The sequence below is a fragment of the Nicotiana tomentosiformis genome, chromosome 6 (genome assembly GCF_000390325.3).
Source record: "Nicotiana tomentosiformis chromosome 6, ASM39032v3, whole genome shotgun sequence".
Classification (NCBI taxonomy): domain Eukaryota; kingdom Viridiplantae; phylum Streptophyta; class Magnoliopsida; order Solanales; family Solanaceae; genus Nicotiana; species Nicotiana tomentosiformis.
In genome coordinates, this window is record NC_090817.1 from 111,540,182 (window position 1) to 111,612,270 (window position 72,089).

The 72,089-nt window shown below is 38.7% G+C and overlaps 4 protein-coding genes across 4 annotated transcripts; 1 reads left to right on the forward strand and 3 right to left on the reverse strand.

Annotated features, from left to right (window-relative positions):
• Nucleotides 1–11,191: 11,191 nt before the first annotated feature.
• Nucleotides 11,192–15,497, reverse strand: LOC104106508 (flavin-containing monooxygenase FMO GS-OX-like 4). The gene is made up of 7 exons (XM_009615070.4): nucleotides 14,741–15,497; nucleotides 13,846–13,916; nucleotides 13,113–13,265; nucleotides 12,949–13,031; nucleotides 12,387–12,522; nucleotides 12,124–12,297; nucleotides 11,192–11,622 (listed from the first exon to the last, which is right to left on the reverse strand). The coding sequence occupies exons 1-7, from the start codon at nucleotides 15,375–15,377 to the stop codon at nucleotides 11,419–11,421; spliced, it is 1,458 nt and encodes a 485-aa protein (XP_009613365.1). The 5' UTR covers nucleotides 15,378–15,497; the 3' UTR covers nucleotides 11,192–11,418.
• Nucleotides 15,498–40,787: 25,290 nt separating this feature from the next.
• On the reverse strand, nucleotides 40,788–41,494 carry LOC117279251 (uncharacterized). The gene is made up of 2 exons (XM_033658743.1): nucleotides 41,168–41,494; nucleotides 40,788–40,871 (listed from the first exon to the last, which is right to left on the reverse strand). Exons 1-2 carry the CDS (start codon nucleotides 41,492–41,494, stop codon nucleotides 40,788–40,790), a joined length of 411 nt encoding a protein of 136 aa, XP_033514634.1.
• Nucleotides 41,495–49,043: 7,549 nt separating this feature from the next.
• On the forward strand, nucleotides 49,044–52,841 carry LOC104106507 (protein NRT1/ PTR FAMILY 6.3-like). The gene is made up of 5 exons (XM_009615069.4): nucleotides 49,044–49,300; nucleotides 49,504–49,681; nucleotides 49,816–49,855; nucleotides 50,462–51,030; nucleotides 51,715–52,841. Exons 1-5 carry the CDS (start codon nucleotides 49,183–49,185, stop codon nucleotides 52,586–52,588), a joined length of 1,779 nt encoding a protein of 592 aa, XP_009613364.1. The 5' UTR covers nucleotides 49,044–49,182; the 3' UTR covers nucleotides 52,589–52,841.
• A 16,110-nt stretch (nucleotides 52,842–68,951) lies between these two features.
• Nucleotides 68,952–71,693, reverse strand: LOC138894584 (uncharacterized). The gene is made up of 2 exons (XM_070179289.1): nucleotides 70,631–71,693; nucleotides 68,952–68,974 (listed from the first exon to the last, which is right to left on the reverse strand). Exons 1-2 carry the CDS (start codon nucleotides 71,691–71,693, stop codon nucleotides 68,952–68,954), a joined length of 1,086 nt encoding a protein of 361 aa, XP_070035390.1.
• Nucleotides 71,694–72,089: the final 396 nt, after the last annotated feature.

The window sequence follows — 72,089 nt, forward strand, 5'->3', positions numbered from 1 at the left end:
ATTGGTCTTCAAGCGGGCCTTGGCTACTTCGACATCGACCTTGTATTGGGCAACCATCACTTCAGCATAGGCAGAGGTTGTCTCCAGCTTGGACTTCATTGCCTCGTGTATCTACCTAGGGCATCCCATTCTGCGACAGCCGAGCTCAGCTCACTACAAAAAAACCTGGAATTAGCTACGAACATCGTCGCTAAAATGCTCGTAGCTAGCAGAATTTCTTGATAATTTGTTGCTAATTCGTTGCTAAATGAGATTAGCGATGGATTTTTCAGTTTAGCTACAAAATTTGTTCGTCACTAAAATCTGATTTTTTTAGTACTGTTCTGCTCGGAGATCTTCATTCAGCTGAACCCATTTGTCAGCTTTCTCCTTCGCCACCTGAAGTTGAACCTCTACCGATGACAGCTTTGCCTTGGCGGTTTCCTTCTCCGAAGCCAGATGGTCCATTTTTCTTTTCCACCCATCAGCCATTGCTTGGACCTCGTTCATTTTAGCTTGGAGTTGGTCGATCAGGTTGATCTTCTGCTAGACCTGTGAGGCTTTGTCGTTAGTCGCCATGACTAGTTCCTTATTTCTAACTTCAAAGACCTTTACCTTTTCGACCATATTCCCGCCTCAGGGTCGAGGCTTCGTTATGAGCCCTATCAGCTTGGCCTGAAGGTCCTTGATGGCCCCATCTTGTTGCTCGCTGAAGAGCTTGTATGTATCCCTCTTTTAAGCCTGCTCCTTGAGCTCAAGCTCGAGCTGATTGACCTCGACACGGTACCAGAGGAAACTTTCATGATGAACTACCGAGGCTTGAAAAATAATGAAATTCATGAGAGATATCAAAACCTGAGTAAAATTTAAAAAGATGTAATGATGCCTTACTCGATTCAGCGCATGCTGCCCCTAATTGAAAAGATACGACACGTCCACCTCGTTCATTTTTTCCTGGTCCTCCTCGGTCTCCAGGCATCGGAGATAGCTGGCTACAACCATGGGAGAAGATAGAACCCATGCATCATCCAGGACAGTAAGAATAACCGATATCTTGCGACCGGGTTCAACACTCAGAGCGGGAAACTGATTAATCAATTTTGGGCTCGAACTCGGCCCACCAACTTCTGAAGATGTATTCTTCTTCAGGAATTCCAGGTCGCCCAGCCCAGAAACATCTTCCAAAGTGGACGAGTCCATACCATCAAAGAAAGATGATGGGGATCGTCTGCGCTATTGGACTTCTCTTTTCCTGCTTGGGCCTGCTCAAGCATGGACTCGGTGTAGGAAGGTGTCCCCATAATTTCAATTACACCGGGCGCTTCCTTCGGAATGGAGCCGGCATCCCAAGGGGTCCCACCCCCCGTCTCTATATCGGCTTCCCGAGTCTGAGGGAGGTTGGCCTCAAGAAACTCCCCCTCGGATGCCACCTGCTCCTCGGGAGGGGTCGATCCATGGGCAACAAAAATGTCATCTTATTCCGACTCATCCTTGAGCCGGAGAAGCGAGTCAGAATCTGGCACACAGGAGATGGTACTCTTCTTGGGCTTGCGAGCCACCCTCTTCTTTAGCTTCACCTCGGGACCCGGGGAGCCCGAAGGTTTTCTTTTCCTCTTCTTCTTTTTCCCTCAGGCAGCCCTGGGTTGTCCCGTAATGGAGGGATCAATGGACAGGGATACGTCGTCGTCCCCTTCCAAAAGCCTAAGCTCGGTGGTCTTAGGAAAACCTATAAAAGAAAGAATAAAGGTCAGTATGATATGAGTTAAGAACACGGTAATAGCTATTCGAATGAGAACCTTTCCGTGAGAATGGGACTCCCATCGGCCCTTTGAAAGCTTGCACCATGAGCGTTCAAAGTATGACATCTTTTTGCAGATGACTTTGATCCTCTCCTTAAGCCGGGGGACCGCACTTGGAACCTGGGCAACATCTGCATAACCACAAATACAAATGATGAGAAATAAAATGAAGAAAAATTGGCACTTAAGTAAGGACTGCACTTACGAGATGCATTCCACTTCTCAGGGAATAGCATAAACTCAGGAGGGGTCAGATCTTCGGTCTTCACCCGAACAGAGTTGTAACGGCCCGGCCAGTCTTTTTGAGCGTTATAGTCCCGATCCCCTATTATCTGTTTCTCCCATATCTATTTCTTCTATTGTGACTTGCCGGGAGGTTTCGTTTTGGTTTTTAGAGTGTTTTGGGACACAGTCCCTAAAACGGGAGCTTAAGTCTTAGGATTTTTGACCGTAGTCAGAACTGTGTGAAGACGACTCTAGAATAGAGTTTCGGCGGTTCTGTTAGCTCCGTTGGGTGATTTTGGACTTAGGAGCGTATCCGGATTGCGTTTTAGAGGTCTGTAGCTTACTTAGGTTTGAAATGGCGAAAGTCAAATTTTTGGAGATTTGGACCGGTAGTGAAAATTTTGATATCAGGGTCGGATTCCAATTCCAGATATTTGAGTAGGTGTGTAATGTTTAATATGAATTGTGTGCAAAATTTGGGGTCAATCGGGCATGGTTTGGTTGGTTTCGGCATCAGATGTCGAATTTGAAAGTTTCAAGTTCCTTAAGTTTGAATCGGGGGATGAATTGTGTTTTTAACGTTGTTTAATATGATTTGAGGGCTCGACTAAGTTTGTATGGTGTTTTAGGACTTGTTTGTGTATTGGGTTGAGGTCCCGGGGGCCTCGGGTGTGTTTCGGATGATTGACGGATCAAATTTGGTTTTGGAAGAATAGTTGAAGCTGCTACACCTAGTGTAATCGCACCTGCGCAACACTGACCGCAGGTGCGATCCCGCAGAAGCGAGCCAAGGGATGCAGGTGTAGTTTGGAAGGAAGAGGCCAGAGGTTGCAGGTGCGGAGGTATAACCGCATCTGCGCATCCGCAGATGCGGAAGATGGAGCGCAGAAGCGGAAGGGGCCAGGACGTGAAGGATCACAGGAGCGGGCGCGCAGATGCGGCCCATTGCTCGCAGATGCGGACCCAGTCCCCTTAAGTCATTTCCGTACCTGCGATGGAAATTCCACAGGTGCGGCGTCGCAAGTGCGAGGTGCGAGATTTCTGGATAGAACACTTAAATGCAAGGGTTCGCGATTTTTGCTCATTTTCAACATTTTGAGCTCGGGTTTGGCGATTTCTTGAGATCATTTTTTAGGGGTTTCTTGAGGTAAGTCCCTTGTGCTTATTTTTTATCAATAATCTTTCTTCCCCATGTATTTTTCCACCTAGTTAGTATGTATTTAAGGCGAAAATTAGAAGTTGGAGGCTAGGGATTTGGAGGTTTGATTTGTGGATTTGGAGGACCATTTTGTGTCGGATTTTAGTAAATTTGATATGGTTAGACTCAAGAGTTAATGAGCTTTTGGATTTTGTGACTTTTACCCGATTTTGAGACGTGGGCCCGGGTCGACCTTTTAGGGCAAATTTCAGAATTTTTGTTAAAGTATTAATTTAATTAATTAGATGAGTCTATTATGATTGAATTTATGATATGTAATTTATTTTGGCTAGATTCGGGCCATTCAGAGCCGGATATTCATGGGAAAGGCATTCTTACAGATTGATTGAGCTTGGTTCGAGGTAAGTGGCTTGCCTAACTTTGTGTGGGGGAACTCCCCGTAAGAATTGTATTGTTTTTGATATATGAGCGTCGTGTACATAAGTTGACGAGTACGTACACGGTCTAATTGTGTAAAACCCCGATTTTCTACTAAGTAATAACTTGATTTCTTCCTTAATTGAGTTCCATCAATATGTGTAGTATCCTGCTAGATTAGAATAACATGCTTACTTGCCTTAACTGTTTACTTGAACTACATGCAGCATGTTTAGTGAATTTACATGTCCTTCCTTAACTGATACTTAGGTTGAACTATAGGATTTCGTGCCATGATTATTGAATTCTATTATTTTTAGCTGCATATTTATTTTGGGACTACGGAACGATATTCCGGGAGATCCCCCTGTACTGCATATTTACTTTGGGACTACGGAACGGTATTTCGGGAGATCCCCATATATTACATATTTACTTTGGGACTATGGAATGGTATTCCAGGAGATCCCCATATTCTGTATATTTACTTTGGGACTACGGAACGGTATTCCGGGAGATCCCCTTGTACTGCATATTTACTTTGGGACTATGGAACGGTATTCCGGGAGATCCTCATGTACTACATATTTACTTTGGGACTACGGAACGGTATTCCAGGAGATCCCCCTGTACTGCACATTTACGTTTGGGACTGCGAGACGGTATCTTGGGAGATCCCCTGTTGTGTTTCTGCGTACTGAGTTGTTACCTTCTATGATTTCACTGTTGTTAGATTTTATCCTTTATTTTATTGCGGTATTACACTCTATCTTGTTTTATTATATATTTACCAGTAGGGCCCTGACCTGACCTCTTCACTACTCGACCGAGGTTAGGCTTGGCACTTACTGGGTACCGATTATGGTGTACTCATGCTACTCTCTGCACATGTTTTTCGTATGCAGATCCAGGTACTCCTTATCAACCGCACTATCAGTGACTTAGGACAGCTTTGGAGACTTCAAGGTATATCTGCCGCGTTCGCAAACCTCGGAGTCCCCTTCTACTCTTCCCCATGTCCATTATCTTCTATCTTTTCTTTTGATAGAAGATTTTCCATCCTGTAGTTTGTGATTCACGATGTTCCGGATTTTGGGACTGTTGTGTATTTTTGAATAGTTGGTTAACTTTATATTTTTATTTCATGTTTCCGAAAAAAGTTAGGCTTACCTAGTTGTAGAGACTAGGTGCTGTCACGACGTCTCACAGAGGGGAAATTTGGTCGTGACAGAAGTGCCCCTACCAGTCTCGGTCTCGGTCTTCATCAATACTCGAAAATGGGGCCTTGCTGGCCCGGCGAATAAGCTTGATTAGTCTCCCTCGAAAAATTCGATGATTGTATAGACGGAGCAGGTGGTCGATGGTGAACCGATTAGACTCGGTGTTATTCACAATAAAACATGGTTGATGGTGGATTTGCCCAAGGCACACCTCGTATCTCTTGCAAAAATCCAAAACAACTTGGTCTACCGGGCCCAGTATGAAGGGGTAAGTGTAAACACTTAAATACCCCTCCACGTGATAGTAATAGCATCCTCAGGCCCGAGGTCTACTACGTCTTTGCCTTCCCATTTACATTCCCCTCGGACCGCGGGAAGGGCGCTTCGATAACAGAGCATGTATACTTCGATGCTCCTTCACCCCGGTCCTATTTGGATGAGGGTTTCTCGACCTTGAAGTCGTCCGCAATTGAACAGCCCCCGAGAGTAAAAAAATTCAACGGGGGCTTGGGAGCTGGTTCGGTGGCAGTCGACTCGGTGGAAGCCACTTCGGGAGGAGCAGTCGGCCGGTTGGGAAGATGAAGAGGCAGCCTGCTGAGGGACTGGCTTGGATGTTTTGGCCATTACTATCTGAGAAAGTTCGAAGATTTGAAGAAAAAGTATGGAGGTTTGAAGGTGAAGAACAGAGTATGAAGATTCGAAGAAGGTTTGAAGGAAGTTGGTGATAGCTAGAGAATTTGAAGGTAGAAGCCTGATCGGAAAGTGGAAAAAGAACATGGGATAGAAGCTTTTATAGGAGAAGTACACGATGCTTCGCATTCGGAGGCAACCAACCAATGGTTGACTCGTGTCTGAAGTCAGAGTGACGCGACTGATGGGACGTTTAGACTTCTTCGCCGTTTCGGTTGTAACGTACGGAGGAAGGAACCGGAGAACATCTATCATTTCTCAACATTTCGGCAAACCTACTCTCTGAGAAACGAAGTGACTATCTGTATACGGGTAAAACCGAGGCTAATGAGCACCCCAATTTCTCGGTGGAGTAAATGAAGCTAAGAGCCTCTCGTATCAAGGCCCGAACAAAATACCTGCCCTTGGAGCCATCGAGACCATGCCCCCCGGATCTGGTTCGAGTTCCAAGACCTCGAAAAGTATTACCAAACTTTCGCGCACGATTAACAAAGGGGCGTGATATCCGTGCCCAACCGGATATCACGGCGTGAATCTCAGCCCGTATCGGCATCAGATCAGTGATTAGCGAAAAGGAAGACTTTTACCTTTCTTAGAATTGTACTTAGGTAAAACTCCCCCACTATATAAATGAAAAATTTATTATTTAATAAACACACTCTAACACGCATATCAAAGCAATATAAACTTGATTTCTCTGTTTCTAAGCTATTCAAAAGTTCTTATTCTTGTTCATAAATTTTCATATATATATTGGCTACGAATCGAAGGCAGATAAATTGTTACGCCCACAACCAAGCCCGAATTCAATACTACTGCTGGTTTGGCTATTTATTCTATCTTTCATTTGCTTATTTAACATCATTAATCACTTGTATCGTATTAATCCACATATATTTAAAACCGCGTATAAATTCAATTGTTATCCATTTTAAGGGTAAAAAGTTTGGCGCCCACCGTGAGGCTAAGGATAATAGTGGTAGTTTGATATAAATTTTCATAACACACTCTGTTTTACGCTTGTTCTTTGAGATTTTAATTTCAGGTCAACCTAAAAATGTCAAACCCTCAGTCTACTCACTTGAACATTGATGTTGAATCTGACCATTACGGTGAAAACAATAATATAGTGCCTAGCAACGCGGTGCCCCCTACTGATCCCAATGGAAGTCCCAGTTGCAAACCCAGTCGATACCAACTGACATGTGGCCATCCACGCCAATCTGTCGATCGACCTTGAGAACAGCATTCGTGGAGGAGCCCGTCCAATGACTCGGGGTACGATTGTTGAAACATTATATATTAACCTTTGATAAGATTTTATTAAGTTTAATGTTGAATTTTTTTCTCCACATGACGGTCAACATAACTCACTATATACAATTGCCTCCCAAAGTAACAATCATATGAGAATTTGTATTTACAAAGATGATAAACAAATCAACTATAGCTTTTTAATAATAAGTACAATAAATATTTATATTACATATAAGAAAAGTAGGCTTTTGGGCCGCTAATTTTGTGAAGCCTAAAGCGGCCGCTTTAGTGGCCTGAGGGTTAAGCTCCCTCTGTACGTATATAACATATACCATCTTACCTATCAATCTTTATAGAGATTAACCAGTAACCAATTAATTAACTTAGAAGTGATTAGATTATGTAATACTCCATAATTTAACAAATAATGTCAAATTTTAACTTGTATACAATGTTTCTCCTTCTTACATCAACATATATTATATATATCTTTCTTTCTTTAATTTCCTTTTTTTTTCTTTTTGAACACGGCATGAAATAGGTTGAAGGCCTAGTGTTCTCTAGCTAGAATAACAATGGAAAGTCAAAAAACTATGACAGTGACATTAATGTAGAATTAAAGATCACAGGGAAAATAAGATAAAAACATCAATGTCCATGATCTCATTAGACAGTAGCTGTAACTTGTAAGCCAAGCATTATTTGTTGATGTCCATATATTTAGTCATAGTCTTTCTTATTTTGAAGTCCTGTGCATGTTGCCCCCAAGAGGAAGTTACTTTTAATATTACCATATGGTATACGTACACGTTATTTTTTAATCTGTTATTTCAAGCCAGCAACCAGCTTGAGAGTTTGTATATATGAACCGTCGTCGGTGCCCAAATTTAGTTTGATTTGAAGGAAAATAACTTTTTGCTGATTTATTCCCTAGTATTATAGTCTCCCCTAAGTCTGTATGTCCTTTTCAAGTGCATCACATGTGTGGCGAAAATTACGGCACACAAATATATTTGAATTTTCATGTTCAATCGAATTTAGGCATCTGTCTCGCTCACAAGCGAAGTTATGGGTATTTGATTCTTGATTCTCATACCCAGAGAGAGAGAGAGATGCTCACTTGACCATTTTCATTTCAGTTCTGAATTACTGCTCGCGGAGCACCCATTTTTTCTACTTAAACAAGAAAAGGTAAAAATCAAAGACTTGCAAGTAGGGTTGGCATATATAGGGTAAAACTGATAGTCCGAATTGAAAAGTACCATTGGTTATCGGTATCGGATAATTAGGTTAATGATTCGTTAACGATTTAATATTATTTGACTATTGGATTAACGATCTGTTCGGATCTTGATTTGTCTAATTTTATTAATAGTTTAACCGATAATTCAATAAGCTTAATTAAAACTATAATTTTATCCTTAAGTATATAAAGTCACCTTAGAGATTCATTCTCTCATTCTCTTAATTCTCAACCATCACTCTTCATTTTCAGACCTTACTTCTTAGGATAACTATTAGATTTTTCTGAAATTCTCATCTTCATTCTTCACAGATTATTAGTTTTAAACTTTAAATTGTATCTTTTGTACATTTACAATTTTTTCTGTGAACTATGTACTGAGATAGTTAGTAAGATTAAATTATTGAATGTCTTATTAATTACTCCTACTAACTTATTTCGTTTATTGACTATCAGAATGAAGGTGATTAGTAAGATTAGATGTGCATTTTTCACTAATTGGTAGTTGGTTAAGGATCACCAACTATTCTGTTTTAAATTTTTCATCTTTATGCAGCGTTATATATTACGTTTTTTTCCTTTTAGATTGAGTTACTTTATCGGGTAAATCGATAATTATATTGAAACAATAATGATTAATAACTGACTAACTTACTATCCGATATGTCGGACCTATAATATTCACAAGCGAACAGAACCGACCGATACCTACCGTTGAAGGGAGATTGTAGATGTATTATTAGGAAGATACACAGCAGGACTTCATGAGACCAAGAGATTCAAGTCGTGCAAGTTGCATTTAATACTGCTTCTATTCATCTATTAAGAGCTAAAAAGAGTCACGGATTTTTCAACTTTTTATTGCTACTATACATTGTCGGAAGATTTATTTACCTGAGTGCACGGATTTACATTCCTTAGAATTTTGGAAATTTTATATACTATAGCAAAGTTATACACCATATTTATTATAAACCAAAATTATTTTAAAATATTATTTTCTATAGGTACCTTTTATATTTTATAACAAAATAAGTATTTTATGGTATATACTACCATTGAGGCATTAAATACGCTATTTATGTTTTTCCTCTCTCTTAGACAGTTGGACATACCTATTTTTAAGGGATTGTCGTTATTGTATTCATGAATACATGGCGCGAATACATGTGAATACATGCGCGTACAGCTGGACTGCCCCGATTTTAGGCGCTTTTTACTGTTGTATTCATGAATACATGGCGCAAATACATATGAATACATGCGCGTACACCTGGACTGCCCTGATTTTAGGCTCTTTTTGTTGTTGTACTCATGAATACAGCAACGCAAATACATGTGAATACACTACCGTAACAACTGAATAGTAGTTATAGGAAGTAATTATGTATATGGTAGTTATAGGAAGTTAATAGCTACTAAACAATAGTGATTTATGAAAATTCCTCTAGAATTTTCTTGTTAAACTTTTAGCTTTTAGCCAATTTATCTTTTGGCGTAAACTAGGGGTGTACATAAGTCGGGTTGGTTCGAATTTTTTAATTACCAAATCAAATCAATTGTGTCGTGTTATTAAATCTAAAGACCAATCCAAACCAATAAAAGTCAGATTTTTTAATCTCGGGTTTTTCAGTTATTTCGGGGGTTTTTTTCTTTATAAAGTCTTCATATCACAAAACATAGAATTTGTGCTCCAAATATTCTTTGATCCTAGTAAGAGATAATTATATAAGGTGTTTTTCAAGAAAATAACATAAAATATGAGATGAGTTATGTCATTAATTGTACTAAAATATTCAACAATAAAGATAATAAAATCGCATAAAATAAATATAATTAATAAGCCATAATAAAAATAAACATAATCTAAAATTATTAAGTTGTTAAAATAAGTACGACTAACAAGTAATATTTTTACATGACTAACCACTATAAAAAATTGTGCATTTTATCTAAACCATGAAAAAATTAAAAAAATAGATACCCAACACTAATGTCATTCCTACAACAATTTAATTGAATGTCTTTTATTAGCATTAATATTAATATGATTTTGGTTTGGGATTTATTTGAGTTACTAATATTTATGGACTATAAAATTTATTGTAGCATTCAAAAATTATAAGTCTATACATGTAATGTCAGGTTGGCTTGGTTTCGGTTTGACTTTTTTTAGTTAAAATCAAACCAAACCAATTATGGTTGGGGTTTTTTTCCCAACACCAAACCAAATCAAACCAAATTATAATTGGATTTTGTTTATCCGATTTGGCTCGATTTATCGATGTAAACATCAGGTGTTAGACTAGTATTTAACTATTTTGTGCCAGCTTTGTTTGGCCTAACATGATTTGCCGTCTTTCCGACATGTTAGGAGTACTCACTTTCTTTTTAGGTATCTATCAATTTTCGCACTAAACTTCCTAGTATCTTTTTTGCTTATTAGTTACCTCTATGAATGTATACAAGTAGCTCCACACAAAATGAAAAATTAACTTGAGATCATAGGTGAAAGCAACTGCACAAATGCATACAAATTTAGGTTTGAAGCATTTTAAATATCAACCCAAAAGAATTTTGAAACAGTTCAAGTAACCATGTTATATATTCCTCTCTTCCTTTTTGAGTGTACAATTCAAAATGTGTAAGAACTAGAAAAAATATGTAAATAAAGGCGAATGGGCGAGAGGTACACCCAACCCACCTATGACCTACCCACTCGTTAATCTCGGTGTTAAGCTAACTTGCATACATAGAGTTTTCTTTTCCTATTATTTTGAGTATAATCTATGTGTTACTTTTGTTTTTATAATCGTGCTGTCTGAACCAACTTACGCGTACCTCAATTATTTCTATGGGATACCTACTACTCCATGTGTTATTTAATTGAGATTATTTATCCTTTAATTAAACCAAATATGTACCTTAAGCTACTTCTACTAGTCATTAATTCCTTTTTCCCACTTATCTTTTATTTCGTGTGTTATAAAGCAGTAGTTATTTTTTCTAAATCAAACAGGCCTCAATGGAGTCAGAGTAAATGTGACCATTCAGCGGGAAAATGAAATTTTGAGAATGGTTGAGATATTTCATCACTTGTTTTTCATACCAAACACACCCTTAATCCACCTTATTTTTGTTTTTCATGTCCTGATACATTATATTGAGTTTATCTGTGCTTGCTGCAGAGAAACTGAGAAGGTATTGGAATTCACCAGAATCTTATTGAATAAATGTACAAGCATAAGTAGCCTGTATATGTTTATAAGCTGGGATGACTTACATTATATTTCGATGGCAGAGTTACAATTGAAACTAATAGAGGAATTTCCAATTGTTTCTATACTTTTCAATTTATTCAACTACATTTTCCTGTAACAACAAAAATAAGCAATTTCAGGCATATTACATGCCAGTTCTCCCGAAAAATCATTTGGAGAGCTTCTGTGCTTCAGGAATATATTTTACAAAGTCTTCCTGAGCTTGAATGATCAAGTCATCATCGTCCCACTGGTCACGATATGTCTCGGGCTGAGTCTTTTTATTCTTTCTTGAAATAAAATACATTTGCTTTCTCCATTCTTCAGAGGGTGGAGATCCACACTCAGCAGCCAACCAATCATCATAGTCAAACTGTAAAGATGGGGATTGTCAACGAGGCAAGACATACATGTCACTCTTTTGGTTAACCTATAAGATAGGAATAATAAGCACTAGAGCTACTTTCTTGTATAGAACGGTTGCATAACCATTTGGTGTTACCATGCCAGAACTAGTTTAGCCACATATACAGATGTACATATGCCAATCACGCGCAGAGATTCATATCCGAGGATGTAAATGTGCTAAAAGAACCACGACAAGCCAACTTGAGTGCACATGAGAAGTCTGCATGGATTTTCGTATGACCAACAACTTGCGTTTGCTCATAATGACAGAAGCTTACTACTCTCTAGTTCTTCAGTTTCATTTCTCTTCTCTTTTTCTTTTCCAAATTAACTAAGGTGGTGTAGCCTAGAACTTCTGTATGTTAAGAATAGGCATATGAAGTAAAAAAGGAAAGGAAAAGAAGACGACACAGAGAACAGAAATAGAAACCTTCAACCATTCGACAAGTTTTGGCAGATGTTATACCTGACAATCATCCATATTATGAGTGTACCGTTTTGGAATGCAAGAGGTTTCCATGGATGAGTATAAAGCCTCAATATCAGCATTCATATCTTCCTTTGATGGGAGAGAAATGCGACCAGATAAAACACCAGCGATCCACTTGCTTTGCAATTCACACAAGGGGAATGGTATAACCTGGGGTCAACAACAGACAAATACTTTGTTCATGTCCGCCGTTTAAAATGTAAATTGATAAACCCAAGCACAGAATCTCTTAATTTTACCTTCCAAGGCAGCCCAACAAATGAAAGACTTGGAGCAAAGGCTGGTGGAAAAATGTGTTTGTAAAGTGGCCCAACCCGGTTGTCGTCCACAGTTACTAGTCCATTAGTTTCAAGGAAAGGAAAATGATACTTGTACCTAGGAAACATATAAGCAACATTCTTGAATACTTCATCCTCCCATCAATTTGACTATCTTGTAAGATTAATAGCAATTATTCTCGATTATGAAAGCAAAGTTAGAGATCTCTCACGGTGAATTAGGAGGTCTGTACTACCAAACTCACATAAATAATATTCATTTAGTTGAAAAATAACTTTTCTTTACAAAATCAGAGAAGTTTTCTGTCCTTTAGCCAAACTCACAATATCTCACCAAATCTGGGCTTTTACCTTTCTATAGACTATATTTTCAATAATATACACTGTCCAAAATAAGGAAAAAGGGGAACCCCCCCCCCACCCCCCACCCCCCCCCAAAAAAAAAAACAAGAACTATCACCTTCCTTTTGTTTTCTTTAACCTGGGGGTGAAAAGGAAAGTTTCAACATGACTAATCACTCACCCTGTGCAGTGTAGGATGATGTCGGCAAGGACTTTGGACCCGTCTCGAAAATTCACGCCACCATCGATACCAACAGATTCAATCTGCATCATTTAGACAACTGAAGATTCAGCATCTCGTGTTGATAAAAACCACATAAATATACAAGTTATAAACAATTTTACCATAGAATGTTGCCAAACATTATCATAGCTAGGCAGCTTCAGCGGAACTCCACTTGTAGCTGATCTAGAAGAAATGTGGACCTCTTTAGCAACTTCAGCGATTTCTCTGGAGATATCAGTAGCACTTGCAGCACTCCCTATCAGCACAACAACCTGTCAAACCATTTATCATATATGATATGCTCTGAATATGATACCAAAATGTAGAAATGTCATATGATTGCGCAATAAGATGATATTATTTCTTTGCAATATATTAGTCAAAGCATGGAAGCTGATACAACCAGGGAGCATTTTTCCCACGACTGGGCTCGAATGAGCATACAAGTACGTTCACTTTCCGTATAGTCTACCATATATCTAAACAGCTTCATGAAAATAAGGACCACTATAGCTTCTAAGTATTAATATTAATTATAAACAAACAAGTTGATTAAAATTAAAAAGTTATCTGTGTTTGTAGTGTCATCCTTCATATGTCCAGTACTTCATGCAAAAGTAACACTTGAATCATAGACTTGTCCAAAGATGTTCGGGTTCAACAGTCTATTATGTGTAGCCAGAAATTTCATGTAATAGAAAATCATAGTTCACACTTTTAGTCAAGAAAATTAAAAGATAACTTCCAATGAGTAGAGCAAATTCATAATCGAAATAACTGCAAGCATTTCAGTTACGTGACCGCAGTTCTAATTCGGAAACATTTTAAAGAAACAATGAACCTGACACATACTTGGTCTCGAAAAGGATCAGGAACACGGTAATTGTGGCTGTGAATTTGCTTTCCGGGCCAGACTTCGATTCCTGAAAGGCTAAAGGCCTCCAGTTAGAAACTTCAAAAACTGCAGATTGACATAGCTTGTCAAATCATAATGACAACTCATAAATAGTCTCAAAGCTACTCATAAGGTCATCCTGAATAAGGAGAAAAATGGAAAAGAAGTGCCAACTCAAAAATTTTCAACTGCTTGCAACATATGAACCATAATAATTAACAGAAAAAAATACTTATCATATGCCTCATAACTAAACAAAAATTATGTTTGAATAAAAAAAATGGCTGGAAGCTTAAAAAGGCTAATCTTTTATTCGTACAATATTCACTATTTGTTGTGACACTACCTCAACAACAGAAAGAGAAAAGGAGAAAACATTTCAATTCAGATGGGAAGCCAAAATTTCCTAAGAAAAACCATGACAAACAGCATGCACATAATGTTGATGCTCAAAATGATCAACTTTGATCGGCCACCACAAATAAAACAGAAGGATGGAACTGTTGGCTTAATGTACAAATAAACCTGGCTAATGGATATTACAATTGGATTACCAAATACTTGAAATATTCATACCAAACTTTATTTACAAAGACTTCATCAGCATTTGTCTTATTCCCTTAAAGAATCTACAACTACCACAAATTGAAACGTCACTAAAGGAGATACTCCAATATTCTATTCAAATGTGAAGAGTTAAAGATCAAAATATAATTGGATTACCAAATACTTGAAAATTCATCAGGATTTGACTTATTATATCAAAGAATCTAAAATCGCCAGAAATTTAAAAGCAACAAAAAGAATATAGTACTCTGTTCGACTAGAAAGAACTAAAGATCAAATTTTTACCAGGAATATCAGCAGTTCTTGGTTCAGTATAATGTCCGTTGCATATAACTACAGCATCATATTCCTCATTAACAAACACAGCATCATTCTCTCTCTTTTTCGAACTAACCTTCCATTTTCCATTCTCCAATAATCCCACATGGCCCACTTCCATCCCAAATCTCACAAGTCCAATAAGCCCAAAATCAACCGCAAAATCCTCCAAATAATCCAACACTTCTTTATGACCCGGATACCTCCTCGGGTCTCTATTAGGCTTTTTCTTTGCCACAAACGGATAATCCCGATAACCCATTACTTCCCGAGGAAGGTTAACACGAAGAGATGAATACAGGCTTGAGTGAACGATTTCCCGTTTTGGGTCGATCCCAATCGGGTCGGATTCTGTGGCGGGCGTGTAAACCCATGTGCCACCAAATTGATTTTCTCGTTCGAATACAACGACACTGTGACCTTCTCGTTGGAGTTCGCGGGCCGTAACGAGTCCCGCGGAACCTGCACCGATAACGGCGACGTTTTTGTTTTTGGGGGAATTTTGAGGCATATGAAAATGGGATGGAGTTGGGGATAGAAGTGTCATGTGTGTTAGTTTGCGAGAATAAAGTTGGTTTGAAGAGATGACACTTCGAAGAATCATGACTTTGTAATATTTTATGTTGTTTTACGCTTTTAGCTGAGTCTCGTGTTTTGTATCTTTTGTGTTTGTTTGATTTGTTATGCTACAGGTATTGCATGTGTGTTTGTGGCAAGAGTGGACCCGTGAATCTTTGGTTTGATTCCTCACCAGTCACCACATTCAATGTTTCTTGTTTCGTACCGTAGTTTAGAATGAAGTTTATAATGTGACAGGTATTATCCCGTTCTTTCCGTTTATGTGATCCTACTTGAGCTTATATTTTTTATTTTATTTTCAATGATAAGTTTTAATAATCATATAAATGTCATATAAACATAATAGAAGAATTAACTCAAATAGCCGCCCACTTAATCTATTAAATTAAAATTAACTGACAAATGTATTATATATGTATAATTCATGTATAATTCATGTATAATATATGTATAATTAATGTATATTCTATGTATACCGACTAGAAAAATTAAACATTGAATCTGACCGGCTATTTGTGTAACAATACATGACATATTTAAAAGAACAATTTACGCGCCACAACAAATATTTACACTGTATTTATCATTCGTAGCTATACTTTTCAAAAAATTACCTTTCGTAGCTATATTTGACTTCATTGCAAATCCACCTATCGTATTGAAACAAAAGATCAATTGTTTTAAACTGAAACAAGAGAGCAACAAGCTCTGTAGCTCAGTTGGTAGAGCACTTGCTTAGTAAGTAGAGGTCTTGAGTTTGACTCCCTACAAGAGCATTTTATTTACTGTATTTCTGTATTTTGCCTTAGTTATATTCGTTGTGCGAACGAATACAATCAATACAACCTGGTTGTATTCGCTACACGAACGAATACAGTCGATGCATGTTGTATCATTTATATACACCCTTAAATTTTGACTTGGTTGTATTCATTACATGAAAGAATACAGTTGATACATGTTGTATTCGTTGTGCGAACGAATACAATTGCGCGAATGAATACAGTTGATACATGTTGTATTCGTTGTGCGAACGAATACAATTGCGCGAATGAATACAGTTGATACATATTGTATTTGTTGCGCGAACGAATACAATTGACACAGGCTGTATGCGTTGTGCGTCTGAATACAAGTGATACAAGCTGGTAACAATTGAATAATAGCTAAGAATAGTAATTAGGCAAATAATAGTTATGTATGATAATTAGGCTCTAAAGTGTAGTGCTTTATGAAAGTTCCCCTATTTAAAATCATGAATTTCAAAAGTATTATAATAAGGGTGCAGCTACTTATTATATTTGGGTTTAGACAAATCCATTAGTTTTTGCTTCGACTTAAGTATTTGTACCAGGCAATCCATCAAATATGTATAAATATTTAATTATAAATACAATAACTAAAATGAGCTATGAAGTTGGTAGCAAATTTAGAATCTATAATGTATAAATTTTGACTTCGCTTCTGTGTTATAAAGTACTATAACATATTTTAGATTGCTATTTCAAAAAATTTAATACTTACTATTCTACCACTAGACCACTGGATCATATAAAATACTCCTATAAAGGAAGGAGTATTATATTACTTGATGGTCATTTTCTTCCTTTCGTCATGGAACCTATATTCCTTGATAAATTAAATCATGTTAATTAAGAGCCCGTTTGGACATATAAAAAAAAATTCCTTTTTCTAAAATATTTTCACTTTTTTTTCTAATCAGTGTTTGATCATAAAAATTACAATTTTCACTTGAAGATGGATTTTGGAAATTTTCGAAAATTTAAAAAACTCCTTAAAGTTATTTTTCAAAATTTTCACTCAAATCACTCACAAAACTTCAAAAACAACCCAAAATTATATTCATGTCCAAACACAACTCTAAATTTCAAATATCATTTTCACTAAAAACATTTCCCCCCTATTTTGAAAATTTACAATTCTTATGTCCAAACGCCCACTAAGTTTCAAGCAACACCAGTGGTCTAGTGATAGAATAGTACCCTGCCACGGTACAGACCCGGGTTCAATTCCCGGCTGGTGCAATCAATTTATTTGATAAATTGTTGTACAATTTTTCGGCAACCTGTTTAAGGAAAAACTAAAAACTTCACGTTAGGTGGCTCACAATAACATCATTCTCTTGGGGCTGGGCCAATTCCCAATGTAGGGTTTGTATTAGATAGCCACTGTTGCATGTGCTATTCACGTAATATTCAATTTTTCCAAAATATTTAATTGGTAGTTAATGTTGGCATTTGCTCCTCCTTAAAAGTTAGGCTTATCGATTTTTTAACTTCAGTCATGTTGGTTTGAAACTAATTCCCATACGGCTAAACATTGTAATTTTCTACTATGTTTTGAATAGCGATCCCCCAAGCGACTATATGAGCATTTGCCCCTTTCTCATTTCCGCAGCAAAAGCCCCTCAAGCTATTACAAATTATCCTTCTTTTTTGTACTTCTCCTGTAACATTGTTATTTTTACTCTAGAAATTATTCTCGCTAATCCTTAGGAATTATACATTTGGGAGTTAATCCTTTAGGATTATAGATATTTATGGAGTAAATTTATTTAAAAGATGATAGACTATATGTATATCCCTGTTATGTTTTGATGATCTAACAAACTTACTGTCAAGAACCAGATAAGGAACTTGTTACACATTATCAAGACCTTAAGATCAAAAGGTTCCAGCTTGGGATATGGTTCAACTCTTCAGAGTCAAAGGAACAACAGTAAACTCGTTTGGGTTCCTAAGTCTAACTCCTGATTTTCTTGTACATAAAACAATGAAAGGAAGCACCCTACAATGGTACATGGATAGTGGTTGCTCAAAGCATATGACTGGAAGTACAAATGACTTCCTTTCACTTAAGGCCCTGCAAGGAGGGAGTGTATTCTTTGAAAATGGAAAGAAATGATACATTCTGGGAGTTGGAAGGATTGGGAAGTCTCTCTCACACTCAATTGAAAATGTGTACTACGTGAACGAGTTGAAGTATAGCTTGCTAAGTGTTTCCCAGATTTGTGATAAGAGAAACAAGGTGGAATTTGTGTCAAAAATATGTACAGTCACAAACCTAGTGACTGGTGAGGTGGTGCTAGTGGCAAGAAGATACAAAAATATCTAAGTTGATGATTTTGAGTCTCTGCAAAATGGTGATCTCAGCTGTCTAAGTATTGTTGATGATGATGCTGAATTATGGCATAGGAGGCTGGGTGATGCAAGCTTTACGTTGCTGAACAAATTGGTCAGGAAGGACCTGGTTCGTGGTCTGCCCAAGTCAAGCTTCAAGGATCACAAAGTGTGTGATGCATGTGTAAAAGGCAAGCAAGTTAGATCCTCATTCAAGCCCAAAAAGGAAGTCAGTACCTCAAGGTCACTTGATCTTCTTCACATGGATCTATGTGGACCTATGAGGGTGCCAAGCAGATGAGGAATGAAGTACATCTTTGTGATAGTTGATGACTACTCCAGATTCACTTGGACCTTGTTTCTCAGAACCAGGGATGAAACTTTTGAAGTGTTCGTTGCTTTTGTCAAAAAGATCCAAGTGAAGATGGGTAATAAGGTAGCCTGTATCAGGTCTGATCATGGGACAGAGTTTGACAATGCCAAATTTGATGAGTTCTGTACTGAAAATGGTATCACTCACAATTTCTCAGCTCCAAGAACACCTCAACAAAATGATGTTGTGGAAAGGAACAATAGAATCTTTGAAGACATAGCAAGGACAATGTTGATGGACAGTGGGATTGTAAAGAATTTCTGGGCAGATGCTGTCAACACTGCTTGGTGAACAGGTGCATAATCAACTCCCTTCTGAACAAGACTCCATATGAACTGTTGAATGGAAGGAAGCCCAAGCTGACACATCTAAGGACTTTTGGGTGTAAATGCTTTATTCTCAACAATGAAAAGGAAGCCCTTGGAAAATTCGATGCCAAAAGTGTTGAAAGAATCTTTCTGGGATACTCATCTCAAAGCAAAGCTTACAAAGTATACAACAAAAGGACTCAATGTGTTGAGAAAAGTATACATGTGATCTTTGATGAATCTCACCTCTCCTGTGAGAAAGACAGACAAGCTAATCAATATGGAGAACCTTTATCTATTCCAGGGGAAGTTACTAACATGGCAAATGGAAAAGCAGACATGATGAGTCATGTAAAGGAATCCAGTGAAGATGATGCGAGTACACCTCCATTTATTTAAGAGGAACCTGGTCCCTTGATCACACCAACTGAAACTGAAAATAGAGTTGCTGATGCAGTCCAAGGTACTCCACTTGCTGAAGTAAGAAGCGCCCAAGAACCTCAGTCAGACATACCTGGGTCCTCTACCAATGAGATTCAGGCACCAAATTGGAAGCACAAAATCTCACATCCTCTTGACAACATAATCACCCCTATTGAATCTAGGATTCAAACTAGATCAAAAGCAAGAAACTCACTTGCCTTTTCAGCCTTTCTTTCCCAAATAGAGCCCAAAAATATCAAAGAAGCGTTGAAAGATGCAGACTAGATCACAGTCATGCAAGAGGAGCTGCATCAATTTGAAAGAAACAAGGTATGGCACCTGGTTCCTCGACCTACAGATCAAACTATCATAGGGACCAGGTGGGTATTCAGGAACAAACTTGATGAGTTTGGAAATACAACAAGAAACAAGGCAATGATTGATTATGATGAAACATTTTCTCCAGTTGCTCGAATGGAAGCTATTAGAATTCTTATTGCCTTTGGATCTCATATGGATTTCACATTGTTTCAAATGGATGTCAAAAGTGCATTTCTAAATGGCTACCTGAAAGAAGAAGTTTATGTCAAGAAGCCACCCGGATTTGAGTGTCATGAGCATCCTGAGCATGTATTCAAGCTGGACAAGGCATTGTATGGGCTAAACAAGGCTCCCCGGGCTTGGTATGAAAAGTTATCAAAATTTCTTCTAAAAAATGGTTTTACAAGAGGGAAAATTGACAACACTCTTTTTTTGAAGAAACGAGGGAGGAACCTGCTCATTGTTCAGGTATATGTTGATGATATCATTTTGGAGCCACAACTGACTCTCTTTGTGAAGAGTTTTCAAAACTCATGGGGAGTGAGTTTGAGATGAGTATGATGGGAGAATTAAATTTCTTCCTGGGACTTCAAGTGAAGCAATCTCAAAAGGGAACAATGATAAGTCAGCAGAAGTACATTAAGGAGCTGCTAAAAAGGTTTGACATGGAAACATCAAAAGTTATTGACACTCTTATTGCCACAGCTACTCGTTTAGATATGGATGAACCTGGTTCTCCTATAAATCAAATCATGTATAGAGGGATCATAGGGTCACTGTTGTATCTCACTGCAAGCAGACCAGACATTGTGTTCAACGTGGGCCTTTGTGCAAGGTTTCAATCCAATCCAAAGGAATCTCATCTGAAGGCTGCCAAGAGAATATTGATATATCTCAAAGGAACGCAGAACCTAATTTTCTACTACCCCTCAGGTGACAACTTTAGTCTTATTGGGTATGCTGACGCTGATTATGTAGGATATCTGGTGGATAGGAAAAGCACGTCTGGGATGGCACATTTCCTGGGTTCTTGCCTAATGTCATGGGGTACAATGAAGCAAAACTCAGTGGCACTCTCAACTACAGAAGAAGAATATGTAGCTGCTGCTTCTTGCTGTGCTCAATTGTTGTGGATCAAGCAGCAACTGGAAAACTTTGGAGTGTTCTCACATTGTGTGCCTCTCCTATGCGACAATACAAGTGCACTCAATATGGCCAAAAATCCAGTCCAACATAAGAGAACCAAGCACATTGATGTGCGTCACCACTTCCTCAGAGACAATGTTGAAACGGGGCTCATTTGCATGAAATTCTGCAGCACAGAAGATCAGATTGTAGACATATTTACTAAGGCCTTAAGTAGAGAACATTTTGAAAGAAATCATCTGGCACTGGGGTTGATAAAACCCAACTGAGAACCTGGTCCCTCGATGATTGGTTATGAAAGAAATGTTCAGGTAAAATTAGCTAAAAAGTATTTTCTGGCAAAGTCTAACTCATCTTTTTACCGTTACAGGTAGACACGCATGATGATTACAGAGCAAATAGGCAGTTGATGCAGTACGCGCTGGTAAAAGGGGCAAAGCTTATAGATGCAAGAATTAGTCAGGGAACCTGGTTCTCCTGACACAGGTTAGTAGTTTCTCTGTTCTCTCATGCACAATTTTGAACGGTTAAAACAAGTGCCATGTCATCAGTGTGTTAGTTTCTTTTCTTTGCGTCTTTTGAACCCAAACGTCTCACCCGTTAGAAATCGACCCGACTCCCAAAACTGCCGCCTTTTCCTAACCGGTCCCTCATCAATCTTAAATACATCCATCATTGTCACAACTCCTCATATCAAATGTTAAAATTTTCCTTCTTCTTTCTCTCTTTCAAACTACCCATCTCTTCTTCTCAACTCATCACTTCTCTCCATGGCTGAAAATCACGAAACCTCAAGTGTTCCAAGTGACACCCCCATTGCATCATCAGCTATTCAAACACCGATATTAGACTCATCCCTCAACACTACCACTAGCCAAAACCCTAGGGCAGAGTCACCCCCACACTCCGTCTCCTCTCCTACCCAATCGAGTTCTGGTTCTCATAGGAGTCGCAAAATCTCAACTCCTAAAAGATTTGTGGTTACAAGCTCTCCTCGTGCCTCGCCGGAAAAACTGGGTGAAAAGGGTCATGTTGATGAAGAAGAGAATCAGGAAATCTCTAGTCCTCTTTTGGATGAAGGCTCAAATGTAGATCCAACTACTGGTTCTGAGAATGCCTTAGTTCCCAAACTTGAGCCTACAGGTACAACTTCTTCTTCTTCTTCTGCGATTTCAATGGAGTTACAAGAGAAAGAAGTAATAGAGAACATGCTATCTATAGCTAATGTAGGGGTTGTTATAGAAGGAAGCGCGGATGGGTCTGAGGTTCAGAGGGAAGAGTCTAAGACTGTGGCAGAGGGTAGAGAGCTTATGCCTGTTGAGCAATCGGCACAGGACAATACTACTGGGTCCCAAATGAGGGACCTGATCCCTCCTCAGAGGATCCAACTCAGGGGTCCTCTCAAAAGCCCCAGGTCAGCATTGATCCTGCTCCCTCCCCTCATTTCGATGCTGAGCCTTTGTCTATGGTCATGCCTGAGATGAGATCTGATTCTAAAGAAGTAATTGAGGAAAGTGAAGAGGATTCTGATGATATGTCAATTGCTAGCTTGATTAGGTGTAGACCAATGGTTGCTCAAGAGTCAAAGTTGTGAGCGAGAAGATAGTACTAGTTGTGAATGTGGATGATGAAGTAGAAGAGGAACCTGGTTCCTTGACTAGAAAGTGCTCAGAGAAGCATGGTTTCCCCAAGCCTTAAAGGGGATCTTCTATGTTTGCTGAAAGTCTGATCAAGTATGATGATGTTGTCGCTAGTGAAAATGTGGTGAAAGAATCTGGTGATAAGTTGGTAGAAGAGTCTACTGGTAGGGTGATGGAAGAATTGGGTGAAAAGTCTGTGAAGTTTGATGAAAAAGGAAAGAATGTTCGCAAGTCTGCTAAGAGAAAAACTGATACTGACGAGGAACCTGGTTCCTCAAAGAAGGCCAAAATTGGTGATCCAAGGAGTGTTGGGAAAAAGAAGTTGAGGAATAAAAAGGTGCTATGGGGCCGCACATTTGCCCATGACATTTTGAAGAAGGCTGGTATGAGACAGCTGGTTGAAATTTGTGAGTTTCAACAGTGGACACATTTGTTCACAAGTGATGCTCCAAAAGTGTACGAGGAGGAAGTTCAAAGTTTCTATGCCGACCTCTTCAAAGTTAAGGATGATCACATCTGCGTGCTGGTGAATGGAATTGATATGGTAATGGACTCTGCTTTGTTGGGATATATTCTGGGTGTGCCTGCTGAAGGGTTGTCTAGTGTTCAGGGATCTTGTTCTCAAAATTTCAGAAACGCCATCCTGAAGGACAGAGCAGTTCAGCAAGGGGAACGGGTACAGAAGAAGGCCCTCCTTCCAGTGTACCAACTGTTATTTGAGATGGTGAATAAGGTCTTGCTCCCTCGTGCTGAGAGAAGATCTATCACTTCTCGTGCAGACTTATTCCTCATGGAAGCACTGGACAACTTCGCTACCATCAACCTGTTTGGGATCATGATAGAGCACATGCAGAAAGTGACAGATTTTAAAGATGGTAATCATGGGCTGCCTTATGGGTTCCTTCTCACGAAGGTCTTTGAGTACTTCAAGGTTCCTCTGGGACAAGCAAAAGTGGGCACTAAGAAGCAAACTTTCTCCAAGTCCACTCTGGAAGAATGTGAGTGCATTGATAGGGCTGGAGGAGTTGGAAGTACTTCTACCATTTCTCAGTTAATCAATGCTCAGAACAGTGCTACTGCTGAGATAAGGCAGTTAAAATCAAGGAATGCTATTCTTGAGAGTCGGTTGAGTTAGCTTCAGGAGGCACCGGGTTCCAGTATCTCTCAAAGTGAAGAGGTTGCCTGTCTGACCAAGGAGAATGCTGAGCTCAAGAAACAGATGGAGGACGTGAAAGAGAAATTGCTCAATGAGAAAATATCGGCGAATGCTCGAATGGATCTCATCCTCCAAACCCTTGTCTCTACCTCTAAGCCCTCTCCTTCCAGTTCTCCCTAAACAGTGTCCCCTCAGTGTCAATTCTTAAGTATTGGTTTCCTATGATTAGTTTTTTTATGATGTTTGTGGTATTTATTTTTGTTGTTCTGGATTGTGGATGGTTGTCAGTAACATTGACTCTGCTTCCTGTTTTCAAATCCAAATTGTTTAATGGAAGCTTTTCCCTTTTTGCTGTATATGCCTTATCTTTATGATCTGTTTTTAGTCATGTTGTGTGCACACAAGTGACATGAGTAACTCAAGCTAGACTTCTTTCTGCTATAAACCCGTTACTAATCTTTTTATGATGCCAAAAGGGGGAAAAATAATTTAGGGGGAACAGGATGGGAAACAGATTCAGGGGGAATTCAGAAAATGTTAGTTCTTAGGGGGAACTTGAATTATAAGTTTGTCATCATCAAAAAGAGGGAAATTGATAGGCTATATGTATATCCCTGTTATGTTTTGATGATCTAACAAACCTACTGTCAAGAACCAGATAAGGAACCTGTTACACATTCTCAAGACCTTAAGATCAAAAGGTTCCAACTTGGGATATGGTTCAACTCTTCAGAGTCAAAGGAACAACAGAGGGAACAGATAGCTACCGTTTCCTGAGAAAACTGCACAAGTCAACTGCCCCATCTGTAAAGTTACTGCCTGCACACGCTACAGTGCAGAAACAATGCAACAGTCAACTTTACGGGGAGTGTCTTTTACCTACCTTGCTTACATCATCCTAGTGATGTCACAAATGCATTATTAACATCAAGGAAGGTAAAACAAATGACTTGAACACTTAAGAGAATTTGCCAAAAAACACTCTGTGTGATTGATCATCAAGAAAACGATTCTCAAGTGCACCAAAAATAAAGAATAACACTGCTACGGACCAGTTCCCCATATTAAGTTATTATATGTCCTTAGTTGAGTTGTAAATTTATAATAGTTCTTCAAATGTAATTCTTACTTAGCTTGTTTAGAAGCATTCCGTAGGAAACCCTTTGTAAATCATAAACTCTTGTATTTGTGTCTTGCCTAGAGTTAGTCGAGTTGTAAAGTCTTTGTAAAAAAGTTATTACAAAGTGGCTTATAATAGTATGTTACAAGTTAGTGAGGGATTAAGAGGTTAATTCCTAGGTTGCATAGGTTGTGATCTGAAAGATGCTCAGTAGTGAAGTTGAAATCCTACAAGGGTAGGTCGTGATTTTTAATCCCGTTGAGCTGAGAATTTTCCACGTAAAAACTCTTAGTGTTATTTACTTTCTGCTGTGTTCGTGTAATCTGTGGAAACTAATAGAGAACCTGGTTCTCTATATAGTTTGGTGGACCCTCGAATTCTATCAAAAGAAGATCAAATTTGTTAAAGGTTTACCATTAATTATCTGAAAGCATAAATATTTCTGGAGCAAGACTTGTTCCATATTTTGTGATGCTAGGCTAGTGTTTACCCAAAAATCAGATAGAGTTGAATTTGTGTATGGTTCTAAGGACACGTGATATAACTTGATACAAATTGTAGAGCGAAATGTAAAAATCTCTTTTCTTGGCAAAATGGAAGGAAATATGAAACAGAGAAAAGGAAATGTTCATGAATCAGACAACGTCCTCCGTAAATGTGTTAACATCCCCCCTTTTATATTAAAGGGATCCTACTTTTTCTATAATAATAAAAATATGTAGTGGAAATCCCACGATAAATTATCTTTTCCTTGATTTCTGCCAAGATTCTCTCCCATAGTGTGGTTGCAACGGCTCTTATCTGCGAGCTCGATACTGGCTCGAGCTCGGTATTGGGTCGAGCCCTAGGTCTTAGTTCGAGCTCGATTCTGACTTGGGGTCTCGATATTCGGGGTGAGTGTTGGTCGGTCTAGGCATCTTCGATAATCTCCGCCTTGCCTCGTAGTTCGATTTGGATATGAGTTCAATAATGATATCGAACTTGTCATTGATCGGTCTTATAGCTCGAAGCTCGACGCCCTTACTTCGAACCTCGATCGAGCTTGTCATGCAGATACCCTTTGATCGAAACATCATCGTCTCGACCAGTCCGTATGACTGAGTCAATCAGTTTTGACCGTACACAGATAGTCCCCTCGTTTCTCGGAAAGGGATGTGGCGAGAAACGATATGATTTCCCAACAGCTCGATCAGATATATGCTGACATTTACATCGATCTCGACTATGACGTATGTGATATCTGTCCTATCGGCTCGGTTTTACCGAGGCATTTAATGTGTGTCAGACGGTGGACGACCACCGCTGATATTGAACCGTCATTGCTTCAATCTATAAATAGCCTTTCCTTCCGCCATTCATCACTTTTACGTCTTCAATCTATAAATTTTCTAAGTTCCTTTTCGTCTTTTCTGAGTTTTCTGCCTGCAAATCTGTGAGTTTTATTGCAAATTCTTTCTTAAAACACCAAATACTCCCGTTCTTTGTTCACAGAATTTTAAATGGCGAAAACGTTTAAAACTGTTCCGCAAAAAGAGACCGCTTCTTTTACACATAGAGTTGTAGGTAATTCTAATGTTTCTCCTTTTGTTTGTAGGCTTCGGTGTTGCATCATGAGGCCTTTCTTCGAATCCGGGAGGAGCATGATGCCGAGGTTCGGAGCCTCACTGAGAAGAGCGACTCATACAAGCTCCTTAGTGAAAAACTTCAAGCAGATTTGACAGCGGCTCGGGAAGAGCATGAGGAGATGGCTGAGCAGGTATTCCGAATGTTCCATGATAGTGAAGATGAAAAAGTGATAACCATTAACGATCCGATTCTGCAGGTTCGGCAGAGGATCGAGCAAATCGGACGGCTTAACTCACAGGTAGATGCGTTAATGGCCGAGGCAGAAGAATTTAAAAAGTGTATGGATATCCTTGCCTAAAAAAAGGAAGCCATTCAAGCTCAGTTGGAGCTGTCTGATGCCCAGCTTCGATCTGCGAAAGAAAATACTTTGGGGCAGATCGAGAAGATGAAAGAGCTTCAACATCGGTTGGATTTGGCTACTTCAGATAAAGCAGATTTAGCTAAAGAACTTGAAGTGGCCAGATTTGAGGTGATCGAAGCCAATAAAAGAGCTGATGCCAAAGTGGCTCAGTTCAGGATCAATGTCGAGGTTAACCAAGCCAAAGCTGAGAGCATGGTCGAATATGCAAAATGGCAAGCTCGGAGAGAAGCTCTCGAGGAGGTCAGAGCTCCGGGCTTCAATATTGGGATTGAGATTGAAGTTGCCAGGGCGGAGGAGAACAAAGCTCGAAGGTTGGCCTTTCGTGACTCGGGGGAGTCAGAAGATGAGGATGATGCCGAAAATACGGCCTCCAATGAAGATTGAGTCATTTAGGGCCTTAGGTCATTTGCTGCGTTCTTTGGATACCACTTTCGGTTTTTTATAAAGAACTTCCTTTTGGCAGAGTAGCCGCCTCTCTACAAAAAATTTGTAAATATAAATCTTTCTTCCTTTTGAAGCAAAATGGCCTTTCAAGCTAAATAGATAGTTTGAATTTTAATCTATGTTGCCTTCGGGCCTTGTAGGTAGTCCCATTTGCTTTATCGGGCTCGAACATCCTTCAGCCTTAAATAGTCACGTGTTCATTTGAATTCGAAGAAATGAGTAATTTTACTCGAAGTAAAGTAGCTCATAGGCGTAATGGTCGAGTGAGTACTTGCTCGAACTCGAAATAAAGTAGCCTGTAGGTTTAGTGAATAATTTGAACTCGAAATAATGTAGCCCGCAGGCGTAATGGTTGAGTGAGTGCTTGCTCGAACTCGAAATAAAAATAGCCAGTGGGCTTAGTAGTCGAGTGAATGATTCGAACTCGATGCAATGTAGCCCATAGGCGTAATAGTCAAAGTAGCCCGTAGGCTTAATGGTCGAGTGAGTGCTTGCTCGAACTCGAAATAAAAGTAGCCCGTAGGCTTAGCAGTCGAGTGAATGATTCGAACTCGATGCAATGTAGCCCGTAGGCGTAATGGTCAAAGTAGCCCGTAGGCTTAATGGTTGAGTGAGTGCTTGCTCGAACTCAAAATAAAAGTAGCCCGTAGGCTTAACAGTCGAGTGAATGATTCGAACTCGATGCAATGTAGCCCGTAGGTGTAATGGTCAAAGTAGCCTGTAGGCTTAATGGTCGAGTGAGTGCTTGCTCGAACTCAAAATAAAAGTAGCCCGTAGGCTTAGCAGTCGAGTGAATGATTCGAACTCGATGCAATGTCGCCCGTATGTGTGATGATCGAGTGAGTGCTTGCTCGAACATAAAAGTAGAATGTGGGCTTAGTAGTCGAGTGAATGATTCTAACTCGATGTAAAGTAGCCCGTAGGCTTAGAAGTCGAGTGAATGATTCGAACTCGATGCAATGTTGCCCGTAGGCGTAATAGTCAAAGTAGCCCGTAGGCTTAATGGTCGAGTGAGTGCTTGCTCGATCTCGAAATAAAAGTAGCCCGTAGGCTTAGCAGTCGAGTGAATGATTCGAACTCGATGCAATGTAGCCCGTAGGCGTAATGGTCAAAGTAGCCCGTAGGCTTAATGGTAGAGTGAGTGCTTGCTCGAACTCGAAATAAAAGTAGCCTGTAGGCTTAGCAGTCGAGTGAGTGCTTGCTCGAACTCGATCCTGTTTGCATGATAAATCTTGAACATTGAATATCAGTAAAAAAGATTGTCTCTGCAAGTCATTATACATGTGTTCCTATTTTGCGTCAGGGCTCAGGCCAACTATATAATCATGGTTCGTTTTGATCATTTGGCTCTTACAACGTTTCATGTTGAGACATTGTTTGTCATGAAATAACGAAGTAACTTCCTTTGCACCGAACTTGATAATTATCACAGATGCGTTCAATGATAAAGCCCCCCAGTATACGAGGTTGATTTTAAAGAGGCCTCGGATACTCATCAGTGGTATCGTTTTCGCTATATGGCTGGTATCGTTCTCTGGTCGATTTTTGCTTGGTGGTTCTTTTCGTAACGGACCTAGAAATCAACTGGTCATCTTCGACTCTTATTTTGGATTGATATCGATTGTGCACATCGGTCCAAGTAATAGCTGGGTATTCGGTCAGATTTTGCTTTAGCCGCTGTGAAGCCATCGAGCTCCGCTTGTTTAGACCTTGAGTGAAAGCTTGAACAACCCAATCGCCTGTGACTGGTGGCAGATCCATCCGTTCCATTTGAAAATGAGATACGAACTCCCTCAGCATCTCGTTATCTTTTTGTATTACCTTGAACAGGTCCAGCTTTCTGGTTTCGACCTTAATGGCTCCGGCATGTGCTTTTACGAAGCAATCTGCAAGCATAGCAAAAGAATCAATAGAGTTAGATGGTAAATTATGATACCATACCATTGCCCCCTTTGACACGATTTCACCGAAGTTTTTCAGTAATACAGATTCGATCTCATCATCTTCCAAATCATTGCCCTAGGCACACGTGTAAGAAGTGACGTGCTCGTTGGGGTCGGTCATTCCGTTATATTTGGGTATTTCCGGCATACGGAATTTTTTGGGGATTGGTTTTTGGGGCCGCGCTCGAGGGAAAAGGATTTTGTATGAATTTTTTCGAATCGAGCCCTTTTATCATTAGCGGAACCCTCGAAATTTGATCGACCCTAGCGTTATATGTTTTCACTTTTTTGTCGTTGGCTTCGACTTACTTTGTGAGTTCCTCGAGCAATTTAGCAATTTTAGGAGCAGTCCCCGATTCCTGCTCGTTTGATTTCACTACGGCGGGTTCCGTTCTGGGGGTGACTTCTCGAAGAAGCGGATTGGAGTTCGGCCCGCTTTGCGTATGAGTTCGGCTCTGCAACAGAGCTATCACTGCTTGTTGGGCTTGTAATATTTCGAAAATCATACGCAAGCTGACCCCGATTTTCCCCGTGCTGTAGGTGTCTCGGGCTATGGATCGAGCACCGCCCTGAACGCTTCTCCCCGGTTCAGAACGCTGATTCGCTTCTAGAGCTATCTGCGAATTGATATCCAATGGTACTTCGGCTTGAATTTCGGGTTCTTTGCCTCGTTGCCGTTGTCAGGTAGCCTTCCGGCCTCGGGGACCAAGTTGTTGCTTTCATCTTGAAGGCCGGCTTCGAGGTCGATAGGTAGAGCCATGGCTGATTCGAAGTTGTAAGCTGGAGTGTACTGTAGATTTATATCAAACAATCACTGTTATCCTTAGCCCCACGGTGGGCGCCAAACTGTTTACCCGAAAATCGGATAGAGTTGAATTTGTGTATGGTTATAAGGGAACGTGATATAACTTGATACAAATTGTAGAGCGAAATGTAAAAATCTCTTTTCTTGGCAAAATGGAAGGAAATATGAAACAGAGAAAAGGAAATGTTCATGAATCAGGCAACGTCCTCCGTAAATGTGTTAACATCCCCCCTTTTATATTAGAGGGATCCTACTTTTTCTATAATAATAAAAATATGTAGTGAAAATCGCACGATAAATTGTCTTTTCCTTGATTTCTGCCAAGATTCTCTCCCATAGTGTGGTTGCAACGACTCTTGTCTGCGAGCTCGATACTGGCTCGAGCTCGGTATTGGGTCGAGCCCTAGGTCTTAGTTCGAGCTCGATTCTGACTTGGGGTCTCGATATTCGGGGTGAGTGTTGGTCGGTCTAGGCATCTTCGATAATCTCCGCCTTGCCTCGTAGTTCGATTTGGATATGAGCTCAATAATGATACCGAGCTTGTCATTGATCGGTCTTATAGCTCGAAGCTCGACGCCCTTACTTCGGACCTCGACCGAGCTTGTCATGCAGATACCCTTTGATCGAAACATCATCGTCTCGACCAGTCCGTACGACTGAGTCAATCGGTTTTGACCGTACACAGCTAGCTAGTACTTTCCAATGATTATCCATGAGGAATTATTGTTCTCTCTTTCATTATCAGTTTTCCGAAACTCATGAAGTCTGGTTTTACCACATATATATTATTACAAGAGGAAGATGTCACTAACTAGATGGGGCAAGTGGCTAGTCATTAACAAAAAAGGAAACTTCCCATTTTCAAAGAGGGAAATAAATAGAAAAGGATAGTAGAATTCAGACGAGGAAACTCGACTATGGATCGAATAACTAGAAAATGGAAATACAACTTAAGATGAGAAGAGGAAATCCGACAATGAAGCTAAATTAGTAGAGGAAAATCGACAATGAAGCAAAATGAGAAGAGGAAACTCGAACATGGTTCCATTTTGTTACAGATGAATGATTAAGTAAATGACATATATTTTTCTATCTAAAAGGAACAAAAGACAGCAAACAGAACTTTGTACTCATTAAATTATACTAGTTCAGAGTAATTTTAAAGTAATACCCCTACATTAATTATATCGGTCGAAAATTAAATTATTGGACAGATAAAATTATTGGACAAAAACAAGACGCGAAGGGCATACCTGAACAGCTCAAGACAACTGCAGATTAACAATATTCCCCCATTAAAAAATAATAGCACTCCTCTTTGCTGCCCTTTCAACTTCTCGAATGGACGAATTTCATTAAAATTCTTGGAGGTGATAATTTGGTTCAAATAAATTATTTGCTACGTGAGTTAACATATACTCCTATTTTTTCTCTTTTACCATATATATTGAGCCAAATAGTTACAAGTAGTAGCTGATATGCGTCTAGAAAAATTGGTTATTAATACACTGGCAAGGGTTTGCCAATATCCCGCCACAGCAATTTCTGAAAGAAAATAATTATCTCGGCAAGAGATCACTCTCTAAATTGGAACAGAGGATATATTTATTTACTGAGGGTGAAAGCACTTGCCTTGTGAACAAGCCTGTAAACTGGGGAAAGTTACACATATAATTGGAAAAAAGAAAAAAGAGAAGGCCAAACATGATAAGCGAGTCAGCAGTTATGACAGCTTTTTTATTAAACATGTATTGAAGTATCCTAAAATAAGATGTTGACAAGATATATATCCTTACAAGACCACACAATTGCTAATAATGTATTACAAATATAACTAACATAACATCCCTTTACCAAAATGAGTTGAATAAAGTCTACTTTGCTTATATTATTACTAAGAATAAAACCCATTCATGCATTATTTTTAGTGGATAAAATATGAAAGGAAGAAAAAACAATTCTCATACACAGTACGCTAACCAACCACTTGTTCAATGTGGGAAAATCCGTCTATTATATAATCCATCTCTCACTAAGAAAATCAATAAAACTTAATTATGCTTAGACTTCACGCATAGAAAATCAATAAAACTCAATAATTGGCTTAGACTTCAGTCATTTTCAATTAGTCTATGATTAATTCGGCCATCTGTCACTCCATGGCTGGAGACATAGTACTCTTGGGATTCGTGAAATAATTCACAAAAGATTATTATCCTATTTGATACTACTACTACTACAACTACTATATAATCTTATTTTAGAATGCTAAATTGAGCAACACGGGATTGTCAAGTATTTGGTTTCTGGTGTCGACATAGAAAAATGGCTGAATTGCACGTGTCTGTGGGAGCTGAAAACCAAACAGCCCCTTGTTTAAATAACCGTTTTCACGTGAAAGCTAAGCTTCGATAGCTACAATATGGGTGGATGAAGTGTTTATAAAATCCATGAAATTTAACTAATTATAAAAATGCTAGTCGTCTTATTTTTCATCCTATTAATTGCAATGATCATGTGTAATGGTGACAAAATAAATAAAAATATAATTATTTATTTATATTATCTACTAAAAAATAGGATAGATAATGAGTTTTTTTAAAATGAGTCAAATATGAATAAAATTCATATTATTCACTTAAAAAATAAATATTTAATAAATAATCAATTAGTTTAACATTTACAATTGCAAGCCTTAACAATTGCCTATAGAAATCAGGATACAATATAATACGGACATATTATAATTTTCCTCTTTTGAAAGAAGACATGTACAGAATTCTTTTCATTTGGACAGAAACACTGATAGGAGCTACTCTTTTGATGTCCCCTGAATAGCAAATTATTTTGACATAGGGATGGGATGATTTCATATATCCCCTTTGTATACTTATTTTTTAAGAGCTTTAATTTTTGAAATCCTACAATCATGTAAGATTGGAGCCTGTTCCAATCCGGTAGGTAAAGGGTGCTCTACACCCTTTTGATGTACTTCAACTTCATCTAATAATCCGAGCATTTGAAAAAAAATATATATTTGCAACGACTCAAATTAGGAATTTCTTAAATTTGGGAGACTAGATTTTTTCTCAAAAATAATTTCATTCAAGAAATCATGAATAATATAAGATTAACCCATTTTCTATCCATATTAAATATGGACGAATCGAATATTTATAAATATATATATATATATATATATATATATATATATATATATATATTATCCGCTTTGACCCGTCCACATTCGACCACACCCATCTGTTTGCTCCCCTAATCATGTGTAATGGATTTAAGTTATATGCTCTAATGTATAGCTTCAAGAAATTTACACTATCAGTGCAACTTTTACGTACGTGTTATATGCATTTTTTGTGTGTTAGTTATAGTAACGAATTTATGGTAAATAACTGCTATAACATATAACTGACCTACTTATTGTTACTTTAAATATGATATTTGTTTTGATTGTTACGTAAATTTTATTGGATCGTATCGTTAAATCTGTCGTTACGTAACGACGAAATGTGTCACTTTATGTAACGACTGATTTGGTGTGGACGCATTTTTTCTCGCATCTCACCCTTTATTACTATTAAATAATTTTATTTTATCATTTACCCTACCTTTTTATATAATATTTTTATCTCGTATCATATTTTTTCTTTATAATATTACAAGTTTATTCTTCATATTATTGGTGCATGATATCATAAAACGACGACAAACGATACAATCTATCCAAACATTGTATTCATCAAACGATACCGTACAATACAATACAATATAATACGATACGATACATTATGAAACGATATGCAACAACCATACAATTATTTTAAAATAAATTAATGATATGAAAAATAAATACTTACTTTAATTTATAGCCGAAGTTGAAAACTAGAGTCGACAAATAAAGGATTCATTCCCCTTAAATTTGCACTTTTTCATCCGTCAACTCTTAAGTTTGATTTATCCATTATGATTCAGAAGTAGGGGTGTACAAACCGAATCGGAAAATCTCACCAAATCAAAAAGTCAAAACAAATCGATTAAAAAATCCGATAAGGTTTGGTTTGATTTGGTTTGGTGTTGATCAGTAAAAAAACCCGAACCAAACCGACATATAAATATATAATTTTTATATATACTTTTAAGACTTTATATAGAATTTTCATTAAAAAAATATCTAGAAATATTTGGGATTCCCCTATTGGATATAATATTTAATAGAATATGAAGTGCTCAGTTTTTATTAACTTTAAACATTGTGTTGTACGATAACTTTCTTATCACTCAATCTCTTTGTTTTTCCATATTTATTATATTCTTATATCTTTTTCGAATTTGAAGTAATGTTTCGATAATTAAAAATTAAATAAAATATATCATTATTTATGTATCATATTGATTTTATGTTTAATTATTAAATTCGGTTAACTTTGAAAGTGTACATCAATGGCAAAATTATTGTCAGACAACTAAGAAAATAACTATCATGTGTTACTATGAAAATTCTCTCATAAGAATATTTTAATAAATCATATGTTTGTCAATTTTTTTAATTTTTATTAAACATATATTTACTTATAAAAAATTTAACAAAGTAAGATTGACATATTATTCATGTAACCAAAAAAAAACCGAAAACTCGAAAAATCCGACAAAATCGAACCAATTCAAATCGATGTAAATGATTTGGTTCGATTTTTACTAAAACCGAATCAACCCGGTTCATGTACACCCGTTACAAGTTACTAAGCGGTTACAGTTTATTCCAATAAAACCACGGCGGAGTTCGCAATCACCGTGTCAATTGCTTATTAAGGTTCAAGAACTCTTTTTTTTTTTTGATCATAGGTTCAACAACTCATATTTGATCCCAACGCATGGAACTATATTTTGTTTTTGCCATACGCATTTAGTTTTCTATTTTTATTGTCAGAAATAGTGGCACCTCATTTTTATCGTGTCACTGTAAAGAAATGAGAGTCCCTCGGCCCTGGCCCTAATTATCTGCCTTATTTGCTTTTCCAAAAAATTTCTTTCTACTAATTTTTCCATAAGAAATTTGTAAAAACTAAAGGAAGTTTTTCTTCCAAAATCCATTCATAGGAAGAAATAAGAATCCAAGAAAAATCATCTTGAATATAAAGAAAACTGACTCCTACTTCTTTTTTTTATTTCCCTTTCCTTATTGGAGCTATTGTTCCTTTGGTGACCATCTGAGCAATCCCTTTTGTAAAACAAAATGACCCCTACTCATTATTTGAATGTAAAGAAAACTATTTAAAGATAATTGTGATAGATATTTATAGTTTATCGAAAATAAAGCAGTTCTGAAATCTAACGAAGAATCAACTATTGGTAGAAACATGGTTGTCACGAGATATTATGCGCTGGACAAAAACGAAACATCAAAAACAGACTGGTTAACATTAAAGTTTGTCGCTGTTGATCCAAGCAACGATACATGCAATCATGTTACTATTTTTTGTTTGGGAGTTCTTTGTTACTTGAGATTCTACAACGTTGTCGTTTCTCCCATGTGTGTAGTTGTTCAATTATATATATTTTCTGGAGAATGTTTTTATTTCTTTTTCGAGGCGTGTGTAAGTGTGAAACCAACACTATATTCACAACCTGATCTTAGTACGATCTTTTTTCGTTTGAATTGATTACTTATAACGGTGTTTTTTTTCACACTATCAAGTCAGAAGCTTTATGTACAGTTTGTGCAAATATACCTTTACATACATAACGCCAATTAAATTTACTTCACTACGTCCTTCACATATCAATATTAGTAGCAAATTCAGACAGGATCAGTGATTAGGTAATTGTATAATTTTAATTTGTTGAATGAGATTCAGTCAACGAACAGATCGAGACAAAACTACAGAGTGGAGCTACGTTATATTCTCTAGTTGTAAACCATCATAAGGGGCCGGGACCGTGGGTGCGATCAAATATCCTTATGTAGATTCTAACACTCCTCACTCCCGGTCCTGCAAACTGGAGCGTGGGCAATTCTGGCTCTAACATGTTAAAAAAATGGACGTTGAACTTAACTCAATCCCCAAAACTAACTCATGACATAGGGATTGTCCAAGGCCTTTTAAGGAGCCAAGAAAATCCACCTTCCATCGTGAGACTCAACACATTTCGTATATCATCTTTAACAACTTTATTAGGTGTCATTCCTAAAGATGCATGCGTTACTCCCATATTTTACCTCGTCCTAATGCGTGAGATAAAATTTTCTCTTCATTCCTAGAAGTATCTTTAACCCAAAAATAGATTTTTCGGACAAAGTTAATATTTAGAAGAAATTGGGTTACTAATAATCAAGATTTACTTTACTTTCCCAATAATTTGTAGAATAAATCAAGGAATGAAAATAATTGACAAAAAAAATATGAAACATATTGGTTATCACTTTCAAAATTACGATTTCGAATAAAGTAAAGAATGATTGCATAAATTTCAATAAGTATCTGATGATGTTACAAATGAGGTCTGAGTCTTTATATGGATCATACAATTATAACGGTTCCCTTACTAATTAATTCGGGCTCACTAATGGTATTAATTACCTTGATTGCCTGTTACCATATACAATTATAACGGAAATATTTATGGCTAAAGATTTCTTGTAACCGTATCGATTTACCTTCCTTATTTATGACAGATTCGTGCATCCTCCCTTCTTAACAACCTTTATTCATTCTGTTCATGTTTCCCCTTTTACAGCTGTTAGATACGACTTTTTTCTCAGTATAACTCCATGAGTGTTCCTCTCGTGCCTTTTCCGCATTCTTTAACTCATCTAATTAAGAACTCCACTTGTTACTATATTGATGGTCCACGTACCATGCCCTATCACTTCGTTGTAAGTCCACGCGTCATGCCTTTTTTTCACTAACACAGATAGTCCCCCCACTTTCTGAATATTCTTAACTGAATATTTGGGAAGTCGTAAGTATTTGTGGCAGGAACTCTTTGCCGCTGTTTCTCGGGCATCATTATGCCCTCTTCAGAATCGATGCGACGTACGTCACATTCATTTAATGCTCATGCTACGTGGCTTTATATGATTGGCTCTGCAGTTTCTCAGCGCCTTTTAGTGTTTTTTCTGCGACTGCGACTACGTCAGTCACGAAGTGACGGTTCTATTATGACACTTCATATGATAAACTTTGGCGACAGTCGCATCTCCTTATAAATACTTCATCCCCTTTGATTTCTTGAAATCTTCTTCCTTCTTCTCTGTATCCATCATCTTAATCTTCCTTCGTAATTCTATACCTTTCCTCTATATTTTCTTTGTTAAATATGTCTTCTTTAACACCAGACCCTCACAAAGTTGTGATTGTTGATGAGTTTGCTCCTTCTACTGCCCCTACTAGGAGTAGGAGAGGTGGTAGACTCTGCAATCTTGGTTCGTTATCTACTCGCAGTTCTACTTCTCAAAGTAGTTCCGCCAGGCTATCTTCTTTTAGACCTAGAGCTCCTTTAACCTCTAGATCCTCTTCTAAAAATAGGGACCAGAATGAACCCATGCGTGAGCCTACGGTTTTTGAGATTGTTCCTCAAGAGTTTTCTTTTGTATCAGATCATGAAACCATGAAAAATCAAGTTTCTTCTATAGCTTCCCTTAACCCTGCTAAACTCTACCCAAGTTTGATCACTCATAGTCTTCTTTCTTTAGTTCGACGAGAATGTCTTGGAAACCAGATTTCCCAGTTTTAATTCATGGTGCCAACCAAAGAATCACTTCTTATCATGCTGGCTTTTCTTTCGTTTATACCTACCCTTTCACTTTAGGGTTTAAAGCTCTTATTGACCCCAATGATCATCGAGTTTTGTCACTATTTTAATGTTTGCATTGGCCAAATTGGTCCTATTGTGTGGAGAGCAGTAGCATGCCTTCGCTATTTGTCTCATTTAGTTTCTGCTCTTTTTACCTTCCGTTATTTACTTCATCTTTACTCCCCCAAGATGTTTTGTGAAAGAGTCTCTACCTTCGTGGATACAAGTAAAAAGGGTCTTAGTTAGCCCCGAGGATGACCGCGATCGTGGCTGGTATGCCCGTTTTGTTGCTGCCCCCACTAGTGGATTAGTGGGTGAAGAAAATATGCCATTTCCAGAAAAATGGAACTTTGCACGTAAGTCCTTTTTTTTTCTTTCTTTGATGTCTTAAGTTCCTTTATGTAATCATATATTCATTTTTTCAGCAACCGTGGAAGTCTTCGAAGAAATTCCTGACTTCTGTACTTGGGTAGAAAAAATGTTGACTGCTGCTCCCATGGACAAAAGACCTTGAAATTTGGTTGGAAAGTGAAGACTCACGGTATTTTTCATTCTCAAAGTTTCTTTCCTTCTTTACTTGTTCATATATAAATTTTTTATCATCCCTTTTTTTTATTAGGGTTTGCTATTCATGGCATCATTCCGGTATCCGTTCCATCAACCAAGCTCTGTGTAAGTTTTGCCCAAGAATAAATTTTGAGTGTTTCTTCCTCCAAGAGAAAAACTGTTGAAGCCCGTAGGTTTGATGATGAAGAGGATTCAGACGAAGGTTCCGTGGTGTGAAAATCGTGGAAGACGCGTGATTTCAGATGACGAAACCCATGTCCCCATGACCCCCCATCAAGTTCGATTCCCTTCAGACTCATTGATGAGCCAGAGAATGCTCCTTTAGAAATTTCTGATGAAGATACTGGTAACTCAGCCAATCCCCCCCCCCCCCCCCAAGTCATGTTGAAAGGTTATTCACCCATGGCTTTGAGGGTGAAGAAGGCCTCGAGCCTGTTTCTGAAGAACTGCCACTTGCTTCCCTTCCAGTGTTTCCTACTGTTAACCCCTATGTGTCTTTGCCTAATGTTGTCCCAATGGTCGCTCTCGCTGCTGCTCTTCATGTAGAAGCTGAGCCTTCTAACATTAGGCAGGGTATGAGAAAAGTCGTAATTGAAGTCCCCGAGGGTGGAAATTTGTTAAGAAAATATGGACAAGCTGATGTGTGACTGAAGCCATTGTTAGGACCCGTGGAGAAGAAGAAGTTGGAGGCACACCGTTCCTTGACCTTAATGAATATAATGATATTGTTCATTCTTCTCTTAAGGTATAAATTTACTTATATTTCCTTCCTCCATTTCCTCATTTGTAACTCTTCTTCTTTTGTCTTTTTTTTTTGTAGATTAACTTGATAGGCACTCACCTTATGAAAAGGATCTCTTGGACTGACCAACAATTAATTGAGTCGCGAGCCGAGGCTAATAACTGGAGAGAATAATTTGAAGGTCTTGAGTTGGAGAAGGACGTTCTTGCAAAGGAAAAAGAAGCTTTGGAACAACAACTGAGGATGGTCTTTGCTGAGTTAGCGGTTCTAAAAGCTTCTTCCAGTCAAGTTGAAAAAGATAGGATATATTGAAATTCTCTTTTGCTGAACAACTTTCCAAGGCTACTGAAGAGATAAGGAGTTTAAAAGAGCTCTTTGATCAAAAAGAGGTTTACGTGGGTGATCTGGTTCAGACGCTTACCCAAGCCCAAGAAGATCTCTGTGCCTCAAAGTGTAAAATTCAGTTCCTGGAAAGTTCTCTTGCTTTTTTTGAAGACAACTTATGAAGCCTCGGAGGCAAAAAAGAAGAAAAGAAAGCTGAAATTGAGCAATGGGAGAAGGTTTACGAAGCTCTCAAGGATAAATCATTACTGGATATTAGTTGGACTTTTTTGAACACTCGCCTCGAGACTTTAACTGAAGCCAACCAGGAAGGTTTTGACCTTAACGCTGAAATTGCTAAGGCCAGAGAAACAATTGAACAAATTCAACAACGTCGAAGCTTTTCCACACCCGAAGACGAAGGTTCTAAGGGAGATGGAGATGGACTTGCTCCTGGTGAAGCTGATGTTCATCCCTCTTCTCCCCAAGTCAATCCTTCTTCTCCCGTTGATGATTCTCCTTAGCTTTTCCCATTTCTAGACTTTTTCTGTTGAAAATGTTTGTTTGTTGGTTTTTGTATGGAACTCCCTCGTATTTTTTGGACAACTTCTGGAAGGTTTTTACGCCCCTGTCTTTTTGGGGTTATGATATAAATAGTGCCCCTGTTCGTTGGGGTTATAAATATCTTTATCTCTTTTGTCGCATATTATGCTTTATGATCCTTTAATATTTGAGCTTACTCTTGCACTTAAAATACTTTAACAGACCATGACTTCGATATACACGGGTATTTATAAAAGAGGGCCCTTTTATATTAATGATACTGATGGAGATGACGTCTCATCTTCATATTTGTGAAAATATATGAAACATGAAGTAGATATGAAAAGAGAAATAATTTGAGGAAGTTTTATTTCTTGATTTCTCAAATGAATAAATTTTGTACATCATTTTTCATAACTGTTCATACAACACTTTCATAACTGCTTTCATTGTAGCAGGTTTACAAATTCAAGTCTATTTTCGCGCGACTAAATTTATGGCCTTAACCTAGAAGCTCGTGGGAATATCTTGCATCCATTTTGCGAGTTTGAACTCCTTTGAAAACTTTTCAAAGGGCTTCTTCAAGGTTTTGATTCAGGCTAAACCATGCCCTTGGTATACATTTTTCTTCCTTGTGTAACCTTCTATATGCATAGTCCCCCTAGTATTGGAGCATTGAAGTATGAAATCTCGAACACTGGATCAACTCCTTTCTTTTGGTCCTTTCCCTGAAAAGGAAAATACAAACGAGACTCGGAGATAAATTCTTAGATGATGACTGCATAACCACTTTCCCATAAAAAAAGTTGTAACCTAGACCTGGAATAATTCAATATTCTACGTGTCTTTTGGGTCTAATATCATCATTTGGTACGGGCCAGCATTTTGCCTATCATCTAAAATGGTTAGTATATTCAAAAGAAAAAAATAAAATCGAACTTGCGTGATACATGACCGTGGGTATTATCCTCGTTTAGAAGTAATACCTTTTCAAATGGACTGCATTCCAGTTCGACAGTAATACCTTGCCATCCATGGTTTCCAACTCGTATGCTCCTTTTCTAGCGATGCCTCGAACTCTATATGGGCCTTCCCAATTTAGACTCACTTTTCCTGCATTTGCCGCTTTTGTTGACCGGAACACCTTTTTGAGGACGAAGTCCCCAATATTGAAATACCTCAAATTGGCTTTCCTGTTATAATATCGTTCAATCATCTGCTTTTGAGATGCCATTCGAATTAATGCCGCTTCTCTCCTTTCTTCTAACAAATCTAAATTTACCCGTAGCTCTTCCTCATTTGCCGCTTCAGTAGCATGCGTGTACCTCGTACTTGGTTCACCTATCTCCATCGGAATCAAAGCTTTTGCTACGTATCTAAGTGAAAATGGAGTCTCACCCGTACTAGTTTTTGTTGTTGTTCGGTAAGCCCATAGCACCCCTGGTAATACCTCTAGCTATTTGCCTTTTGATTCTTCCAATCTCAACTTTAAATTGATGATAACCTTATTTGTAGATTCAACTTGTCCGTTGGCCGCAGGGTGATAAGGTGCGGAAGTAATTCATTTAATCTGCCAACTTTGGAAGAATTCTGTGATTTTCGCGCCTATGAATTGTGGGGCCTTGTCATATACAATCTCCTTTGGAACTTCAAATCGACATATAATATTTTGCCAAATTAAAACCCTAACTTCTTTTTCTCACACCTGTTTAAAAGCACCTGCTTCTACCCATTTTGATAAATAATCTGTTAAAACTAAAAGAAACCATACCTTTCCTTTAGCTTGAGGCAACGATCCTACGATATCCATGCTCCATTTCATGAAGGGCCATGGTGAAATTATTGAATGCAACAGTTTTGCCGGTCGGTGCATGTTATTGACATATCGTTGACATTTATCGCACCTGGCTACAAAGTTTTCTGCTTCTTCTTTCATTTTTGGCCAATAATATCCTGCCTTTATTAATGTTTTCACCAACGATCTTCCCCCGGTGTGATTGCTGCAATGCCCCTCATGTACTTCTCTTATTACACACTCCGTTTGTGATTGTCTGAGGCACCGTGCTAAAGGTCCACCAAACATTTTACGATATAAATTTCCACGAATTAAGCAGTACCAGGTAGCTTTCAGTCGTAGCAATTATGATTTCTTCTTATCTTCAAGCACGATACCATACTACAACAAGTTCACAAATTCGTTTCTCCAATTCCAAGTTAAATTATTGAAATTTACCCCACTTTTGGTTTGATTAAGTGCTGAATGAAACAAATGTATCACAATGGCATTTTCAGCATTTGTTGCATCCGCGACAGACACGAGATTTGCCAATGTGTCTGCTTCTGCATTTTCCTCCTTGGGTATTTGCACGGCTTTCCATGTATGAAATTGTCTAAGCAATTCTCGTACCTTTTCCAGGTATTGCTGCATTCGCGTCTCTCTTGCCACGTAAGTCCCGTGCATTTGATTAACCACCAGATGCGAGTCACTTTTGATCATAATTTGTTCGATACCAAGTTCTCGTGCCAGTTCCAAGCCTGCAATCATAGCTTCATACTCTGCCTCATTGTTAGGGATTGGATAACATTTTATTTCTTGTCTTATGACTTCACCTGAGGGTGGAATTAAAACGATTCCTAAACCTGCTCCTTTAACATTTGAGGAACCGTCGGTAAATAGGGTCCAAGTCCCCAAATTAGCTCCGGTAAACACCTGTAGTTCCTTCTCTACTTTAGGAATTAAATTCATGCTAAACTCCGCTACAAAATCTGCTAACACCTGTGGTTTTATTGCAGTTCTAGGCTGATATATGATATCATACTCACTGAGTTCTATTGCCCATTTAGCTAATCTACCTGATAATTCCTGTTTATGCAGTATGTTTCTTAGGGGGGAAAACAGTTATAATAGAAATATGATGATATTGAAAGTAAGTTCGTAACTTCCTAGATACCATAATTAATGCTAAAGCAAGCTTTTCTAGGTATGGATACCGTATCTCAACATCTAGTAAAGACTTATTAACATAAGAGTTGGGGATTGTTTACTTTTATCTTCTCATACCAACACCGCACTTACCGCTACTTCTGACATACCGAGGTAAATGAGCAAGTATCGAAAATGATCCCCGCCCTGTGTTGAATTGACCAACATATCGTCTGTGTAGACTTCTATGGTTTTTTCCAGATGTTCTTAAAATATTTTAGTCACCAATATTTGATACGTGGCTCCAGTATTTTTCAAGAAATATGGCATGACTTTGTGATAACAACACGATAGGGGTCCAAGAATTACTAAAAAAAATCAAGAAACATGCGGAAGCAAAAAGAAAATAAAGAAACAAAAAAACGACGGAAAATTAAAGATAGATTGAATTCAAGAAAGAGTTTCTTGAATTCATGAAGTCTATTCTTAAAGTTGAATCCTAACAACAATAATTAACTAACAAAGAACTAATCGCCTTTGGTAGAGAATTAAAAATAAGAGATAGATTGTGAAACCCGACCCCTTTAGAATAACAAAAACAATAATAAGCCTAAACTTATCACCTTTCTTGAATACCTAGAAGTGATCTAAGATTTCAAAAGAGTTTAATCTTACCACCTTAAGTTGAGTCTTGAAGGTTGAAGAATAAATCCAAGAGTAGCCACATACAAGAGTGCAAGAAAAATTTTACAATTTTTATTAATAATAGTCTATAATAATCTAAATTCTAATAACAAAGAAGACACCCTTTATATAGAGAGGGGGTCACGAAATTTCTACCTAAAAATAAGGAAATAAAGTCCTAAACTACTTTGGACAACAAGCCAAATACCTTGGAAAAAGGAAAAATACTAGGAAACAAAAACCAAGTCAATCTTGGAAAGTAACTCCAACAATCTTAGGAAAAGGAAAACATAACCTTAACTACCTAGGAAAGCAATAAATCTATTTCCAAAATATATGAAAATAAGTTAAAACCAATCTAGGATAGAATCTTGAAAGTCCCAAACCAATCATGGATAGGATCTTGGAAATCTTGGAAATCTTGAAGGCAACTTGCAAGCAACTTGGCACAAACTTGTATCCAACTTCTATCACGTCTATTGAACCTTTCTTGGGAAGCAAGTAAGTCCTTTTTATGTTATAATAAGTGGCTTCATGTAGGACTTATTTGGTTGCAAGTTTGGACACATTTTTAGGTGCCAAATAGGTCCAATAATGGCCTGATTTGGACCTTCTTCAGAGGATGTCTCTTGGTATCTAATCCACCTCTTCTTGGACATGAATTTGGACTATAAAATAATTATAACACCTAGACAACTCATATCCTTTATCCTTGAGCTCTCCATCCCAATTAACAACTTCTTTATTTGCACTTAAAGTCTAATGACCTTGTTTTGTAACTCTTTAACTTGACATCTTGTAAAAGGCCCTCTTTGAGATTTCAAAGCTTATTCTTGTCCTTGAATAGATTTGAGCTTCCTAGGATGCTATCACTTTATAATAATAAGTCCCCTTGTCTGTGATAAACGAAGTGTTTTCTTCATCTAGAGGGTCCATTTTTATTTGGTTATATCCTGAATATGCATCTAAACAACTTAAAAGTTCATGACCTGCAGTAGAATCAATTAACTGATCTATATGAGGTAAAGGAAATGAATCTTTAATACAAGCCTTATTTAAATCAGTATAGTCTACGCAAACTCGCTATTTTCCATTTTTTTTGGAACCACAACGATATTAGCTAACTAGTCAGGGTACTCTCGTATTGAACTAATTTTTAAAAACTTTTGTACCTCATCCTGAATCACTTGATTTTTGAAGGACCCTTGCTTCCTTTTCTTCTGCTTGACAGGTTGGTGTAATGGATCCTCATTCAACTTATGAGTTATCACCCTCCGGCGATATACCTGTCATATCTGAGTGTGACCAAGCGAAATAACTGTTCTTTTTGGTGATGGAGGTTTTGGGCGCTCGTGTCTGTTCTTAATGTATGATTGTCTCCCTTTCTCACTGAACAGATCAGTAAGATAACCTTGCTTCAATAAATGTTCGACTTCTCCTTGCAAAAGCCTGCAATCAGTTCTTTTATGGCCGTGATCATTATGAAACTCGCACCAGAAATCTGGGATTCTTTTGTTCAGATCTGATCTCATTTCTTTTGGCCATCACACCTTATCTCCCGTACCTCTTAAAACATCAACTAATTCAGAGGTGCTGATGTTAAAGCTATAATCCCCTATCCTTACTTGCGTACTGGAATCATTGCTTCGGGCATCCTGCTCATTTTGATGAAGAACTCACGTCTTTTTGCATTGATCTTGAATTAAATCATGCATTTTCCTGTTTAGATCGAGAGTCTCGCCCTGCAGGTCCCATGTACGGCTCGTACCTATTTTTACCGGACCTCCTTTCTGATTCTGAACGTCTCAAACCTGGTCTTTTATCAGCCTTTGGTTGTGCGACTTTATCTTCTTCTATCCGCAGCTTCATACTGTACCTATTGCACACATCGTTCCAAGTTGTTACAGGAAATTCTCGCAAACTTTCTTTCAACCTCCTCATGGCTTCTGAACTTTTCTCGTTCAAGTTGCTCGCGAATGCCATAGCCGTCCAGTTATTAGGTACCCGAGGCAACATCATCCTATCCTGATGGAATATATCTACGAATTCCATGAGCAATTATGTACTCCCTTGTTTAACCTTAAAGACGTCTTTCATCTCTTTTCAACTTTTTTAGCTCCCGAATGTAATTTTATAAATGAATCTTCAAGCTCAGCAAAAGAATTAATAGAATTTTCAGGTGAAAGAGAATACCACGTTAACGCTCCTTTTGTGAGTGTTTCACCAAACGTTTTAACCAAAACTGATTCGATTTCCTGCTTGGTTAAATCATTGCCTTTCACGCCGGTAATGAACAGAGTTACGTGATCTCGAGGGTCAGTTGTTCCATCATATTTGGGAATATCAGGCATTTTAAACTTTTTGGAAATTAGTAAAGGTGCTGCACTTGGCTTCCAAGATTGCTGTGAATACTTGTCAATATCCACACCTTTGATCACGGGAGGCTCGCTAGGTATTTGTTCTATACGATCGTTTTGCTCCTTCAACTGTTTCTGCAAAGTTAGCACTAAACCTTGTAAATTAGAATTATTTGGCGTACCTGACCCTCTATCATGAGATTCATTAGGAATTTCTCTACTCCCAGAATTATCAAGCCCTGAACGTGGCTTCTCCAAAGTTGTTGTATTAACTGGTGGAGGAGTTTGCGCCGCATTGGGTAATCCTTTGACAAAAGCCTGTAGTGCACTGTTCACGTGTTCTGCAATCAATTGCTTTAGAGCATCCTGCTCTACGGTTTGGTCGTTTCCCTACAAATCATCAGCGCGCGAAGTAGACCTTTCAGGTGAATTTCTACGGGATTGTTGAGGGGATCCCGTAGGTGTGTGGTGTGGTAAAGTTCCACTTTGTTGGTTCAACTGGTTGTTCTCTTTAACGATTGACATACTTGGTTGTTAAAATTGGAGTTTGGAAAGTGAATAGATTATCAAATTCCCGTTAACGGAACCAATTTGCTTAACCCAAAAATAGATTTCTCGGACAAAGTCAATATTTAGAAGAAATCGGGTTACTGATAATCAAGGTTTACTTCACTTTTTCAATAATTTGTAGAATAAATCAAGGAATGAAAATAATTGACAAAGAAAATATGAAACAGATTGGTTATCATTTCCAAAATTACGATTTCGAATAAAGTAAATAATGATTGCATAAATTTCAATTAAGTATCTGATGATGTTACAAATGAGGTCTGAGTCCTTATATGGATCATACAATTATAACGGTTCCCTTACTTAATTCGGGCTCACTAATAGTATTAATTGTCTTGATTGCCCGTTACCATATACAATTATAACGGAAATATTTATAGCTAAAGATTTCTTGTAACCGTATCGATTTACCTTCCTTATTTGTGACAGATTCATGCATCTTCCCTTCTTAACAACCTTTATTCATTCCGTTCTTGTTTCCCCTTTTACAACTGTTAGATCCGGCTATTTTTTCAGTATAATCCCATGGGTGTTCCTTTCGTGCCTTTTCCGCATTCTTTAACTCATCTAATTAAGAACGCCACTTACCACTATATTGATGGTCCACGTACCATGTCCTGTCACATCGTTATCAGTTCACGTGTCATGCCTTTTTCCGCTGTACAAGTGTTACTATTATTCACCTTTAGATACTGGAGTATAGATACTGGAGTATTAGTGGGTAAAAGTGATGGTTCAGAAAATGAAAGTTAATTTCAGGCATTTTCGTATATACTGGAGATTGGAGAAAGAACATATAGAAAGACGGAGTGGACGAGAACTAGATATATCTATCTCTTGCATTCTTTCACAAACAACCAAAACTACTTGATAGACACAAAATTATTTCTAGTCGGAGATACCTTGAATTGGAACGCTAGCAATGAAAGGACATTTTCTATATTATTTTTCCTTTTTTCAAATTTGTTTTTTAGTTATGACCCTACTTTTTTTTTTTTTTACACGTGATATATTTATTTTTACACGTAAGAAATGTGTCTTTTACACATAAGAGATTAAAAAATTTTTTTTTTAAATTTTTTAAAAATATATATATATATATATAGGTGAGGAACAAAAAAAGAATTACCATATGATGAAAGATTAATTAAGGGCTCAACAAGTCACGAATTGACCCGCGACCAAGAGGGAATGACCGTTTTTCTCGCTGTCACTTTAATTTGGTGAATGCACCCTTCCACTTAGAGTCCGTTTGGATTAGCTGATTGTAAATAGCTGATAAGCTTGTAGTGCTGAAAAAATTTTTTAAATGCTGAAACTGATTTTTAAAATAAGCATTTACGTGTTTGGATAGAAGTGCTGAAACTGATAATAAGCAGTTGATGTGTTTGATTAAAAAATGCTGATAAGCTATTCTTTTGTTAAAATGACTAAAATACCCTTGAATCTTTTTCAAAAGATTATAAATTAAAAATTTTTTTGTAAAGAAAAGAATTAATAACGAATATGGAATGAAGAGAAAGTTGAGAAATTTATTTTGGGAAAAGTATTTTGTGAATTAGAAAATATTATTAAGGATAAACTAGTAAAAGTGTTGGTCAAACTAAAAGTGCTTATAAGTTGAAAAGCCATAAGTTGGGGGTGACCGGCTTATGACTTATGACTGATTTTAGCTTATAAGCACTTGGCTTATAAGTACTTTGAGTATTTACCAAACGCGTAGATAAGCCAAAAGGTGCTTATAAGCCAGTTTGACCAGCTTATAAGCTTAGCCAAACACCCTCTCAAAGGCAAATAGGTTACTGGTATAAATTTTAATCCCCAAGAAAAATCAGTACTTTAAAAGATAAAAAACTTAAAACAGGGAACCAGAAATGAAATTTTACTTGTTTATAATCATATAAAAAATATCACTACTTTGGACACTGTAATCGTTTACATTTACTTTTATGGAGTGGCCATTCGTAGAAAAAATAATTTATCTAAATGTGAAACTTCTCAATTCAAATTTCAATTAGCCGGGCCCCAAGCGGGTATACCGTGATAAAAAAGAAAATAAAAAATTACATTTTATGTATCCTAAATTTTTTGAGAAGCTTCAATAAGGTATATTGCCTTTGACTTAGGGGCCTAGGGTAATAGCACATGATACACGGATAAAAGTTCACCATCAATCATTCATACTATCATTTGATGCTCCTGGACCCCAAAATAAAGAATAAAGAATAGACAATCATAGGAGAAACCCTCCCATTTGAAATGGAACTACATAAAATATAAAAATAATAGGTATACAAAAATGATTAAAGAAACAACAATTACCCACACGACTCTCCTATAAAAAGGTGAAGGAATCAGTTCAGTCTGCAATGCTCTGAGTTTTACTCCCAATGTTCCTTTAATCTCCTTCTACACCTCCAATTTTATCCATTTTCTCTCAATACTCAGGAGTTGATCTATTCCTCAAGAAACATAAAAATACAAAAAAAGAAGAAGAAGTTAAATATGGACCTTCCCCAGACACAACAAGATACAAAATCTATTCCAGATGCCTGGGATTACAAAGGGCGACCTGCTCTTAAATCACTCTCTGGTGGTTGGGCTAGTTCCGCCATGATTTTAGGTGACTTATCCTTTTCTCTTCTTTTTGCACATTTTTAATCATTTGGTATATGAAATCTATTGTTCTCTATGATCATGTCAGATAGGCTCAAAACCTCGAGCCCACGACATGACCTTCGATTGGTGGATTACTTCTTCTTTGTCACTTGTCATTACTTGATCTTTTAACATAGAGTTGTACGTTGTATGTATAATATATAACAGGGGTTGAGGCAGTGGAGAGGCTAGTAACACTAGGCATTGCTGTAAACCTGGTGGTGTACTTGACTAAAACCATGCACTTGGGCAATGCTAACGCCGCAAACATTGTTACTAACTTTATGGGAACTTCTTATATCCTTACTTTGCTTGGCGGCTACATTGCTGACACTTTCATCGGAAGGTTAGTACGCTCCTCCATATATAAACAATTCAGCATCTTATGTGCTGCGGTTCGACCAAACTCAGTATTTTTTAAATTTATATATGAAAAACTAGTTATGTTTTCTTAATTTCTTCTTGGTTTAATCGTTGCAGGTATCTTACCATTGGCATCTTCGCCACTGTTCAAGCTATAGTAAGTTTCAATGCTTCTTACCCAAAACGGAAGAAAATTTCATTCTAGTTTTCTTAAACCACTTCACTCACCTTCAGAGTTTTAAAATGTTGGAACTAATTAAATATAGCCATGAATCAGCCTTTTTTTCCTCTTACGTACGGATAAATACGTATGCTTCTTTTTTCGCACATAATTGGTAGTATGTGCGAAAAAAGTGATTGCGTAGACAAAAACCTTTTTTCTAAGTTCCTATGAAAGAGATCACACGCAAGAGCAAGAGGTAGAGCTATAAATTTAATAATAAGTCATTTACAGAGGAGTACAAATTGCAGAAAACTGCATGCTAGCTATAATTGCAGGAGGAAGAAAGAAAAGAAAAATCAAACAGATCTAATTTAATAGGAGTAAATGATGTACTGTATAAAACTTTACACTATCATATTACAATAAATTAAAACTATTACAGATTGCCTGTAGTAAGTACTGTATAAATTAGTAGCCTTAAAAATGAAACAGTAAAACAATATTAATAATAAATTTTGAAACATACTACAAAATTAGATTTATACTGTTTCTTCTTTTGTAAGTACTAATTAAATTTTCTTTTATTGCTGTGATGAATAGGGTGTCACAATTTTGACAATATCCACCATAATCCCAAGCCTACGACCTCCAAAATGTGAACTAGGAAGCTCAACATGCATCCCAGCAAGCGGCAAACAACTCGCCGTCCTTTACACCGCCCTATACATGACGGCTCTAGGCACCGGCGGCTTAAAATCCAGCGTCTCCGGCTTCGGTTCCGACCAATTCGACGATTCCGACAAAAAGGAAAGAGGCCAGATGATAAAATTCTTCAGCTGGTTCTTTTTCTTAATAAACGTAGGAGCGCTAGCTGCAGTGACAGTACTAGTTTACATTCAGGATAAAGTGGGAAGGGAATGGGGTTATGGTATATGCGCTTGTGCTATTATTGTTGGACTTATCGTGTTCTTGACTGGCACAAAGAATTATCGTTTCAAGAAACTTGTAGGGAGTCCATTGACCCAAATTGCTTCAGTGTTTGTTGCTGCTTGGAGGAAAAGGCATCTGAAATTGCCATCTGATTCCTCTTTTCTAATCACTGTTGATGATATTATTGGGGAAGATAAAAAAAAGAATAAACAGCAGTTGCCTCACAGCAAGGAGTTCCGGTAAGTTATCCTACAACGTTAACGTTCTTAAGTTAATACTATAATTATAGTCAAATATACAGATACTTAGGTAAAAGTTTTAATATATGTATATATATAGTCTATGCAAAAGTTATCCGTAACCGATCTTTTAGATAAGCTCCTGCCATCATTAGCTCTTGAATTTTATTCCTTTTGATGCGACGTAAAATATTTTTAAAAAACTATCCGATTTGCTAAACATTATTAACAATCTTTCGGAGAATATTTACAGAAGTTCACCCAAATACCAAAAAACTTGTTCAATGAACATGCATATTTATACTAGCATCATGGCGCGGGGGGGGGGGGGGGGGGGAAGGGGAGGGGGAGTGCAATTAAGAAATTAACTCTTGTATGTCTAGAAAACTATTTAAAAATTGGGTAACAGTCTTGCATTATATTTTAACAGTATGAAGTAGTTATAGTGTAATAATTAAGTAGCTATAATTGTACCAAAGAAAAGTTGGTGCAACTGGAAAATTATTTTCATGGCAGGCCAATCTTTGATAGTTATTTATATACGGTAGGCCAATCAACCTATTCACCAGCAGTAGTCTCCAAGCAAATCCAAAAATTATTTCCATTATGCTGACTGTTCTGTTCCGATCCAAAAATTACATTTTTCCTGTGGTTTTAATTTTGTTTAATTAATTTATTTTGCAGTTTCTTGGACAAGGCAGCTATTAAAGAAGATGACAGTGAATTTTCTGGGACAACCATATTGAATAACTGGAATTTAGCAACTTTAACCGATGTTGAAGAAGTTAAATTGGTAATCAGAATGTTACCAACATGGGGTACGACCATTATGTTCTGGACTGTCTATGCTCAAATGACAACATTTTCCGTGTCACAAGCTACTACAATGAACCGTCATATTGGTAAATCCTTTGAAATTCCAGCTGCCTCACTCACTGCTTTCTTTGTTGGAAGTATTCTTTTGATGATTATTTTCTACGATCGGATCATGGTTCCAATTTGTCGTCGATTCTTGAACAATCCACACGGTTTCACCCCGTTGCAACGTATTGCTATAGGCCTAGTCAGTTCAATTTTTGCAATGATAGCCGCTGCTTTAACAGAAGTGAAAAGATTGAAGGTTGCGAAATTACACGGATTGACAAACGATCAGAATGCTATAATTCCTATGAGTGTGTTTTGGTTAGTCCCACAATTCTTGCTTGTTGGTGGAGGTGAAGCTTTTACTTATATTGGGCAACTTGATTTTTTCTTAAGGGAATGTCCTAAAGGGATGAAGACTATGAGTACAGGCTTGTTTATAAGCACAATTTCATTAGGATTTTTCTTTAGTTCAATTTTGGTCACAATTGTGGATAAGGTGACTGGAAAAACAAAGCCATGGTTAGCTGATAATTTGAACAAAGGAAAGCTCTATGATTTCTACTGGCTTTTGGCAATATTGAGTGTTTTGAATTTGATGGTATTCTTGTTTTGTTCAAGACGATATGTGTACAAGGAAAAGAGGCTGGCTGAAGTGGGGATTGAAATGGAGGAGTCGGACCCAGTTTGCCATTAAAAAGCCAATTATTAGCAAAAAGCCACTTTGATTTTTTTTTTTTTGGTTTGAAATTGATTTTGTTCTCTTTTCTTCTTGGGATTTTATTTCAGGCTTCTTTCAGTGGCAAATGTAACATAGTAACAGTGGGTTCAAAGAACCCATTGTCTTCGGGTCAGAATTACTATTTATATGTAGAAACTGTAAGTCAAAAATAATTACATATGAATGAAATCTGAACCCACTGCTTCAAAGAAGCAGTGATTTAGTAGTATTTGACTCGTATGGAATTTGGTTGCAAGTAGGGGTGTACATGGAACGAGTTGGTTTGGTTTTTATAAAAACCTAAAAATCAAACCAAATCAACTATATTGGTTTGGATTAGTTAGATTTTGTCGGATTTTTTGAATTTTTTTTGTTATATTCTTATGGAAGAATTTTTAGTAGCACATAATAGTTATTTTTAGTCGTCTGACAATAATTTTACGTTGATGTACACTTTCAAGGTTAACCGAATTCAATAATTAAACATAAAAATAAATATGAACCTATATAATGATATGTTCTATTTAATTTTAAATTATCGAAATACCATTTCAAATTCGAAAAAGATATAAGAATTTAATAGATCTTGACATATGAATATGGAAGAACAAAGAGATTGACGCATTTCACTAACACTTGAAAAGAAAGTGATCATACAACCCATTATTTAAAGTTAATAAATATGGAGCACTTCATATTTATCTAAAGGCAGAATAGCTTAAATGACGCTTATACTTCTGCCACTTTGTCATGCCGGTTCCCAAACTTATCATTTTACCAATTGAATACTTACATTAGTTCAAATCGTGTATAATAAACGCTTATGACAGGAGGCTGCCAATGCGTGTTATACAATCTCCTACATGTAGGACGCCGCGTCATTACTAGTGCCACATAGGAAAATTAACTATTGAAAAATAGGACTGACAACCCAAACCTAATATTTCCTGTCATTTTATATTTATCGATTATTCCACGTCATTGTTTATTTTTTGAGAAAGTATGTTTTAAAAAAATTTGAAGAATAATCCAAAATGCCTCAATAAACTACCTCATAGCCACCATTACAACTTCTTTCTTTATCTGACCAACGTGAACCATTCCCTAACCACCAGCAAAGATCGTCCTTTCAAAATCTCAACCAACAGAACTCTTTTTCATCTGTAAGAACATCCTCACACATTGACCTCTCACCACTGTTCTACGGTTACTGGTAACCATACAAAATAGAGAAAAGAGAAATTCAACCGCCACAAAATTTTCTTCACTGTAACCAAACAACCGGAAGTCATCACATTCCTCTAAAAACCACCACCCAAAAGCTCCATTAAATACCCATCTTGTCCTCATTTCATTTAAAAAATAAACCAGACGGAATCCATTATCTCGAAATTACCTGAAGAGTCAATTAATTGAAAGTTTGTTGTCTCCGCCATTTTTTCTAGTAAAGAACTAGATAATTGGTTTTGAGTTAACATAAAAAAAAAGTGCTTTTTAGAAGTTCAGTTGAGAGAAATCAATTGGGTTTTGATTAAACAGAAAAAGAAAAAAGAAATGTAAAAGATTCTTTTGTTAAAGAAATAGAGAAAAATAGTATATCTCTGCATGATTTTGTGATTTTGAAGGCTCATTCATTGTTTACAGTAGTGTGGAGGGGAAAAAAGGGAGGGGGAAAGAGGGATTGGGGGCGATAAAAAAGGTGGGAGAAACTGAGAAAGAGAAGAAAATTGGGAGGGAGAGGGTGATAATTTCGATTAACTTATTAACTTTATTTTTTTAGTTTAATTTATTTTTAATCAAAATCACTAGTATCACTCTCTTTACACGCGTGTGTTAGACATAATATGTCCACCTCAGCTATGTCAATGCCACATAAGCTCGGTCAATGGTCAGAGAGATTTAGAAAATTAGTTTTAAACAAGTAGAAGTGTCTGAATGAAAATCCGTAAAGTTCGAGGACCGGGATGTCAAAACGATACAAGTACGAGTGTCTCTTAGGCTATTCTGCCTTAACTAAATATTACATCGCATAAGAGAATTGCAAATATCTATAGACTCTTTTTAAAGAAAATTCTATAAAAAGTCTTAAAAGTATATATAAAAATTATATATTTATATGTCGGTTTGGTTCGCATTTTTTTACTCAATACCAAACCAAATCAAATCAAACCTAATCGAAATTTTTAGTCGGTTTGGTGCGATTTTCCGGTTCGATTTGTACAATCCTAGTTGCAAGCAATCATTTGAGAGTTTAATTGAATTTATCATTTTTTAACTACATTTGTTTTCACAAAAGAGACACAAAGAGAAGAAAAAGGGAGGGGAAGAGGGTTACCGGAAGTCTAGCAATTAGCAAACTGAAAATTCAAATAATTAGAGAGATCATACTTTTACTTAATTATTATATCGTCTGATATTTATTTTATGGATTTTGACAAGCATATACCTATTATTGGTGTTCTCGTCCGAGCCGCTTGAAGTATTTCTAGATTTCGTTTCCTTCAACTTTTAGATTTAAAGTATAAAAAAAAAACAATTTTTATTTATTCAAGCTAAGGGTGGCTTTTCCAATCATTTTCTTCAAAATAAGTTAATTCTTGGTTGTCACAGCTAAACGGATATCCTTTTTCTTGCAATTGCTTGTTTCCTAATTCCTAGTTCCTAGCTTTTATACGCCAATCATTGAAGGGCTCTCGATCATTATTTGTTAATTATCTATCTCAATTCTCTTTCTCTCTGAAAATAAAAATGAAATATCCTCGTTTGTATTAAAATATTATGTACAAGACCAAAAAAGGCATGAAGTTCCTTAGAACTATCTCTCCTCTTTGTAATATGTATATATGTATACTACGTATCCTTAGAACCGCGTATAAACTCAATTGTTATCCGTTTTTCGGGTAAACAGTTTGGCGCCCATCATGGGGCTAAGAATAATAGTGATTATTTGATACAAATCTCTGTAAAACACACTATTTTACATTTGCTCTTGGAAGTATCTTTGATTTCAGGCTAAAAATGAGGAACTCTCAATTAATACCCCTACATATCGACAACGAATCTGGCCATCAAGGGGAAAATAACAATGGGACGCTCGGGGATGAAAGGCCACTCGCTGACCCCGTTGAAACTCGGGTTGTGGATCCGATTGATGTTAATTCCCATGTGGCCATCGAAGCGAACCAACATTCCGGTCCCGAAAACAGCATCCATGGTGGAATCCGATTTGCAGTTCGAAATACCCAAAATATTGGAGAAGACGAGATCAACCTGCGTATGATCTTTGAAATGCTGCAAGCTCAACGAGTGGCGATAGCTCAGTTGCAGAGCCAAACCCAGGTACCGAGCAGGGCTGAGCCCGGTCCACCCCAAGAAGTAACTTACAGAACGGGGCCAGCTGTGGTAAGGTCAAATGAACAAGAATCGAGGACTAACCCCGAAATTATAAAGATGCTCGAGGAATTGACAAAACGAATAGAATCAGGGGAAAAGAGGATTGAAACAAATGACAAGAAAGTGGAAACTTACAACTCTAGAGTTGATCAGATCTCGGGCCCCCCACCAATATTGAAGGGTTTGGATTCCAAAAAGTTCGTACAAAAGCCTTTCCTTCCGAGCGCAGCTCCCAAACCGATCCCCAAGAAGTTCCGTATGCCCGAGATTCCTAAATATAATGGAACGATCGACCCCAACGAACATGTCACCTCTTACACGTGTGCCATTAAAAGGAATGATCTAGAGGACGACGAGATCGAATCCATATTACTAAAGAAATTCGGGGAAACCCTGTCGAAGGGAGCAATGATATAGTATCATAATTTATCACCTAACTCTATCGATTCTTTTGCCATGCTTGCAGATTATTTTGTAAAAGCACACACTGGAGCCATAAAGGTCGAGACCAGGAAGTCGGACCTTTTCAAGGTAAAGCAAAAAGAGAACGATATGCTAAGAGAGTTTGTATCTCGCTTCCAAATGGAACGATATGCAAGGATTAAATGAACGAAGCTCAATGGCTTCACAGCAGTTGACACAGAACTTAATTGAGTACCCGGCTGTTACCTGGGCCGATATACATAATCGATATCAATCAAAGATTAGAGTCGAAGATGACCAGCTGGGGGCTCCTTCTGGATCCGTTACCAAAAGGGACATCGATCGAGAACCGAGGTTGAACAGGGATCGATACTAACCATATAATAGAGATCGTAGGGGAAACGGACCTGGGCAAAACTCTGTATGAGGTGAGAGGTGAAGTGATCGAGTCCAAGGCTCCCGAGGGCTGATGAGCAAGAATGGTTTTGACAGGCATACCGGACCTAAGGAAGCACCGCGATTTTCGGAGTATAACATCAATATTGATGCATCCGCCATCATATCGTCTATCGGGCGCATCAAAGATACTAAATGGCCTCGACCTTTGCAGACCGATCTAGCCCAGAGAAATCCCAATCAAGTATGCAGGTATCATGGCACCCATGGCTACAGAACGGAAGATTGCAGGCAGTTGAGAGAAGAAGTAGCCCGGTTATTTAATAAAGGGCACATTCGAGAGTTTTTAAGTGATCGGGCGAAGAATCACTTCAAAAACAGAGCATTTAATAGACAAAACGAGCAAGAAGAACCGCAACATATTATTCACATGATTATCGTAGGGATCGATGTTCCCAAAAGGGCCAGTGTTTAAACACACTAAGGTGTCGATCGTAAGGGAGAAGCGATCTCGGGCTCAGGATTTCATACCAAAAGAAACCTTGTCCTTCAACGACGAAGACGCAGAAGGAATCATGCAACCCCATAACGATGCATTGGTAATATCTGTACTCATGAATAAGACTCAAGTTAAGCGTGTGTTAATTGATCCAGGTAGTTCAGCCAACATCATTCGATCGAGGGTCGTAGAGCAACACGGTCTACAGGACCAGGTGGTGCCCGCGACCCTAGTACTAAACAGATTCAATATAGCATGTGAAACTACTAAGGGCAAGATAACTTTGCCAGTAAACGTGGCCGGGACCATCCAAGAAATGAAGTTCCACGTGATCGAGGGCGACATGAGGTATAATGCCCTGTTCGGAAGACCATGGATCCACAACATGAGAGCAGTACCCTCGACCCTTCACCAGGTTCTAAAATTCCCAACATCAGAGGGAATCAAAACAATCTACAGGGAGCAACCCGCCGCAAAGGAAATGTTTTTCGTCGACGAAGTGATTCCGATATCGTCACTCTTATCAACAAAAGGGTCAAATTCGAAGGGAAAACAGGAGACCAAATAGCAATCACAAACGCCGGCCTCGACCGAACTGGAGAAGTAGGAAACTGACGAAGATGATGATTATGGGGTCCCTCATTCCTTCATAGTCCCCGATGATTTCGACGCTCCAAATCAACGGTCAAAGAACTGGAGCAAATCACACTAATCAAACATCTGCCCAAATGAAACGTATACCTGGGCACGGGGTTAAATCCCGAGCTCAAGAAAAATCTTATTCAATTTCTTATAGCTAACATGGATTGTTTCTCTTGGTCCCATCTTGACATGACAAGGATTCCACCGGAAATCACCACCCATAGACTAAGCTTAGATCCGAAGTTCCATCTGGTAAAGCAAAAAAGAAGACCCCAGTCCTAGGTCAAACATGCTTTCGTCAAAGACGAGGTAACCAAGCTTGTTAAAATAGGGTCCATCCATGAAGTAAAATACCCTGAATGGTTAGCAAACATAGTAGTAGTCCCTAAAAAAGGAAACAAACTTAGAATGTGTGTAGATTACAAGGATCTAAATAAAGCTTGCCCCAAGGATTCTTTTCCTTTGCCTAATATCAATCATATGATTGATTCCACGGCCGGCCACGAGATCCTCAGTTTTCTCGATGCCTATTCCGGGTACAATCAAATACAAATGAACGCGGATGATCAAGAAAAGACCTCGTTCATCACTAAGTATGGTACCTACTGCTACAATGTAATGCCATTTGTATTAAAAAATACTGGTGCCACTTATCAACGCCTAGTAAATCGGATGTTCGAAGAACAAATAGGGAAATCTATGGAAGTTTACATTGATGACATGCTAGTTAAGTCCCTGCAAGCAGAGGGCCATTTAAAGCACTTGCAGGAAACTCTTAGTATATTGAAGAAGTACAACATGAAGCTAAACCCGAAAAAATGTGCATTCGGGGTCGGGTCAGGCAAATTTCTCGGGTTCATGGTATCAAACCGAGGAATCGAGATTAATCCCGACAAGATCAAAGATATCGATGGCATCACGGTGGTAGACAGCGTAAAGGCCGTGCAGAGGTTAACCGGGCACATGGCCGCCCTGGGGCGATTCATCTCGAGGTCCTCTAATAAAGGCCACTGATTTTTTTGTTGCTAAAGAAGAAAAATAATTTCACATGGACCTCGGAATGCCAGCAGGCCTTGGAAGAGCTTAAACGGTACTTATCGAGCCCGCCGCTGCTTCACACACCAAAGGCAGACGAACAACTTTACTTATATTTGGTAGTATTGGAGTTAGCGGTAAGTGGAGTCCTAGTCCGGGAAGAACGAGGTACGTAATTTCCCATTTATTATGTCAGCCGGACCTTAGGTGATGCCGAAACTAGATATCCCCACCTAGAAAAATTGGCGCTCGCTTTGATAAGCGCCTCTAGGAAACTAAAACCATACTTTCAATGTCACCCCATATGTATTGTAACAACTTACCCACTTCGAAATATTTTTCATAAAACCGAGCTTTCGGGACGGTTGGCCAAATGGGCCATAGAAATCAGCGGGTATGATATCGAATATCAACCCCAAACAACAATTAAGTCTCAAATTTTGGCAGACTTCGTAGCTGACTTTACACCGGCCCTAGTACCCGAGGTCGAAAGAGAGCTATTGATAAATTCGGGTACGTCCTCAGGAGTCTGGACCCTCTTCACGGACGGTGCTTCAAATGTGAAAGGGTCCGGGCTCGGCATCGTACTAAAGCCACCCACAGGAAACATGGTTAGATAATTTATTAGAACTGTGAAATTGACTAATAATAAGGCCGAATATGAGGCCATAATTGCAGGTCTCAAACTAGACAAAGGCTTGGGAGCGGAGATGATCGAGGCCAAATGCGACTCTCTCCTCGTAGTGAATTAGGTTAACGGAACCTTCAAAGTTAGAGAATACCGAATGCAAAGATACTTAGATAAGTTACAAGTAACTTTGCACCGATTTAAGGAGTGGACTTTGCAACATATTCCTCGAGATCAGAATAGTGAGGTCGATGCTCTCGCAAACTTAGGGTCATCAATCGAGGACAACAAGCTCGATTCAGGGGCCGTCGTGCAACTCATGAGATCAGTAGTCGAAGAAGGTCACGCCGAGATAAACTCCACAAGCTTGACCTGGGATTGGAGAAATAAGTACATAGAGTATTTGAAGACCGGAAATCTTCCCTCAGATCCGAAAGAATCTAGGGCCCTACGCATGAAGGCAGCACGATTCACTTTGACCGAAGATGGAACCTTGTTTAGAAAATGTTCAATGGTCCATTAGCAAAATGTCTGGGACCGGGAGACACCGAGTACGTTCTAAGGGAAGTTCACGAAGGCACTTGCGAAAATCACTCCGGTGCTGAATCGTTGGTTCAAAAGGTAATCAGAGCCGGCTATTACTGGATCGACATGGAAAAAGATACGAAAGAGTTTGTTCGAAAATGTGACGAATGTCAAAAACATGCGCCAATGATTCACCAACCTGAGGAACTGCTCCATTCGGTCTTGTCACCATGTCCATTTATGAAATGGGGAATGGACATCGTCGGCCCCCTTCCATTGGCACCAGGTAAAGCTCAATTTATTTTATTTATGACTAGCTATTTTTCTAAGTGGTTTGAAGCACAGACTTTCGAGAAAGTTAGGGAGAAAGAAGTCATCGACTTCATTTGGGATCACATCATATGTCGATTCGGGATGCCATCCGAAATTGTGTGTGATAACGAGAAATAGTTCATCGGCAGCAAAGTAACCAAATTTCTCGAAGATCATAAGATTAAAAGAATCCTATCAACACCTTATCATCATAGCGGGAACGGGCAAGCCAAATCAACCAACAAAACCATCATCCAAAATCTTAAGAAGAGGATAACCAACGCCAAAGAAAAGTGGAAGGAAATTCTACCCGAAGTTTTTTGGGCATATCGCACAACCTCGAAATCCAGTACCGGGGCTACCCCATTCTCATTAGTTTATGGCGCCGAAGCTCTAATACCGGTCGAAGTCGGAGAGACGAGTATCCGGTTCTGATATGCAAAAAAGGAATCAAATAACGAGGCCATAAATATGAGCCTAGAACTATTAGACGAAAGGCGTGAAACTGCCCTCATCCGATTAGCTTCCCAAAATCAACGAATCGAGAGATACTACAATCGAAGAACTAATCTTAGATATTTTAATGTCGGGGACTTAGTGCTAAGAAAAGTCACCCTCAACACCCAAAATCCTAATGAAGGAAAATTGAGTCCGAATTGGGAAGGACCACACCAAATTCTTGAGGTCACCGAAAAAAGGATCTTACAATATCGGAACAACGAATGGGGAACAACTACCAAGAAATTGGAACATATCTCGCCTAAAATGGTACTACTGCTAAAGTACGCTCTTTTTTCATTCCTTTTCTATTTTCAGATTAACACCTGCAGGTGGTCGACAAGAAACAACGATGAACTTTTTAGTAAACGGCACAAAGTCCTTAGGTTTGAAAGCACGTGTTGCACTCTTTTTTCCTCAGACCGAGTTTTGTCCCAAATGTTTGTTTTCAGCAAGGTTTTTAACGAGGCAACGATGAATTGTGCTAACTTAGAATCAAGCCCGATTACGAATCGGCATCGAAGATCCATTCGACATTATCCGAGGTTCCTTTGCAATCAACCTCGAATACTGGGGGGGCTGGGGGCTACCATTAGATATGCGTTATCTTCTAATATCAACTCTAGAAAGGAAACTACTTCATAAAGGGAGGATCTCGATAAATAGGATTTATTGTAAGGGTCAAACGGTCAAATCGAACCGTGTCCATATATGCTGCTCGAACCCTGTTTTGATCGAGAATAAAGAGAAGTATGTTCCTTACAAACATCTTTTGCTTTAAAATTAGTAGAATTTCTTTTATCTTCCTCATTTGCAAAGGTCTTCGTACTTTCGAATATAAACAAGCCCAAGGGCAATACTTAACCAGAATACGAACGATCTCTCCCTCACTCGGGGACTGCCATCCGACTCAAACAGCCCAAGTCATCGAGCCTCGGGAGCAAAAGACCTAATAGGCAATGCCCCGATTTCTAAAAGTCACGGCCACCCCACTCGGGAACTACTATCTCGGGAAAGCCCAGATAAAATGGGAAAACAAACCCAATTGGTAACTCCCGAACTAAAAGGCTACGACTAATTTAACACGGCTCGGAGACGTCCGAAATTCGTAACAAAAATAGGCCTTCAAAAAATAAAAAATTCTTTCACAACCGGTTCTAAAAGTCTACGCTCGGCAAAATCTCAGACTTAAGATGTTTTTCGGGAAAAACTTTGATGAACATCGAACCTCGATAACGCCTAAATCCAGAAAGGAAATTAAGGCAAGGTTTGTTCGAACCCTCGAATACAACCTTATTTTATGCTAAGGTATTTTTGACCTTTGTAAATACAAAAAGCAAAGGAAAAATACGAGATTCAAAAGGGCAAGACAAGCCTTATATTTATATACAATGGTCTTTTACAAAGGTCAGATCGGCCTAAATTTACAACAACCAAAAAATAGCCTCAATAAAAGAAAAAATAAAAAGTACTAAGAAGTTTGGTCTTCATCGGGGGTCGCATCTCCGTCCTCATAATCTTCTGTGTCTTCGAATTCTCTCGAACTCTCGGTGTCTTTCTCAGGGAAGGCTAGCTTTCGGGCCAACGCTTCCTCTACTCTGGCCTTTTCGATCTCAGCAATGATATTGAAGCCCTAGGCCTGAACCCCTTCGAGGGTTTCCCTTCGAGCCTGCCATTTCGCATGTTCGACCATGCCCTTGTCCTTGGTCTGATTGACTTCGACATCGACGCTAAACTGGGCCACTTTAACATCATCTCTTTTGTTAGTCTCGGCCACCTCGGATCTGGCCACTTCGAGTTCATCGCCCAAGCTTTCCTTATCAGAAACAGCAAAATCCAACCGATGCTGAAGCTCATTGATCTTCTCGACCTGCACCTAGGCTTTCTCTTTCTCAACTTGGAGCTGGGTCTCGGCCGACTCCAGTTGAGCTTGGACGATCTCCTTTTTCTAGGCTAGAATGTCCATAATCTTTTTAAATTATTTCGCCTCGGCCTGTATCGCATCCACCTGTGTTTGGAGCCGTCTGATTTGTTCGAACCTCTGTCGGGCCTGCAAAATCAGATCATTAGTAGTTATCTCCAATTCATCTTCATTATCGTGAAGCACTCGAAATACCTGTTCAGCTATCTCGGCATGCTCATCCCGAGCTGTTGCCAAATCTGCCCGAAGCTTCTCACTAAGAAGTTTGTAGGTGTCACTCTTCTCAGTGAGGTTCCCAACCTCAGCCTCATGCTCCTCCCGGATACGTAGGAAAGCCTCGTGATTCAATACTGAAGCCTACAAATAAGGAAGAAGATGTTAGAATTATCTACAACTCTTAAGTATAAAAGAAACAATAGAGATACCCTCAAAGTTACTCGATTCAGAGCATGTTGGGCCTCGTTGAAAAGGCAAGCGGCTCCTACCGCGTTCATCACAACTTGGCCCTTTTCGGTCACCAAGGACCTAATTTAACTATTATATCTCCAAATAATTTGGTCTCTCTTCCACGCCCTGATCAGGTCCAAGCCTACACTACTATTGAGTAGCGAGGGTGGTCGATGCAGTTTTAACCCAACTAGGTCGGGATCGAATCCACAGGGAGTTAATGTTTGGAATTAGGTTTATATCTAAGCTAGATGCGGGTTTTGAATCTAATTACACTTCCACAAGTTTGGGTTTGATTTCTACTTCTAACTTTACTCTAAAGATTGCAATAATTGAAACTAAGGACAATATTTTTGTTGTTATTTTTCAAATGTTTAAAGAGACTAGGGTAGTGACTTCTACCTAGGTGGATATCTAACGGGTAGCAAAATCTAGGGCAAGCTTGATTAGTTGGGATTGTAATATAGCTATCACACCCGGGTACTCACTCTATACCTCTCGGTAGTTTGAGTGATTTTGTCCAATTTGGCTTTCTCAAGTCCAAATGGGTATTCATGCAAATCAAGTGATATTAGCTCAAGTTGGGTATTACTATCTCTAGGTTTAACCCTTTATTTGGGGCTATCAATTTCTTGAGTTCACCCCAATTCCTTGTTAGCCTAGTTTTTCTAGACTTAGTTCCTCTTTCTCAAGTAGAGACTAAGTCATAAAGGCATGAATCAATATTTGCAACCATTAATTCTTGAGTTCTAGCAAGAACTAGGCTAAATATTACTAACCGATTCACATTCAAGCCCTAAAATCAAATACCCATTAAATACCCACACTAGGGTTGGGTCACAACCCTAGCTATGGGTTTAGCTACTCATGAAAATAACAGAAATTAAAGATGAAATGAAGATAAAATCCATAATATTAATTTATGGAATGAAAATCTAATGTTAAGAAGTGAATCTAGTACAAAAATTTCAAAAAACAGAAAAGTCAGCCGTCTCAGGTGCTCATACAAAACATAACATACCCTAAAAATGACAAAAAGTTTTATTTATACTAAGCTAAAAATATCTGACAAAAATGCCCCTGCGGAGGTTGTGCGGCCGCGTAATTGTGAGTGCGGCCACACTCTTGCTTTTGCGGCCGCATAATTTTGATGCGGTCCGCGTTCTTCTCTTTTGGATCTGGGTTGAGCTGAACTTTCGCGGACCGCATAATTCTAAGTGCGGCCGCGCTCCAGATTATGCGGCCGCATAAAAGTGATATGGTCCGCACTTGCTTGAGTTTGGCTTGAAATCAACTCTCTGATTCTTCATCTTGCGGACCGCATAATTTCGACCGCGGCCGCACAATTCTGGTGCGGTCCGCACTTCTCTCTTTTGCTCAAGTTGTCAGCTCTCTGAATCTCAGTCATCGCGGTCCGCATAATTTCAATTGCGGCCGCACAGGGACTTTCGCGGCCGCACATTTCTGGTGCGGTCTGCGCTCATCGTTTAGCCCTAAATCACACTCTCTGAATATCCCTCTTGCAGACCACATAATTATGACCGCGGTCGCATCATGGCTTTCACGGCCGCACAATATTTGTGCGGTCCGCACTTTAGACCTCTTTGCCCAGCCTTGGTTTTTGTTAAACTTTTGACTCTTTTATGAGTTGATTTTGATTCCTTTGGCTCATTTTGAACAATTCCTGCAAGCAAGCATATTTCATTAATTTTCGGGAATACCTTCAAGCATTTTTAGACTAAAACACAAGTAAAAGAGAGCAAATAATAGGTTAAAATCCCTACTTATCAACTCCCCCAAACTTAAGCTTTTGCTTGTCCTCAAGCAAATAAGGTAATTCCCACCTCCATTAGAAAAAAAAGATATTTCAGCTGCCCTAAGGTGAATCAATCATGCATCAATTGGGACTAACAATTACCCTCAGCTCAAATGAATTATCAACACCACCATGTTTTGACCTTTTGAGTACCATAGTTCTAACGTGACACTAGAGCATCCAGAGTTGTCTTAATTCACCAAGGAAGCTCGCTCTATCACGTAGGTCATTGTGGAACCCAAACTCCTCCTCCTTTACTCTCCATGAGCAAATCTCACTTTAGAATGTAATACTCAAAATAAGGATTGTGAAGAAGTGCGCTCATCTCTCTCAAAAGAGTGTCACAAGTCCGGCTCTAAGTACCATAAGCTTGCCCCTTATGTAAATCACCACTAATGTAAGCTCACTCAACTTCAAATCATATAGGGCTTTTGTGGAAATGTAATTAAGGCTTTTGGATCAAGGTAGGACTTATCGGCATATGATGGTTTCATCTTTCCTTAAGCACTCCATTTCCTCTTTTTGGCTCATACTTTCTTGACTCTTTGAGTCATTGTATTCTTCCTTAGGGGAACTAGAGAGACGTAATGTTACTCTTTCTTGCTCATGACAATCATTTTTCTCCTTTTTGAATCACTCCGTGCCTTTCATCATTGCTTTCTTTGAATCCCTTCAACTTTCTACTTTATTCACTTTCTTTTTGACATATTTCTTTTTGGCCTTTCTTCCTTTTCTTTGCCTTCCCTTTTCTTCATTTCTTTTTTTGTTATTTGTACCTTTTATCACTTTCACATTCCTCATCTCTCCCCCAAATTTATGCTTTTGCCAATTGTATCAAGAATGCTAAGGAAAGATCGGGTGCCAAGATAGGGTCATTATAAAATGGATAAAGGCTTGTAACATGGCTATTGAATGAAAAAAGGCTTCGGCTCAAAGGGGTTGACTAGGGATATCACATTGGTAGGCTACAGAAGCTTTCAAGTTTCAAATTGGATCAAGGAGAGCCTACAATCATTTCTCAAGTCGAGCTACACTTAGAATTTCGCCTAGACAAATATTCAGGGCAAGTTCTAGACTTATTAGCACGGAACTTGGACTTGCAATTCAATACCTCACCTCTCAAGCTGCTGGATTGTTAAAGAGAACAGATTCGAGGTCCCATAATAACCCTAGCTAAGATTGAAAATCACAAATGGCTCAAAGAAACCACTCGATGATTGTTTTAGTCAACACAAGAGTCTAAAGGTCACAATTAGAGCTATTCTTTGCCAATCAACTTGTTTCTAACCATAAGGTCGAAGGTAAATGTGTTAGTACCAAGTGAAGCCTGCTTGAGACACTTTTATTCATTACTACTATATATACAAAAACATAAAGAAAACAGACTCAATTCCTTAAGAAGGTTGTCACGCCATCCATCATTGGGAAGAGCCACCCGGTTCACACAACATCCACCTTTGGAAAGAACCGTGGCATTAAGAAAATCAAAGGCTTATTGTTCACACAAAATGTAAAAAGAAGCTAACAACTTAAAAAGAAGCTACTAAAGTAAATAAGAAGCTATGCTACTAAGGAAAAACAACGAAAGAAGTTATGAAGTAAACTACGGAAAGTAGACTGAATATGTACAAAATGAAGTAAAGCGAATATATACATAATGGAAATGAATATATACATCGAATGGTAAGAGTATATACATACCAAAAGTGAAAATAGGGATAAATAAAGATAAAGAAAAATAGTATAATGGTTATTACATACCAAATGTCATCAAATTAAAATGGACCCCCCCCCCCCCAAATGAAAAATAACATTGTCCTCAATGATCATAACAAATAAGAACAGGGAAAAGGGGTAGAGTGTATAGAAAACCCCCTATGTGGTCTCTATCTGCATCGGGTCCTCAACATGGACGGGGTCCTCATAATGCATGGGCTCATCAGCACCCTCCATATCCTCAAACTGGATCTCCACATCCTCTAACTAGGGGACTACGGGGTTGCTGAGCATCTGAATCAGCTCCTCAGCAGTGTGTGAAGTGGAAGCCGGCTCCTCAGACTGGCCGGCTGCTACCTCTGGCACTGCTGTATGTGTTGCTGGGAGTGTCTCCTCCATGAGCAGGTCCACTGGAATATCACCAGCAAAAACAATCTTCTCAACCTCTTTGCTCAACTTCTCCACCGACTCCTAAGATGCCTGAGTCTTCCGCATCTTCTTCACCCGCTTCCTCAAATCCTTTATAATCCTCCCATGTGTATCAAGAGTCCCCCAGATCTTCTTCTGGTCATCCAGAATCTTCTTCTGGTTGTCCAGAATCTTCTTCAAAGATTCCTTCACTGATTGAGGTACCTGAAGCTCAGATGGGGCTGAAGACTGTGCCGCCACTGCACTGGATCGTGTCTGTGAAACCCGCAGTGCAGTCTGAGGGTAGGTAGAAGATGTGGGCACTGACAGTGGCACTGAGAGGGATGGTCTGGAGGAAGGAGGAGGCATGGAAGCTGCTCCGGTAGAAGTACCGATTGCTGTGGAGGGCTCGACAACTGACCCAGTAGCCACTACCCCTGGCTCTTCAGACTGGACAGTGGAGGTAATGGCTTTACCCTTGAATTTAGGGTTGTCCGCTCTCTGGAGGTGGTACCATGAGAAGGGCTTTTTAGCCTCCACATCCACATCAAAGTGCCTCGTCTCTACCCCTTGGTCTTGAAAATACTCTGTGAGGAAGTTGGGGTAGGAATACGATCTTTCTTCTTTCTGGACTGTATTGGAGATGTTATAGGACATCAAGTTTCCTACATTAATAGGATAGCCTGCCATGATGGAAGCTACCAATACTTCCAGGGGGAGTGGAAGGACATTCTCATGCTGGCACGGGTCAAGACGGCTACACACGAATGTTTGCCACCCTTTTGCTTCAAAGTTAAGGGTGGCTCTGACAATTTGAACTCCTGGTGTGAGCCATTTAGGTGTTGTCCCCAGAATAGCAAGTATCTCAGCTAGCCATGGGTGAACTGCATCACCCAACGCTTGCTTCTCTAGATATTGCACTGCCTCGGCCTCCTCAAACCCTACATATCTGTTCAGTGCGTGGCCATCAAACCAGATTTTTAAGTTTCGGACCTTCGTCACCTTTGTACCCTTTTTGATGTGTGCAACATTGGCATAAAATTCCTTGACGAGGTATTCATTGGCATCTTGCAACCGGCCAGTGAACCATTTCCATCCTTTTCTCTTCGTAAATTGCTTTAGGACATTCGAATTGTGATGGCTTAGGTATTTGGTTATGAATTGTCGCTCAAGAGTGAGCGACCTTTGGGGCTACCATTCCCAAAATTTTGCATACGCCTTCTCACTTATAAATCTATCAGCCCACACCTCCGGCTTCCTTGATCTAGCCAGGCCTCCCACAATTGTGTCACCCCCTCTCCTGTCATCCGGGACCTCATCATCATCATCTAAATTGATTGGGGTAGCTGTTATGGCAGGTGTTGTAGTAGGTGGGGAAGATGGTTCAGATGCCTGACTACCTCCCTCTGATACATTAGAAGAACTAGAGGAGGAGGTAGGCTCATTGACTAAATGGAGTCTATCGGGGAATTGTTGTGATTTTTTCCCCGGTTCTGGTTGTATAGAATCCCCCTCAGAAGTTTCCCGGGATGAGAGGTATTCACTGTTGTCTGAGGAGTCCGGAGGTGGTCTACTGAGAGTAGTCTTTTTGCCCACGACTTTCTGGACTGATAGTGGCATGTTAGGTTTTCCTCTACCCTGGCCTCGGGAGGATTCTGCCCTCCCTTTGGAAGTATCACCTCACCGCGAGAACGCACCATTGTCTGCAACACACAAGTAGTAAGAGTCAGTTAGAATTGGGGTTCAATATGTGTTATTGAATTATAGTTGAAAAGAAAGACATTGCTTCTCAGAACAGGGCAGCGCATACCGCACAAAAGTGAGTGTGGTCGCGAACTGCCCATCGCGGACTGCACAAAAATGAGTGCGGCCATATAATACCCATCGCGGACCACTCAAAATTGAGTTCGGTTCTGGAGATCCCAGGTTCAGACTACTGGTTCTCTGGAGTTACCTCAGTGCGGACCGCATACTTTTGAGTGCGGCCGCGAAAACCCATCGCGGACCGCACAAAATTGAGTGCAGCCGCATAATAGATTTGTTGGGTCTCTGAAGTTTAATTGTGCGGACGACACAAAATTGAGTGCGGCTGCAAAAACCAACCGCGGACCACACAAAATTGAGTGCGGCCGCACAAACTTAGCAATGACAAGTGCCTTCAACCTAGGGTATCGCGGACCGCACAATTTTGTATGCGGCCACATACCCTAGTGCGGACCGCACAAAAATGTGTGCGACCGCAAAATTCAAATCAGAGCGGCACTGAAGTACTATTAATACTAGGGTTTTCACTAATTTGGCTTAATTTGTGGCAATTAAACAATAAAGGCTACTAACCCCAACCCCCATTATGCATTCAAACACTACACACATGCTTCTAAGCAAGAACTAAGCATCAATTTGACATTTTTGGCATGAATATAACCCTAGATAAAAAGAAAACTAAAACAAAGAGAAAAAAAAGAAGAAAAAGATGAAATTAATTCATTGAAATCAACATACCAGTAATTAAATGTAGTAGAAAATCAACACTTGATGAATATGGGATGAGATTGAAAACAAGAAAGAGTGCACTGTGCTTTAGTCTAGCTTGAGAGGTCAGAGTATGTAAAGTGTGAATAGTCTCAAAAAGTCCTATTTATACTCTGACCATGTTGGCCCACCGACTTACCTGAGTGCGGCCGCATAATTTTGGTGCGGTCCGCACTCTTTACCTTTTCTATATCAGCAGCTGATTCAGTGACGTGGTCCGCATAAAAATAGCTGCAGCCGCATAATCTGTGCGGTCCGCAAAATTTTGATCGCGGCCGCGAATCCTTAAGGAATTTTGTCATGCCAAACTTCAAAGAGTTGGCATTTTCCATCTTTTAGCTGTGCGACCGCACACAGAATTGTGCGGATGTGAAGGGCTTGTGCCGTCCGCATAATTCTGGCAAGGTCCGCACAATTTCACCACTTGGCCAATTTTTGTCTTGTCAATTTTTTGCACTGCACAACCAATTCATGCATACACTTCACAACCAGTTAGTCCAAAATAATATCTAATCTAACAAGAAAATCAAAAGAAAGAAAAACACATGGGTTGCCTCCCAAGAAGCGTCTGATTTAATGTCGCGGCACGACGCATGTTACCATCATTCATTTGAAATGGAGCAATGCCACAACGTGGCCATCATCTACCTTACCAAGGTAGTGCTTCACCCGGTGTCCATTGACTCTAAAGATCTCACCATTCTTATTTTTCAAATTAAGAGCACCAAAAGGAGTCACATGTACCACTTCAAAAGGACCACTCCACTTTGATTTAAGCTTTCCCGAAAACATCCGTAACCGAGAGTTGAATAAAAGAACAAGGTCACCTTCTTTGAATTCTTTGTTTCGGATATACTTATCATGTAGGTACTTCATCTTGTCCTCATACAAGGACGAACTAGAGTAAGCATGGAACCGGAACTCATCAAGTTCATTCAATTGCTCCACCTGAAGATTGGCAGCTACATCCCACTCAAGGTTCAATTTCTTCAACGCCCACATGGCCTTATGCTTTAATTCCACCGGAAGGTGACATGCTTTACCAAACACCAACCGATACAGAGACATATCAATTGGAGTCTTGTAAGCTATTCTATAGGCCCAAAGAGTATCGTCAAGTTTTCTTGACCAATCAGTCCGATTTGCATTGACAGTCTTGGATAGAATACTCTTGATATCCCTGTTGGAGACTTCAACCTGTCCACTTGCCTGGGGGTGATAGGGGTTTGACACCTTGTGAGTGACACCATACTTGGAGAATAAAGTGTCAAAGGCTTTGTTGCAAAAATGTGAACCCCCATCACTAATGATGGCCCTTGGGGTGCCAAACCCTGTGAATATATTTTTCTTCAAGAAAGCCACCATACTCCGTACTTCATTGTTGGGCAAAGCTACAACTTCAACCCATTTGGAAACGTAATCCACAGCAACAAGAATATAGGTGTTCCCACACGAGCTCAAAAATAGACCCATAAAGTCGATACCCCACACATCAAAAATATCAATCCCGAGGATGGTGGTAAGAGGCATCTCATTTTTCGTGGAGATCCCACCGGCCATTTGGCAATCATCAAAATGCTTAACGAGCTCGCTAGCGTCTTTGTACAAGGTATGCCAATAGAATCCACAGCTTAGGACCTTTGTAGCAGTTCTCGCCCCACCATGGTGACCACCATTAGGCGAAGAATGGCAAGCTTCAACAATACCCAATTGCTCTTCTTCTGAAACACATCTCCGGATAACATCATCAGTGCAAATTTTGAAGAGATATGGCTCATCCCAATAGTAGTCTAGGCAGTCCCATTTGAGCTTCTCCTTTTGGTTTGAGGAGAACTCATTCGGAACAATGCCATTCACAAGATAGTTGGCCACATCGGCAAACCATGGCATCCCAGTCCTAGAAATGTAAAGGAGTTGTTCGTTAGGAAATGAATCATTGATTTCAAGGCCATCATGTGGCCTCCCCTCCTCCTCCAATCGGGACAAGTGGTCTGCCACTTGATTCTCACTACCCTTTCGGTCTTGAATCTCTAGATCAAACTCTTGCAATAGAATCACCCACCGCATCAACCTTGCCTTAGACTCTTTCTTGCTCATCAAATAACGAATTGCCGCATGGTCGGTGTGAACAATCACCTTTGTACCATTAGGTACAGGCGGAACTTCTCCATAGAAAAGACAATGGCTAGGAGTTATTTCTCGGTCACCGTAGAGTTGACTTGGGCCTCGTTCATGGTCTTGCTAGCATAGTAGACCGGATGAAAGATCTTATTAATTTGTTGCTCC

Coding starts and splice junctions, on each gene's coding strand:
- LOC104106508 (XM_009615070.4), bottom strand. CDS start 15,377: ATGATTCTTCGAAGTGTCATCTCTTCAAACCAACTTTATTCTCGCAAA. Junction 13,266..13,845: donor CTGATCCTTTTCGAGACCAA/GTATGTGTCAGG, acceptor ATGGTTTGACAG/GTTGTTGTGCTGATAGGGAG. Junction 12,523..12,948: donor ATCATCCTACACTGCACAGG/GTGAGTGATTAG, acceptor TATGTTTCCTAG/GTACAAGTATCATTTTCCTT.
- LOC117279251 (XM_033658743.1), bottom strand. CDS start 41,494: ATGGAGATAGGTGAACCAAGTACGAGGTACACGCATGCTACTGAAGCG. Junction 40,872..41,167: donor TGGAAACCATGGATGGCAAG/GTATTACTGTCG, acceptor TTTCCTTTTCAG/GGAAAGGACCAAAAGAAAGG.
- LOC104106507 (XM_009615069.4), top strand. CDS start 49,183: ATGGACCTTCCCCAGACACAACAAGATACAAAATCTATTCCAGATGCC. Junction 49,682..49,815: donor GCTGACACTTTCATCGGAAG/GTTAGTACGCTC, acceptor TAATCGTTGCAG/GTATCTTACCATTGGCATCT. Junction 51,031..51,714: donor CCTCACAGCAAGGAGTTCCG/GTAAGTTATCCT, acceptor TTTATTTTGCAG/TTTCTTGGACAAGGCAGCTA.
- LOC138894584 (XM_070179289.1), bottom strand. CDS start 71,693: ATGCCATGGTTTGCCGATGTGGCCAACTATCTTGTGAATGGCATTGTT. Junction 68,975..70,630: donor AAACAAAGAATTCAAAGAAG/GTGACCTTGTTC, acceptor TGTGTGTTGCAG/ACAATGGTGCGTTCTCGCGG.